The sequence below is a fragment of the Cajanus cajan genome, chromosome 2 (assembly GCF_000230855.2).
Source record: "Cajanus cajan strain Asha chromosome 2, NIPB_CcT2T_4, whole genome shotgun sequence".
In the NCBI taxonomy this organism is placed as follows: Eukaryota; Viridiplantae; Streptophyta; class Magnoliopsida; order Fabales; family Fabaceae; genus Cajanus; species Cajanus cajan.
Genome location: NC_138518.1, coordinates 53,060,425 through 53,132,513, shown reverse-complemented (window position 1 = coordinate 53,132,513; position 72,089 = coordinate 53,060,425). Strand labels below are relative to the sequence as shown.

General features: G+C 31.6%; 1 protein-coding gene and 1 long non-coding RNA gene across 2 annotated transcripts in view; one reads left to right on the top strand and one right to left on the bottom strand.

Annotated features, from left to right (window-relative positions):
* Positions 1–25,278: 25,278 nt before the first annotated feature.
* LOC145954362 (uncharacterized) lies at positions 25,279–27,239 on the top strand. Its single transcript, XR_014431565.1, has 2 exons — positions 25,279–25,731; positions 27,058–27,239. It is a non-coding gene; the product is annotated as an uncharacterized LOC145954362 (long non-coding RNA).
* Positions 27,240–70,657: 43,418 nt separating this feature from the next.
* The window catches only part of LOC109818965 (feruloyl CoA ortho-hydroxylase F6H1-3), a 13,835-nt gene continuing 12,403 nt past the window's right edge, over positions 70,658–72,089 (bottom strand). The window contains exon 2 of the mRNA XM_020384523.3: positions 70,658–71,400. Within this exon, the coding sequence (XP_020240112.1) occupies positions 70,833–71,400 (568 nt within the window). The 3' untranslated portion in view covers positions 70,658–70,832. The remainder of the gene's footprint in view (positions 71,401–72,089) is intronic.

The window sequence follows — 72,089 nt, the reverse complement described above, 5'->3', positions numbered from 1 at the left end:
ATTCATGTCATACATTCATTATTTCATTGACTCAACATTTGACTTATTACATAATTTCATTTAGTACATCATGTCATCATTTTTCATATTCTTATAATCCCAGCTTGTCTCAATAGTCCATTCTTATGTCTCATGTCATTTGTCCATATTTCACATGGTTATGTCATAATTATTCCTCATAAGGTCCGCACAGGAATCCACAGAGAGCATTCTTATTCATATTAAAACTTGTTTATTTTTAACATTAATTACGTATACATTTATTACATCCAACAAGGAACAAAGTAGAGCAAACAGAAAATAAAACAGAGCACATTAATACTTTGCATGTTTTTAGAAGCATGCAACAGGCAAGGGATTGGGAGTGAATCCGACAATCAGACTATCCAACAATTATTCTCACACCCCCGAGCGAGGTTTCTCACTCCCCCCTTACCTGGATAAGCAGGAGCTGAAACTTGAGCAGGACCTTGTTACTCTTTATTCCTCTGGATTCCCTCTTTTTCTTTCTTTCTCTTTCTTTCTCTTTCTCTCTTTCTTTCTCCCTCTTTCTCTCTCTAAGTTTTCACCTTCTCAATTAGTTATAATTTTTTTCACCCCCTACCTCCTATTTATAGGAATTCTGGGGTACCCGGAACAGCCCGTACTGAATTTGGAACGGCCCGTTCTAGAGCCATGCATTATAGGCAAAATTTACAACTGGAATGACCCGTTCTAAAATCAGAATAGCCCGTTTTCAGAAAATTAGAACGACCCGTTCTAAAATTAGAACGACCCGTTCTGGGGTTCCTTTTAACACATATTAACTGTAAGTAGAACGACCTGTTTCCAGCTTAACTTTTTAGGCTATTTTTTTACTCTGGAACGGCCCGTTTCACTTTTGAGAACGGCCGTTCCACTTTTTGGAACGACCCGTTCTGCTTTTTGGAACGGCCCGTTCCGGGCCTATTTAAAAAAAAAACAGGATTCATGTAAAAATTAATTTTTCATCAATATAAAAATAATAATAATTAATATTATATTAGCAAAAAATTTGGGGTGTTACAATTCTCCCCTCCTTTTAGAAATTTCGTCCCCGAAGTTTACCTGAAAACAAAAATGGATAAGCTTCTCGCATCTTGCTTTCTAATTCTCATGTAGCACTTTCTTCAAAATTTCCTCCCCAAACGACCTTAACCAAAGGGATTTCCTTTACTCTCAGTTGTTTCACCCTCGTGTCATCAATCTTTAAAGGAACTGTTTCATAGGTAAGATTATCCTTCAACTGAATGTTGTCAAACTCAATGATATGGGAAGGATCATGGACATATTTTCTGAGTTGGGAAACATGGAAGACATTATGGAGATTTGAAAGAGATGGAGGCAAGGCAATTTGATAGGCTACTTCACCGATCCTTTTAAGAATTTGATAAGGACCGATGAAACGTGGAGTAAGCTTACGGGATTTCAGTGTTCTGCCTACTCCTATCCAAGGAGTGACTTTAAGGAATACATGATCACCTTCTTTAAACTCAAGGTCTTTTCTCCTCTTGTCATTATAACTCTTTTGCCTACTCTAGGTTGCTTTCATCCTTTCTTGGATCATCTTAACCTGTTCAGTAGTTTGTTGAACTATCTCAGGTCCTAACATGGCATTCTCTCCAAGTTCTGCCCAACATAAAGGAGTTCTACATCTCCTACCATACAAAGCCTCATAGGGCGCCATCCCAATACTAGAATGGTAGCTATTATTGTAGGTAAACTCTATCAAAGGTAGGAAACTATCCCAACTACCCCCATTTTCTAAGATGCAAGCCCTCAACAAGTCTTCCAAAGACTGTATGGTTCTCTCAGTTTGGCCATCTGTTTGGGGATGGTAGGCTGAACTCAATCTAAGCTTGGTGCCTAAAGCCTTATGCAAACTCTCCCAAAATCTAGAGGTGAACCTAGGATCTCTATCAGACACTATACTAGTAGGAACTCGATGCAACCTCACGATCTCACTAATGTACAACTTGGTTAACCTCTCCAAAGGGTACCTAATATTAATGGGAATAAAATGGGCAGACTTAGTCAATCTATCCACAATGACCCATATAGCATCCAAGTTCTTCACAGTCTTAGGTAACCTAACTACAAAATCCATAGAGATGCTATCCCATTTCAACACAGGCACATCTAAAGGTTTCATCAGACTTGAAGGTTTTTGGTGTTCTACCTTAGCTTTATGACATACTAAGCAAGCATACACAAATTCCTCCACTTCCCTCTTCATCTTAGGCCACCAAAACATCTTCTTAAGGTCTTGGTACATCTTAGTGGCTCCTAGATGGATACTAAGGATACTCTTATGATCTTCTTCAAGAATTGCTCTCTTAAGCTCTAGCACATTGGGAATGTACAACCTATCCTTAAATCTCAAGATTCCATCCACTCCAAATCTAAACTCACTCTCCACACCTTGATTCAACTTCTCTACTTGACTCAATAAGAAAGGATCTATCTTCTGACCTTCTCTAATCTCATCTATCAAGCTATTAGTCTCTCTCAAATCTCCCAACTTAATACTCTTAGAGGTCAACTCACACCCTAAGCTCATATCCCTAAACTCCTCAATCATATGCAATTCCCTAATCAGCAAAGAAGACACTCTCAAAGATTTTCTACTTAAAGCATCAGCTACAACATTAGCCTTACTGGGGGTGATAATTCAATTGAAAGTCATAATCCTTAAGGAACTCTGACCATCTCCTCTGCCTCATATTCAATTCCTTTTGGTCAAACAAGTACTTAAGGCTTTTATGGTCATTAAAACCTCAAATCTAGACCCAAACAAGTAATGTCTCCACAACTTAAGTACAAATACTATTGCAGCTAACTCAAGGTCATGGGTAGGATAGTTTTGCTCATGAATTTTAAGTGTCTATAAGCATAGGCTACTACCTTACCCTCCTACATAAGCACTCCTCCTAAACCCAATTTAGAAGCATCACAAAATACCTCAAAGGTCTTACTAGGATCAGGTAACACTAACACAGGGGCACTAGTTAATCTCCTCTTAAGCTCTTGAAAGCTTTCCTCACACCTAGAATCCCATACAAAAGGTTGGTCCTTCTTTGTCAGCTTAGTCAAAGGAAGAGCTAGCCTAGAGAAATTCTCTATGAACCTTCTGTAATAACCGGCTAGTCCTAAGAAGCTCCTAATCTCAAATACTGATTTAGGTGTACTCCACTCTAACACAGCTTCTACCTTAGCAGGATCTACAACTATCCCACCCTCGGATATCACATGTCCTAGAAAGTTCACACTATCCAACCAAAATTCACATTTTCATAATTTAGCATACAACTGCTTCTCCTTAAGGGTTTGAAGAACGATCCTAAGGTGCTCAACATGCTCCTCCCTAGTCTTGAAATACACTAGGATATCATCTATGAAGACCACTACAAATTTATCCAAGTAAGGGTGAAAGATCCTATTCATGTAGTCCATAAAAACACCAGGTGCATTAGTCACACCAAAAGGCATAACAAAATACTCATATTGCCCATAGTGGGTCCTAAAGCCAGTCTTAGGAACATCTTCAGCTCTCACTCTAATCTGATGGTATCCTGACCTTAAATCTATCTTACTGAACACACAAGCCCCAACTAGTTGATCCATAAGGTCATCTATCCTAGGCAAGGGATACTTATTCTTAATGGTCACTTTATTCAGTTGCCTATAGTCCATGCATAATCTCATGCTCCCATCTTTCTTCTTAACCAATAAAACAGGCGCTCCCCAAGGCGAAACACTAGGCCTAATGAATTGTTTCCCTTGCAGTTCCTCTATTTGTTTCTTAAGCTCAACTAACTCTTTAGGGGACATCCTATAGGGTGTTATAGATATAGGTGAGGTACCTGGTACTAAGTTTATGCTAAACTCAATCTCTCTCTCAGGTGGTAAACTAGACACATCCTTAGGAAATACTTCTGGAAATTCTCTCACTAAGGGAATCTCATCTAGCTTACTATCAGTCTCAAGTGTTAAGGAAGCGAAGATCATGTACACTCTTTCATTTTCATTTAAACAAGTTTTAATGTCAGCAGCACTAAGAAATTCCGTACTCTTACATTCACCAAAGGAAATAGATTTATCAAAGTAGTTTAAAAGGACATGGTGAGAAGATAACCAATCCATACCAAGAATTACATCTAATTGACTAAGAGGTAAACAAATTAAGTCAACTAGAAACTGCTTATCAAAAACTGTCAAAGGACATTTCAAACACACTAAGGATGTAGTCACAGAACCATTAGTAGGGGTTTCAACAACTAAATCAAACTCTAACAAAGACACAGGAAAATTCAATTTTTGGACACAAGAGACAGAAATAAAGGAATGAGTTGCACCAGAATCAAATAGTACAACAAAAAGAGTCTCAGCTATGAAACAAGTACCTTGTATCAAATTTTCCGACCGAACAGCTTCAGCACCACTAAGAGCAAATACTTTCTCTATAGTCTTTGGACGCTCAATTTGCGAACCTGATCCAATAACACGTGTTCTTGGTGGTTCAGGACATTGGGTGCTGATGTGACCTTTACCATTGCAGTTGAAGCAGGTAATCTCCTTGTCACGACACTCAGACTGATTATGACCAATACGTCCACACTTCCCACATCTTCCTGAAGGAGTGGACACAGACCCTCCAACACTTCCAGTAGCACTAACAGTGTATCCTCTAGTAAATGACTTGCTTTTATTAGCAGTAGCTTTACTCCCTTGAAATCTAGTAGGAGCGGAGTAAGGCTTACTCCTACCCGAAGTACTAGAACTTATAGCACGGATAGGACCTCCAACTCCTTTATAGAAAGCAGCACGAGCACGGTTGTCACGATCATAAATGCTGCATTTATTGACCAGAGTGGGAAAGTGATATATCTCCTGATAGTTAATTGCAGTTTCCACTTCAGGACGCAAACCATTTACAAATTTTATGCATTTAGTCCTTTCACCACCCTCACCATCGTAGTGTGTACAATAACGAACCAAAATATCAAATTTGGCAGCATATTCTGCTACTGTGTCGTTCCCTTGATTCAGTTCAAGAAATTCCATTTCTTTCCGACTCCTCACATCATCCGGGAAATACTTCTCAAAAAAGGCCTTCTTGAAGTTGTCCCAATTCAAGTGCACCCCTCCATCAGTCATCCTTCGAAGTGCTCCTTCCCACCAAAAGTGAGCATCAGCAGTCAACATGAAGGTGGCCAACCTTCACCTTCTGAGCGAGGGGACAATCCATAACATTGAAGATCTTCTCGATCTCCGTTAGCCAATTCATAGCAGCATCTGGGTCATATCCTCCTTTAAAGGTAGGTGGGTGATTTCACTGAAATTGCTCCAACCAGTTAGGAGCAACTCCAACCCTATTGTTATTATTCATAGCTTGTGCTAATGCTTGAAGAGCATCAGTAATCGCAGGATCATTTCTACTAGCCATAATCTAAGAAAATAATACAATTAATAAACATAATCAATCATCACACTAGCATACCAACAAGTTCCACAATCAATTCAGTCGATCATTCATCTACCAAATAAGCATAGTAAACTCATAACTCACGGTCGATTGGATCAACCTGCTCTGATACAACTAAATGTGACACCCTCTACCCCAACATTAATACACAATAAATGTAAACAATAATTTTTTTTTCTCTTTTGAGTAAATAAAATCTTTGATAACATCTTTCATGGATAAAATAATTGTCTCAAATATCATAAGGTATAAGATTCACATTCGTAACTCATAATTCATAAAAATTCAACATGTAAGTATCAAAACTCAAGAAATCATTTAAAGAAAAATATAGATTAATTCCAGCAAAGGTGGCAGTGCCTCCTAGTTAGAAATTAATTTATAACTTCCAAATCATGTAATAAAAATAATATGACAAAGATGCACATTTTGGGTCTTTTATCAAGAACGTTCAAAATTACAAAAGTAAAGAAAACTAAGGCTTTTAAAAACAATAATATTCTAAACTAAGCCTAGCTATGCCCGATGTCACATCCTATCAGAGCATGCACAACTAAAGCCTTAAGCCTCATCACCAACATCCTCATGATGATGATCACCTGCAACATAATTTAAACATATACAAGAACAACAAGGGAGTAAGAAACATCTCACTCAGTTTCAGGTGCAAAAATAAAGGTTAAATAGTACACACACAAATATAAGTCACATGTAAACAATACACATACATAATCAATATCACATATACACTCATTTATCATGCAATGATGTCATAGACTCGACTTATAAATGCATGCATGTGGCGCCATACGGAAGTTTCACATTTCATCACTAGTGACCCTAAGGTACACCTGGTTACATCACTAGTGACCCTAAGGTACACCTTGTTAGCATGTTACGTCGTGGGTGACCCTAAGGTACACCTTGTTAGCATGTTACGTCGTGGGTGACCCTAAGGTACACCTTGTTAGCATGTTACATCACTGGTGACCCTAAGGTACTCCTGGTTACATCACTAGTATGCGTCCTCAGCGGCACACCTGGAGTAATATATGCATATGATGCATGTCATACATTCATTATTTCATTGACTCAACATTTGACTTATTACAGAATTTCATTTAGTACATCATGTCATCATTTTTCATATTCTTATAATCACAGCTTGTCTCAATAGTCCATTCTTATGTCTCATGTCATTTGTCCATATTTCATATGGTCATGTCATAATTATTCCTCATAAGGTCTGCACAGGAATCCACAGAGAGCATTTTTATTCATATTAAAACTTGTTTATTTTTAACATTAATTACGTATACATTTATTACATCCAACAAGGAACAAAGTAGAGCAAACAGAAAATAAAACAGAACACATTAATACTTTGCATGTTTTTAGAAGCATGCAATAGGCAAGGGATTGGGAGCCAATCTGACAATCAGACTATCCAACAATTATTCCCACACCCCCGAGTGAGGTTTCTCACTCCCCCCTTACCTGGATAAGCAGGAGCTGAAACTTAAGCAGGAGCTGAAACTTGAGCAGGACCTTGTTACTCTTTATTCCTCTGGATTCCCTCTTTTTCTTTCTCTCTCTTTCTTTCTCTTTCTTTCTCTCTCTCTCTTTCTCTTTCTTTCTCTTTCTTTCTCTTTCTCTATCTCTTTCTCCCTCTTTCTCTCTCTAAGTTTTCACCTTCTCAGTCAGTTATAATTTTTTTCACACCGTGCCTCCTATTTATAGGCATTATGGGGTACCCGGAACGGCCCGTACTGAATTTGGAACGGCCCGCTCCGGAGCCATGCGTTATAGGCAAAATTTACAATTGGAACGAACCGTTCTAAAATCAGAACGACTCGTTTTCAGAAAATCAGAATGGCCCGTTCTAAAATTAGAACGGCCCGTTCTGGGGTTCCTTTTAACACATTGACTGTAAGTAGAACGGCCCGTTTCCAGCTTAACTTTTTAGGCTATTTTTTTTACTCTGGAACGGCCCGTTTCACTTTTGAGAACGGTCGTTCCACTTTTTGGAACGCCCGTTCGGCTTTTTGGAACGACCCGTTCTACTTTTTGGAACGGCCCGTTCCGGGCCTATTTAAAAAAAACAGGATTCATGTAAAAATTAATTTTTCATAAATATAAAAATAATAATAATAATTAATATTATATTAGCAGAAAATTCAGAGTGTTACAACGATGCATATCATAATGAATACTTTAATGAGATGAGATGAATAAGTCTAGTGTTGCAAACTAACACATGAGGATATAAGTGCGCATATTGTATGATTGTGATGTGTGTATTGAATTCATGCATTCATGTTTTGTTTCATGAGATAGCGTGAGTCTATGTATGTGAGATGTCGTAGGTCATCTACTTGTGCCCAAGATGTTATGGTGGGAAAATCTCTAGCTAAAATGGGAGGATACCATGGCTAGTCGTAACATCTGACAATATCCTGATAGACATCCCCTAGTTAAGGTGGTTTGAGGGGATCACTATTGATGGGTGGTCCCTACACTACTTGATGGAGTGATTGTAACACCCAGTTTTTTTTAAAAAGATGGCATTTTCGTAATTATTGATGGCATTTTCGTAATTTTAATAAAGGAACAAGGGTATTTCTGGGTGTCGGAACGGGCCGTTCCAAATGCAGAATGGGCCGTTCCAAAAGAAGGAATATGCTTGTTTTTAAAGACCCAGAACGGGCCTGGAATGGGCCGTTCTGGTATGGAGAACGGGCCGTTTTGGAAGCAGTACGGGCCGTTCTGCTGAGATTGAGAACGGACCGTTCTGGTTTCAGAACGGGTCGTTCTGCTTTTTGGGAACAGGCCGTTCCGATTTTGGAACAGGCCGTTCCAGTTAAGAAATTTGCCCATGTTTGAAGGATCCGGAACGGGCCGTTCCGAAATCAGTACGGGTCGTTCCGGGTGCGTCAGATTGCCTATAAATAGGGCTAGGGGGGTGAAAATTTTATACTGAGCAAGAAGTGATAATCTTAGAGAGAGAAAGAGGAGAGAGAGAGAGAGAGAGAGAGAGAAAGCAAGAAAGAAAGAGAGGGAAGAAAGAGAGGGAAGAAAGAGAGAATCCAGAGGAGGAGGCCCTGCCCAAGTTCCAGCTCCTGCTTATCCAGGTAAGGGGGGGGAGTGAGAACCTCGCTCGGGGGTGTGGGGATAATTGTTGGACAGTTGTTTGTCGGATTGGCCCCCAATCCCTTGCCGTTGTTCTGTTTGATTTTCTATTTACTCTACTTTGTTCTTTGTTGAAGGTGTTGTTGTTCTGTTTTGATTTTCTATTTACTCTATTTTGTTCTTTGCTGAAGGTGCCGTTGTTATGTTTGATTTTCTATTTACTCTACTTTATTTTTGTTGAAGATGCCGTTGTTCTGTCCGATTTTCTATTTATTCTACTTTGTTCTTTGTGGAAAGTAATAAATGAATATGAAGTTAATGATATAAATAAATAAGTTTTAATATTAACAAGAATGCTCTCTGTGAATACCTGTGCGGACCTTATGAGGAGTATTGATGACATGACCTTGTGAAATATGGACAAAAGACATGAGACCTAAGAATGAACTATTGAGACAAGTTATGATTATGAGAATATGAAGAATAATGACATGATGTATTAAATAAAATTCTGTAATGAGTTAAATGTTGAGTCCATGAGATTATGAATTTATGACATGCATCATATGCATATATTACTCCAGGTGTGCCGCTGAGGCCGCATACCCACGATGTAACATGCTAATAAGGTGTACCGTATGGTCACCCACGATGTAACATGTTAATAAGGTGTATCGTACGGTCACCCACGATGTAATATGCTAATAAGGTGTACGGTATGGTCACCCACGATGTAATAAGGTGTACCTTATGGTCACCCACGTTGTAAGATGCTAACAAGGTGTACCTTAGGGTCACCAACGATGTAACATGCTAACAAGGTGTACCTTAGGGTCACCAGTGATGTAACCAGGTGTACCTTAGGGTCACCAACGATGAATTGTAAATCTTCCGTATGGTGCCACATGCATGCATTTATGAGTCAAGTCCATGACATCATTGCATGATAAATGAGTATATATGTGATATTGATGATGTATGTGTATTGTTTATATGTGACTTATATTTGTTGTGTGTGTGTGGGTGCTATCTAACCTTTATTTCTGCACCTGAAACTGAGTGAGATGTTTCTCACTCCCTTGTTGTTTTTGTATATGTTTAAATTATGTTGCAGGTGATCATCATCATGAGATGTTGGTAATGAGACTTAAGGGTTCAGTTGGGCATGCTCTGATAGGATGTGACATCGGGGCTTAGCTAGCTTAGTCTAATATGTTATTATTTTAAAAGCTTTAATTTTCTCTTCTTTTGTAATTTTGAACGTTATTGAGAAAAGGCCAAAATGTACATCTTTGTCATACTATTTTATTACATGATTTGAAAGTGATATATTAATTCCTAACTAGGAGGCACTGCCACCTTTACTGGAATTAATATATATTCTCCTTTATATGATTTCTTGAGTTTAATACTTATATTTGACTTTTTATGATTGATGAGTTACGAATGTGAATCTTCTACCTTACGAGATTTGAAACAATTGTTTTATACATGAAAGATGTTATTAAACTATGAAAGATCTTATTTACTCAAAAAGAAAAAGAAATTATTGTTTACATTTATTGTGTATTAACGTTGGGGTAGAGGGTGTCACATTTAGTGGTATCAGAGCATGTCGATCTAATCGACCGTGAGTTATGTACTTATCATGATTTTGTTGTGTACTCTGACAGTGTTTTTTTTGTTGTATACTTTGATGATGCTTTTCTTTGATAATGATGAAGATAATGTTCTCCTTGTGCTGATATTGTAGAGTTTGATATAGTTAAGTTATTTTGTAATTAGAGGAATGATAGTCATGATAGTGTTAGCTAATACCATTATGACTGCTCTTCTTCATTCTTATGATTGCTTATTTGTTTGATACTTCTTTCTTATGTAAGAAGTAGTGGTTGAGTGGTATCACTTATGTTGCAAGCATATGTGCGAGTAGTAGACGAGATATTGTGCTAATATTATAAAAACTATTGAGGCCTTAGATTTGGGTAAGACATTCATTTATTTTAAGTGTATTAAGAATTTACGATTGGTGAAATTTTTGAAAGCTATAGTTGTAGCAATTGAATCCAAAGATGATGTATGAATTGGAATTTTGGTATTCTTAAGGAGAGATTAAAGTGTTGATAATTTCTAGAGTTTGATGATTGCATGTGAATTTATTTTCTAAGCCTGAATATGTGAGTTATCTGGTTTAGATTTGTAGTGGGAAACTTTGATATGAATTTCAGGTGGAAAGAAGTAAGTTTGGAAGGATTGAGGTATTTTTGTGATTTTAGATGTTGATACACTATTGTTGTCTGGTGTAGGAGATGTTTTGTTGTGACAGTACAAGTGCTATACTGACAAAATTAGAATTTTTGTTAGTCTTCAGGAAAGTGGTAGCTTTGGATGTTATCTTTCTAATGGAATTGGAATCAGGTAAAACGGAGGTCTAGAACTCCAGTATAGCTGCTTTGGTAATCAGAGGTATAGTTGTAAGCACTAAATATATTTGTTGTGATTTTTGAAGTTTTCTTTAGCTAAGAAGATGATTTTTTTTAAAATCTCATGTCTCACTAAGAGTTGTAGCTTATTCACTTAGTGATAGGTTGAGATCACGTGGATGAGTAGAACTCTGTATGTGTCGTTTTCTTTGATAGTTGTTGAAAAGAGAAGTTAGGCTGTATAATAATGTTTTCGGGTTATAGGCAATGCAAGGATAAGAATTGACTTTGTTAAAATGTTTTGAGGTGTTTTCGTGTAAATTGAGAGGTTGTTTAAGGTTATATGATGCTATGTGGTAAAGATTGTTCATGTACATGCTTATGGATGGTATATATGAAGGGTTAAAGTATGTATTCTAATATGATTTAATATGCATGTACGTTGATATGTGGATAGATGACCTTAGGGATCAAATGGTGAATGTTGTATGGTTAGTGAGATTGATCTTAGGGTGTGATATGATCATATTGTAGTTGAAGGTGAAGATATATCCAAGACGGTTGTATGTTAAGTTATCTAAGTAATACTATTTTATTTTATTTTATTCTTTTATTATATGAGATAAGTTTTCTAGTTCCTGTAAATTTCAGTTGAGGTAAACATGGATCTGTCTTAAGTAGAAGTTGTGTTTAAGTGGAGAGATATTTAAGCAAGTTAGCGAGGATAAAGGTTTTAGGAGGTTATCTTATTATTATTGGCGATTTATTGAAGGAATTTTTAAGATAGCATTGCCCTTAACTACATTTATTAGGAGGAGTATTGTCTTTATGTGTGATAGTAAGTATGAGAGTAGTTTCAACTCTTAAAGGCAAGAATGAATAGTGTTAATATTATTGGATTTTAGTAAGCCTTTTGTGTATATAGTAATACTTATAAGATGAATTTGGATGCATTGTAGATGTAAGAGGAAAGGTAGTGGCTTATGATTCTAGGCAATTAAAAATTTATGAGAGGAATTACCTTACCCATGACCTTGAGTTAGCGGTTTTAATATTTATACTAAGATTTAGAGACATTACCTATATGATTCTAAGCTTAATGTATTTAGTGATCAAAAGAGCTTTAAATATCTATTGACCAAAAGAGATAGTTGGAATTCCTTAAGAAATAAGATTTTGATCTTATTGGTTATTTGGCCAAAGCCATTATGGTAACCGATGTTTTGAGTATGAAACCTTTATATTTATCTTCCTTTATGATTAGAGAAATGGATCTTTGGACTCAAATTAGGAATTTAAGTTTGACTTATGAGAATACTCCTAGTAGTGTGAAACTAGGTATGACTTGAGTAACAATTGGATCCTTGAAAGAAATTGGAAAAGCACAATTAGTTGATTCATTTTTGGTGATAAGATATGAGACTATAGGATAAGATGATGGATAAGAGTTTGACTTGGAGGTAGATGGAATGGTGAAATTAGAGATCTGGTATGTGTACCTAGTGAACTTATGCTTAAGTGTTTGATCTTTGGAAAGGTTGTGGAAAGGCTCACAAAAGGTAAACCAATATTGTGACAGATGCCTTGATTATGATGATCACTGATATATTATTTTTGATTATTTAAGGATTGGATTTGATTGAAGAATTTAGATACTTATGCTGGATGTGTAAGGTTACCCTTAGGAGCATTGAATTGATTATGATTGAAAATAATTAGTGAATTAGTGATGAGATTAAAGAAGCTCAGGGGTTAGAGCCTTTCCTAGTAAACCAAGTGGAAAAGATTAGTAGGAGTATGAGTAACCTTTTCTAAATAGAAATTGATGTTGTTTTGAGAATAAATTTGGATGCTTAGTAATCTTGAATTAAGAAAGATGATTTTAGAGAAAGGACATAAGAGTACTCTTTTATTTAGGAGCTACTAAGACGTATCAGAGTAGCGCAGCGGAAGTGTAGTGACCTAAGGTGAAGAGAAAAGAAATCATATACTCGTGTTTAGTATGCAAGAAGTCTTTAAAAATTTTGTAGCAATTAGACTTCTCATTTTGGAAGTGAGATGGTGAATGGATAGACTTTAATTGTAGGTTTGTCTGAGACGTTTAAGAGATTGATTATAATTGTGTTTTAGTGGATAGGCTTACCAGATTTGCTTGTCTTATCCTTAGAAATCTTTGGATGAAATTGATAGAGTTGTATATCGATAAGATAGTGAAGTTACATAAGAATTAGAAGTTAAGAAGCGAAGAGTCTTCCATTACAAAAAAATTTCGGGGACGAAATTTCTAAAAGGAGGGGAGAATTGTAACACCCAGTTTTTTTAAAAAAGATGCCATTTTCGTAATTATTGATGGCATTTTCGTAATTTTAATAAAGGAACAAGGGTATTTCTGGGTGTCGGAACGGGCCGTTCCAAATGCAGAACGGGCCGTTCCAAAAGAAGGAATATGCTTGTTTTTAAAGACCCAGAACGGGCCTGGAACGGGCCGTTCTGGTATGGAGAACGGGCCGTTCTGGAAGCAGTACGGGCCGTTCTGCTGAGATTGAGAACGGACCGTTCTGGTTTCAGAACGGGCCGTTCTGCTTTTTGGGAACAGGCCGTTCCGATTTTGGAACGGGTCGTTCCAGTTAAGAAATTTGCCCATGTTTGAAGGATCCGGAACGGGCCGTTCCAAAATCAGTACGGGTCGTTCCGGGTGCGTCAGATTGCCTATAAATAGGGCCAGGGGTGAAAATTTTATACTGAGCAAGAAGTGATCTTAGAGAGAGAAAGAGGAGAGAGAGAGAGAGAGAAAGAAAGAAAGAAAGAGAGGGAAGAAAGAGAGGGAAGAAAGAGAGAATCTAGAGGAGGAGGCCCTGCCCAAGTTCCAGCTCCTGCTTATCCAGGTAAGGGGGGGAGTGAGAACCTCGCTCGGGGGTGTGGGGATAATTGTTGGATAGTTGTTTGTCGGATTGGCCCCCAATCCCTTACCGTTGTTCTGTTTGATTTTCTATTTACTCTACTTTGTTCTTTGTTGAAGGTGCCGTTGTTCTGTTTGATTTTCTATTTACTCTATTTTGTTCTTTGCTGAAGGTGCCGTTGTTATGTTTGATTTTCTATTTACTCTACTTTATTTTTGTTGAAGATGCCGTTGTTCTGTCCGATTTTCTATTTATTCTACTTTGTTCTTTGTGGAAAGTAATAAATGAATATGAAGTTAATGATATAAATAAATAAGTTTTAATATTAACAAGAATGCTCTCTGTGAATACCTGTGCGGACCTTATGAGAAGTATTGATGACATGACCTTGTGAAATATGGACAAAAGACATGAGACCTAAGAATGAACTATTGAGACAAGTTATGATTATGAGAATATGAAGAATAATGACATGATGTATTAAATAAAATTCTGTAATGAGTTAAATGTTGAGTCCATGAGATTATGATATTATGACATGCATCATATGCATATATTACTCCAGGTGTGCCGCTGAGGCCGCATACCCACGATGTAACATGCTAATAAGGTGTACCGTATGGTCACCCACGATGTAACATGCTAATAAGGTATATCGTATGGTCACCCACGATGTAATATGCTAATAAGGTGTACCGTATGGTCACCCACGATGTAATAAGGTGTACCTTATGGTCACCCACGATGTAAGATGCTAACAAGGTGTACCTTAGGGTCACCAACGATGTAACATGCTAACAAGGTGTACCTTAGGGTCACCAGTGATGTAACCAGGTGTACCTTAGGGTCACCAACGATGAATTGTAAATCTTCCATATGGCGCCACATGCATGCATTTATGAGTCAAGTCCATGACATCATTGCATGATAAATGAGTATATATGTGATATTGATGATGTATGTGTATTGTTTATATGTGACTTATATTTGTTGTGTGTGTGTGGGTGCTATCTAACCTTTATTTCTGCACCTGAAACTGAGTGAGATGTTTCTCACTCCCTTGTTGTTTTTGTATATGTTTAAATTATGTTGCAGGTGATCATCATCATGAGATGTTGGTAATGAGACTTAAGGGTTCAGTTGGGCATGCTCTGATAGGATGTGACATCGGGGCTTAACTAGCTTAGTCTAATATGTTATTATTTTAAAAGCTTTAATTTTCTCTTCTTTTGTAATTTTGAACGTTATTGAGAAAAGACCAAAATGTACATCTTTGTCATACTATTTTATTACATGATTTGAAAGTGATATATTAATTCCTAACTAGGAGGCACTGCCACCTTTACTGGAATTAATATATATTCTCCTTTATATGATTTCTTGAGTTTAATACTTATATTTGACTTTTTATGATTGATGAGTTACGAATGTGAATCTTCTACCTTACGAGATTTGAAACAATTGTTTTATACATGAAAGATGTTATTAAACTATGAAAGATCTTATTTACTCAAAAAGAAAAAGAAATTATTGTTTACATTTATTGTGTATTAACGTTGGGGTAGAGGGTGTCACAGTGATCCCATTTCATTATTCTTGGACTATTTTGTAGTTTTGATGATGATAAGGAGATTGGTACCACATACATATAGAGTTACAAACATGTATTACACGAGTCTTAATTTATAATTGAGATACATTGTATGACTTGTTAGGTGTGAATGATGAATGAATGCGTTGAGATGATTATAGTAGTTGTATGAAAGGATGCTTATATGTGTGTGAGACATGATTGATGTTATTGTTGGGTGTGTTCTACCTTTGTACCTTATATATGTTGTGTAAATGAGATTCATTCTCGCTCTCTATATTTGTATCTTTGTGTTTGGGTTGAACGTCACATACAGGACTAATACATGCACAAGAAGATGTGTTTGATGACGGAGAGCTATAAAGAGAGGTCTTATTTTGATTAGTGTGACGTTGGGATAGAGTCATCTTAGTATTTTAATAGATCTTATTTAGATTATAGTTTTTTATGTTTGATTGTTGGAATTTTGTTTGAAAAGATAGTTTGTATCTTATTTTAATTTCACACATTGTTTACTATATTTTAAATAGTTATTGTAGAAAATTATGAACCCTTTTATAGAATATTGACGCTTTAGAAAATTTCTTTTTATAAATGATTAATATATATTTTTTTTAAATCATTAAATTATTTGGTTAATTATTCGGGATAGAATATCCTTATATATTTGTCTATGGTTCTATCTAAAGGTAAGAATAAGAGAGCCTAAGTGCATAATACATAAGAGCGATACCTAAAGAGTAGGGATGACAAATATACTCGTACTCGCGGGTAATACTCGAACCCGTCCCGACTTTGACGGGGAATACCCGGTTTGACCGGGTACGGGTACGGGTAAAACCCGATATATTAAATCGGGTACGGGTACGGGTACGAGTATGTACTTACCCACCCCGTACCCGTACCCGTACCCGTCCCCGTTTTCATTTTTAATTTAATACTCACTTTTAATTTAATTATATTAAAAAAAAATTTAATATTTTTTATGTGTGATTATTTATTATAATATGAGATAGAAAAATAACTTAATTATAATTATAATATAATAAAAAAAAAATTTAAAAATATTATTTTTTTTACAAAAAATAAAAAATAAAAAAATTGACGGGTACTGTACGGGTACGGGTATACCCGATACCCGACGAGGACGGGGATGGGGATGAAAACCACATACCCGGCGGGTACGGGGACGGGGAAGGGGATAGATTTGACTCGCGGGGACGGGGACGGGTTTCATAAAACCCGTACCCGCCCCGCCCCGTTGCCATCCCTACTAAAGAGAAAAGGGAGAGCCTACCAGAAAGAATTAAAAGATTTTGAATAAAAAGTAAAAAGGTTGCTCCATTGCAAATTCTTGTTCTTTGTGTTTTGTATGGTAGAAGTTGTTTTTTTCGTAGATATATTGAACCACTTAATGGTTGGGTCCTCTTCTCTTAACTTTTTTTTGTTATGGCATTTATCTGTATAATTACATTTTGCGTTTTATGTTTTGATGAAATACCTCGTGTTTCTCCATTTTTGACACTGTTTTTATGCAGGCTCTGTTTTCGTGATTTTCTTTTTTGTTTAGGACCAACAAATGTGATTATTAACGATAATTAATAAAAACAATTGTGTTATAAAAATATTGTATAAATAATATAACTGTAAACATAATATTTAAATATTTTTATTAAAAGAAATAATATTTTTGACATAATTTCTGAATGAAAAAAAAAGAAGAGAGAAATTCTACGGTACCCACTATAATTGTGGGATACCGGAACAGTCATTTTATTTTTACTTTTTTTTTTATTGTAATTACTTGTTTTATTTTTATTTTTATTTTTATTTAATATTTTTAATAATTTATTTGTATAAAATTTTCTATATCTTTATATTATTTTTATATTTTTTAATTTATATCTTAATGTAACATCTATTATAATTAAAAAGTTTAATATTAATATTTTGTTAATATGTTTTAGTTTTTCTTTGGTGATAATTTTTTTTTTAAATTTATAGTATAAATTAGTTTTTCAGTTGTATTATTTATTTTTTTTATTTAATTTTTTTATAATATTATTATAATTTTTTGTTTTTGATTTTTTGATTTTGTCACATATATAAACAAAATTTGTTATAAAAATTGATCTTTTGATTATTTTTTTTAATTAGTCTTTTTGATTGATTCATCTTATACAAATTTTTAATCTAAAATTTATATTATTTTGAATTTATTTTTTAAAATTTATTTGTTCACATAATTTAATGTACCAAAATCTTTCAATTTTCATGGTTATTATAGTAACTAAAAAAAATTATAGGAACCTAAGAAGAAATGACTTATGTCCCTTTATTAAACCAAAGCAATTTCGTTTTCATATGCAACTTTTTTCTTGGAGAGGCCGAAGTCATTACCGTATGTTTCTGTCCTTGAAAGTACTATTGACCGTACAAATCACCGAAACGCAGAAAAAGAAACCGTGTGAAAGTCACATAAACGACAAGTCGTTGCTGGGTGGAACCGGGGTTTCTTTCTGGTGTGTGGGACTTTGAAGATTACGCGATTTCACTTTCTTCTTGGTACGTGTCACTTCTTATAACAACAACGAAGAATAAAGAAACAAATTAAGATAGAAATTTCATAGCCATGACATGAAATATGATAACAATGACTAACACCACGAAACATCCACGAAATTCACCCTACCCACAAAGCATTGAATAGTAATGCATGGCCATCTCATGCTAATTTATATGTTAAAAACGAAAAAAAAGAAAATATATATAGATACAATATAAATTTATAGAAATATTAACAAAAATTAATATCAAATAATTAAGTATCTACTTTAATACGTTTTTATCTATGTAAACTAAAATAAGTGTATTTTAATTTTAGTCACTATAATTCATTTATTTATTTTTTTTAAGATTTTAAATTGTTGTATTTAATCTTTAAAAAATAAATAAATTATTTTATTATGATCTTAGCAAAGAATTTTTTATTTTGATTTTCATTCTTTAAAATCTAAAACTACTATTTTTTATTCTTAATTTTCATTTTAAGATAGATATTTCTTTTTATGAATATGGTTCACATAATATTTTAAAACTAATTTACATTCGTGTGACTTTTATTGGCGAAATACTATTTACCATTTGTTTATAGTATTTATGCAAAAAAAATTTTGAGATTTTACATTTTAACATAATATTAAATACACTTTTAGAAATCATTGTGATTATTGACCACATAATAAATAAAAAATAATTTAAAAATTTAGTAGAAATTAAAAACAACAATTCCAATTTTAAAAAAAAATAATTATAAAACACTAATTAAAAAGTACTTCATTTTACATATACTTAAAAACATATTTAAACCCTAAATTTTATATCTATATATCATTATTCCGCCATTTATTTAATGCAATCAGTTCCACTCTGGCAGATGTTGCACGGTAATTTTAATATCTATATTTAAAATAAAACTGTTGACATGCACTTTTTGTTCCTTTTTAATGTTTATAATAATATATGATATATTTTCCTAAGGTTTGCCTCGTACAAATATGTATTGTATTGCCTCTGGAAATCATATATTATGGACGATAAATTTACAGTGAGTATATGTGAAAAACATGTATGTTCTTTTTAATATCCCTGTTATACACCTCTTTTTTTTTTGTTTATATATATTTTTTTGGGGGGTTAGGTTTGGGGTCGTTAGTTTTGGTTCATTTAATTATTTAATAACAAGAAACTTGAGTAAGCATTAATTAATGTCTATTATTGGATTTAAATTGATATAGTTAACATTCAAAGAATTGATGTTGAAAGAATTAATTTTAAAGGAAATTTAAAAATAATTTGTGTTTAATAATAATATTTTGAAAGTAATAATAAAAGTAACTATTTTTTATACTTATAAGAATCCGACATGGTACTAGAAGAAAATGGACAATAATTCAAACCAAATCAGACTTTGTTGGTAATAACTAATTATTTATAAAAGTAGAATCAGATTTATAGATATATTTATATACAAAAAAATGGAATCTCAAGCTTAATCAATTTTATTCATAAAAAAAATATCTAACTAAATCAAACATACTTTAACAAAGTTGATTTTTATAACCAAACAAGTTAATTAACAATAAATTTGAGTACTGTTGTGAGAAAGGCTTTCACATTATAATTTAATTATATAATATCATTTATAATAATTTTGTTGCTTTTTAAAAATTATACTAAAGATGAATTCTGATTAATTGATAATATAAAAATTAAATTACATTTGATAGTTTGCTGATTTTTATATAAAAATTATACTTTTAAATTGATAATATTTTTTCAATCAACAAAGAAATGTTTTATTTATGTACACAAATTGTGTCAAGATATTCAACTTACACTTTATGTACTCAAATTTATAGCATAGAATCTATCATATTTCTCACTCTTACTAAATTGTGTCAAAAGTAAGAATAATTTAAGATGAGTACGATTAAGTTATGCTTGATCCCAATTTGTTCCTAAATTTTGATGGCACCAACTTTTGAGTTTAAATTTGTCTCTAAACCTAAACGAACTCAATGATCTAGGAGTAGAATTTGGATCGAATTCATTTAGGACATGATCGAGTTGATCCGAAACATAAATAATATAATTTTTTGTTTCTTATTAATATAATTGAAATTTTAAGAATAATATGAATTTCATCATTATACACGATATATTATGTAAATTAAATAATGATTACTTATAATCTTAAAAAAAATAGTTTTAATATTAAAAATATAAATAAAAGAAGTTAATAAGTTATAATTTTTTAGTGAAAAATAAAAAAAATGAAATACATGAAAAAATATATAAGGATGAGTTGAATCAGGTTAGATTTGAACCTAATCTGTTATTAAATTTTGTTATCAAATTATTTTTTTTATATTTTAACTCATTTTTAGACTTGTCTAAACATGATAATTTATGATTTAAATTTGGATGGACCAAATTGAATCATCTGATTAGGTTATGCCTCATCCGTTCCTAACCAAAAATTTCATCTGACATCGTTGCATTCAAATTGTAAAACATATATCCTCAGCCTATTCCACCCCATGCACACCTAAAATTTTGTATTAAAAACAGAGACAAACTATGATTCGAATTCTCTTCCCCCACAAAAAAAAAAAGTACTTATGTTTAAAATCTGACAATGTCTCAAATGATGTTGTCTTCAGAAAATTCAACGATATATTATTGTAGGAAACAAAAAAAAATACCAATTTTCATATATTATCTTTCTATGTTTTTCCCTTTTTTGTTATTTAATTTTATTTACGTTTTCACATTTTTTTTCCATCTATCTCCACTCTAATTTCAACATAAAAATAGGTATTTTCCACTTATCTAAAGTTAGGAGATGTACATTTGGAGAATGAAATAAATGTACGTACTTACAATAAGTTTACGTACTTTAAATATTATTGTTGATCAGAAAACACTGTTTTGATCTCTCTGTTCAAATTAATTTTATGTGACAGATTTAGTAAATAAAATGTGTTATATAAGTTTACATTTTTTACTTCAAACTGACAACCACATCCTTCATTTCACTGATTTGGGTGGGAGGAGGATGTTTTTTCTCCTCAGAAAGTCTAACCTCTTAGAATTACCTTCTCCTTTATATATTTTCATAATAATAATAATAATAATAAAAGTAATATTTGTTTCTTACCTCATTCCTTTGTTTCTTCAAATGAGCTTGCCCGATCTTATAAAAATTAAAGGAAATTATTGAGCTTGACATCAAGTTTTTATTTTTTTTAAATGGTTAAATCACTAGCATCGATTTAGTGTTGAGAAATTAGGCTATTATGAACGATATGATCCTATAAATTTGGCAGCAATGCTCTTTGTTGATTTGCAAACCAATATACTCACTCCACACTCACATTGTAATTCTAATCAAGCATTAATAATTTTCGATTAATTCTGCTATATTTGCATCAGAAGAAAACGCTATAACTACTTATTTATTATCTATTCATGGTCCAAATTCTTACAAAGTACAAACCTGCAAATTCCATGCTTGAGTGTTAATTTCATGAAGTCTCTTTCAGTTAAATGTAACCACACCTATTTTGACGTTGCATGTCTCTGAAAATCTAATAATTAAATGTCACTTGAAAAAATTTAGATACAATATTGGAAACTAATGGAGTACGACAAAAGTACAATTATACGGTATATGTATTTAAAAATCATAAGATATGGCATACTAGCTATATATATAGTTTTTTGTTAGGGAAATGACATGTATAAGTATAATATAATGTATAGCATTACAAAAATGGTATAAAAAAATATAAAAGTTAAATCTAAAGTGTGAGTCATTATTTAAAAAAAAGAGAGAGTCATTAATGTGAGATGTTACAATATTTTTTATTACTATAATATCGTTCAAAGGTAAAAATGAAAACAATGAAATATAAAACTACGAGTATAATTAGGACACATACACGACTCAAATACTTTCTGAGTGTATTGTGCTTTAATAACAGTTTGGATAAAAGTAGAAAATATATTCTTAAAAAACATTAATTTATATTCTTGAATTTTATAGAATAAAATAAAAAATAAAAATTATTTAGAGTAATAAAATATTTAAACAATATCCTAACTAAAATTTAGAAGATATTAGGATATGTAATCATTTTTTGTCTCCGCTCTTTAGTGGACCATTATATCATTATATATATGATCACTATCTAATATTTTGTCTATATAATTGTTAGAAATATAAAATATTTTGACCCTACTAATATATATTAGCACAGTAAGTTAATTACTCTTTGAAAAGTTAAGGACAAATTAGATTTAAAAAAAATTAGATTTTGTTGAGTTATAACTATAAAAATATAACATAAAATTTTATATTTTTAAACATTTATACATACAACAGTCAGATTAATAAAAAGAAAAAATTCATTATTACATTAAAAATCTTTAAAATTACCAAAAGTAAAGGGATATAATTTTAATTTATAGTTATAAACTAAAATAAGATATATAGAAAAAGGTACTTTCTAAAAATAAACAATGTCCTTGATCCATTCTTTCCCAAAACGTTTTTTCCAAGTTTTGTTGCAACACGTCGTAGCAATCTTTTCAAGCCATCGTTGTTTTTTGTTGGTTTCCTTGAAATGGGAGTGTGTGGATGATGAGATTGAAACGTTGAGTGGTGTTGAGTCTAGCAGCGGATTTTTTACGTTCATGCATGCTATTAATTTCTTTGTAATTTATTTATTTATACGTCTTCTCTTTTGTATTGGGGTCCATGCTTTTGACTCTTCCCTTGTCTTCCAAATTCATCTCATCTAGACGCGCATATATGTGTTGTACGGCAACGTTTTAAACAAAATGTAGTGTACGGTATCATATAATGAATTAATGATCCCTTCTTGTTTCAAATCGGTGTCTCTTTTATATATATATATAGATAGGGACATTTGACATATCAAATTTTTATGGTGAGAAATTGGAAATTAGTTAGGTTATTTGTCTTTTATCCTATGCTATTGACATGTAACATTTGTCAATTGTCGAAAAATTTGATTAGTTATTTTTAGTGAGATTTTTTTTAATTAAGTTTTTTTACATATATTATTAGAATTCAAGACTTTGAAATAACTTGTTCAATAGCTAGGTTATACAACTAAATATAAATAAAAAAGATTAAAATTTAATTAATAATTTTATAATTATTTATAATAATTACATTTATTTATTTTTAATTTTGACAATTTAAATATGATTTATTAGACTAAATTTAAAATTAGCTCATTAATTTATCATAATAATAAGAGTTATCATTTAGTGTATTCCCGTTAGAGAATGTGTAACAACCTGTTTTGAATCTTACATTCTGCATAATCACTTACTAGAAACGAAACCAATTATCATTACCTAAGATTAACACTTAAACAAATTCCGGAATCACAACAAGTACATATACATGTGCAATAAAGATTACATCATCAATAGAAATATTATACAACTATATATATGGATGCAAAAGGTTGGTATGAGAAAACACAAGCAAATGAACTTCTGCTTGAGCTTCTAAAGATAAGGGCACATGAACAACCATTTGATCCCCATCAAAGTCTACATTAAATCCCGTACAAACTAATAAATGAAAACAAGTAGCACACCCTTCTACTAAAATGAGTTGGAATGTTTGTATACCTAATATATGCAAAGTAGGTGTTTTATTTAGCAATACGAGATGTCCCTACATAACTTCTCAAAGTACTTCCCATACAATCTGTTCTTTTTCTTGAATTTTATTCTTAGCAATTCCTATGTTTGTAGCAAAATGTTTTCGAATTAGACCACAAATTAGAAAAGTTTGAAAAATTTTTATTGCTATTTCGTAATAATCCACATCGATATAATGAAAGGGACACTAGTACAAAATGGGTCATTAACGTCGGATATTTTTAGGATTTTACGTCAGAAACAGCTTCGACGTTAAGTGACAGACGACGTAAATTTACGTCGGGACATTCCTTAGGACCGACGTAAAATAGGGTTTAAAATTAAAGAAAATACACGCAAGAATTTATGTCGGACACACCATGTCCGACGTAAATTTACGTCGGCCAATGCTTGTTCCGACATAAATTTACGTCAGACATGGTGTAGTCCGACGTAAATTCTTGCATTTTTTTTTTAAAAAATTTATTATTTTTTGATACACCCAAAACCTGCATACAGTCCAAAATACAAAACCTAACCCAGGCAGTCCAGAATACAAATTCAAATATAATTTATATTTCAAAATTGAATGACAAAAGGAAAATAATATATAAATCTTAAAAAGCATAAATTATGACAATGTAAATCCTATTATCCTAAAAAACCTATAAAACATATGTTTGTCAATGCTATCAAACTAGAAACATAATATCCAACTAACTATACTTAGAAATTTAACTAGCTATTATATACTTTGAAGAAAAAAAGTTGTTCATTGTTCTCTTATCTTGATGATTTCATCTTCGGGCAATGGAGATGGATCTTGAAAGACTTGAAACATTAATTTAAGTGTCATTAATATGCAATGTTAATTATCGTAAAAGGTAAATATACTTAAATAAATTTTGATATGAATTACCTGTACCCAAGAATCAGTAATACCTGCAGAAACTATAGCTCTCATCTAATACATGATGTAATAGCCACATTCAAACGAGTCTTGTTGCTTATTACACTAAAATGAGAAACAAATAACTATTATTTGCAAAGTCGATAAATTTAAATATTATTGCCTCTATTAATTAATTTGCTAACCTTAGGGTATATGAAGTGCAATGTCTTTGATCTGGCTCTTCCACTTAAAATATTAGCTCCAGACACAATTCTAATTCATTGAAATAAAAATAGATGTTAGCCAATATATATAATTACAGTTTTAAAACATAATAAAAAATTTAAGTTACCCTTGTAATTGGCATTTAATTTCGTGGCTTGGTTTTTGATGTAGTGAAAAAAACCACACCACAGTGTATTCCTTAGGAATGATTATCATTAACTGCCAATGGGACCTACATTGTATGACAAACAAATTAGTTATAAAATTACCATGATTAAAAAACCAATTAAAAAACTAACCCGTCAATGTATGGAGCCATGTATATATCTCTTCCTGATTTACTCTCCATGCATGTTTGCATATATTGTAACATTCCAAAAAATTTTATTTTTATGTATTGGAATTATTAGAAAGTTTATCATATTTTTATACGAATTTTTACTATTCACGTATACGTATTGTACTATTTACATATACGTATTTTACTATTCATATATACGTATTTTACTATGCAATTGCATAGTAAATGGCTGCTGAAGGGAGCTCACGAGGGAAGCAAGTTTCCATTTATAAATGAATTTGAATATTTTAATGAATAGTGCATAGTAACTTATAATATTATTTTAATGAATAGTAACCTATGCATAGTAACTTCAAAAATTCTATAAATAGGAGCTTAAGGTTTTTGAAAATTCATAATTTTAAAGAGAAGAAATTCTAGAGAAATAAAAAGAGAGAATAAGAGAGGAGGTTCTGCTCTAATTCCGGTCCCGATTTAAGAAAAAGAGGAGGAGGTTCTGCCCAAATTCCTATTCATCCAGGTACGGGGGAAAAGGGGATTATTTATATGTAGAGTACATGAGGGAATTGGGTAGAGGAATAATTTCTTAAAATCACGTTTAATTTATCTGAATGGAAGGCCGAGCCTCCTATTAATTTATAATTTGGAATTTATCTGAATGGAAGGCTGAGCCTCCTATTATTTTATAATTTAAATGTTCTTGATAAAAGACTAAAATTTACATCTTTGTTATATTTTTATGATTTGGAAAATATAAATGGATTCCTAACTAGGAGGCACTGCCACCTTTACTGGAGTTAATTTATATTTTCTTTATTATTATCTATATATATATGTATTCCTATTTTTTTCACTATATTGTAAGGGTAGTACGGGTTGCTGGTTGCAGAATGCGCTGGGCGCGCTGAGTGCAAGTCTGGGCGCTGAGCGTGAATATTTTGATTTTGAGGTCTTAATGAAAGTTGTAGCCTTGGAGTTTAGCTTTCCAATGGCGTTGGAATCACCCAAAAAGGAGGTCTAGAACTCCAGATATGGATGTTTTAGTGAAGAGGGGTCAAGCTGTCAGCTTTATCTATAGCTGTTGCGGTTTTTATCATTTTTCACAAAGTAGATGATGGAATTAGGACTTGATGTCTTCATGAGAGTTATAGGAAATTTTCTTATCTTTCATATGAAATAAGGATGAGCATGGTAGGAGTAGTATAACCCCTGATACGCTGTTTATAGTTTATACTAATTATTCTATTGATTATTATATTAGTTATTGTTACGTTATTTGATGGATGATATTGATGTGAATTTGAATTATGAGTTGAGATATTGTATGATTATGATTGTGATGTCTCACATTGATGACTAGGATGGCACGACCCCTGGGTAAGTGGTGCTATAGGGAAGGCGTGACCCTAGTATGATGTGGGATGAGTAGGACAGTTAACACCACCACTTATGTCGCTTATGGCAGCCCTGGCATAGGGTTAATTGCAAGAGATTGTATTGATTGTAATGTGATTGTGTTTCCTCACACCAAAATGGCGAGGGACGGCACGGCCCCTGGGTAAGTGATGCTACAGGGAGGGCGTGACCCCTGGTCTGGTGTGGGTTGAGTGAGGCAATTAACCTGTATCACTTGTGTCAGATGTGGCGAGGCCTTGGCATAGTGTTAATTGTTGGATTGGCACGAATGTTGTATGTGAATATGATGAGTAATTGATATATATATATATATATATATATATATACACTATATAATGAGTTATGATGAAATTATACTGTGATATGATTGAATGTATTTTGCATATAGATAATTTTTCTTTTCTCACCGTATAAATTGTTGATATTTTAGGTGGAGAGGATCCAACTGCAAGTGGTATATAGAATGCCATCCGTTAATTTGGGAAATGCTCTGATAGTGTGACATCGGGGCAAGAGGATCTCTAGGATAGAATATTTGGTATTGTAATAAATGTTATTTTCTTTGAAAAATGTGTAAACTCTTGAATTTTATCTTTCAAGTTTTATTTTTCAGTCAGAACAGTTATGAAGTATTATGTGAACCCTTTTACCAACTTAAAAAGTTTATTTTCCTTAATTTTTTTTTATTATTATATTTCGATATATGTGTTGGGGTAGTAAGGGTGTCACATATATTGCTAAATCTAGACCTGAGTTTTTCCTGATTTTTGGATGGATTGAGGCTCAATAAATCCATATACTTGTGCTTGTGCTTACTCCACACTCAATTTGTCCAAGTACCTAACACAATTAATTAGTATAAGTTAAATGTAATTATTGCATAGTTTTAAAAACTGGACTGGTTATTGAACCGGTTAAGGTACTGGGTCAGTGGGTCAAAGGTTGAACCGGTGGGTCATTAGTTGAATCGCATGACTCAATTTTTATTTATTTTTATTAAAAAAATATTCATATTAAATATATTTTATATTCATAAATTTTAATAAATTCATATCTTATTTTAAATTTCAATTTTTCTATCTTATTTAAAATTTATTTTTATTTTGTAAAAAATACATAAAATTGCATGTTAAATTGTATATTAATACAAATTAAAAATATAAATAATATGTACATATAGAATATGCTTGCAATTGATATCACAAAATAATATATGTAATATCTACATAAATATTAATTATTAAATATATAATTTAAAATTAATAATATACTATAAAAGTTATTTAAGTTGTATATATTACAAACAAATACATTAGAACAAGTAGTCATTATTATATTTAATAAGACTCTTTGCTCATCCATTAAGAGATTCAATTTTCATTATTATTTTTGTGGTTTATGATCCCTTAAAAGAATAAAAAAAAATAAGAAAAAAAAGTGGTTGAAATGGTTTGACCCACTGGTTTACCGGTTGAACCGAAAAATTGACCGGTTCAATCCGGTTTGAAATGGGTCGACTGCATAACCGATCCAACTTAAGATTCGGACCGGCTGGACTACCGGTTCCCGGTCCGACCGGCCGGTTCGATCCGGGTTTTAAATCACTGAATTATTGTAAATTTAGACTCATAAAAGAAAATATCACTTACATGGCCCACAACTGTTTGATAGATATATTTAACATGGAGTTTCCCCCAACAATCTCTAATGCGTCGGGCAGGGATATGTATAGTGGAATATCAGAGCTATAAACTCCAAAAACTCTAATGTCCCACTACAATTGAATTGGTTTCTTTTTTAATCGTGGTAATATGGTTAGAAGCCTAGATATGGGATCATCCTCAGCTTCTGCGATATCAGCATCATCAACAACAGGTTCTCTCATGACCTCCTTACCACGATTGATAAAATCCTAAAGAAATAATCAAAATTAGTTAAACAATAATAGAATTATAAGAATATAAAAAAGCAATAATAGAATTACCTTTGCCCATGCTGAAAGCGGCATCACCAAACGTTTTGGCCAAGCTAAGAATGTGTCGGTTGCCTGCCCTACTAGTTGAACCTCTGTATTGGGCAAAGGCACTGGAGCAGCAGCATCTTGAACTTGGTCAACCACAACCCGTGTCCAGTTTGGCTATAGAGGGACACCATGGATGGTTGAGCCACCCTCAAATACTCGGCCAATAGCCACTAACCGTGGGGGGTCATCCTCAACATATAACTCACACTGGTTTGGTACATCAGTGTGAGTCTATTCCCCTGAGGGATCTGGAGCAGCACAACTCCCTTTAGTGCTGACTCGAACACCATCATGAGCAACTGCAATCTATTGCTGAGAACGAACCAAAAGCTCAAACTTCTGTTCAAACTCTTCTCGAATGTTCTTTAATTTCTCTTCAAAATGCATCTCCATTCTCTGCATAGCCTCCTGACTACAAGAGTCAACAATACTGCTCCTAGATGGTGGTGCACCAAAGTAATCTCGGTGACTCCAAGAACCACCAACACCATGCACACGCCCTACGTGCTCTGGCCCTCCTATGGCTGTTGTGAGTATATCATCCTAACCATGGGGAACAAATGAGCCCTGGGTGGTCTGCTCAACTAAACCCTCCTGCAACATATTAACAATAAGTATACCCTAAATTACACTTATGAATTGAATGAGTTGAAATGAAGAGTCTTAGTTTGTATATTTTTACTTACTATTTTATCAGCAATGACCCTTTCTGACTCAGAAGTCATTTGTCTATCTGATTTTGTTCGGGCTGCTATCCACATCTCATAGCGGGGAGGTGACTCCACATGGTCAGCAAACTCAACCCCTGATGCTTCTACCCTAGCCTTCATCATTTTTTTTCCAATTCATATCCCCCTCTTGACAATAGATGAGGTGCATCATTCTTGCTCTGTCGTTCTTGGGCAGCTATTCTTTTGGCTTGCAATAATACAAATAAGTAAATGAGATTAATTAAAATATACCTTAAGTATTTGTGTCAATGTAAGAATTATCAATAACTAACCTACCAAGAAGGGTCCAATAGAGTGGCACGAAATTGCATCCACTCCTCATCAGTAATCTGGTACTTTAGATAGGGAGTCTCATTTTGTCGCTCTCCAAATACATACTCCTGTGTTAAGAAAGTCTTGAAGTCTCTCCACCTGGTGGCAAGGGCAGATAACATCTTCCTCCTCATGACCTTAGTGTTGGGAATGTCAAAATTTTGCTATCAAAATAACAACAAATAATAAATAACGTATTTAAGTTATATAATATTGAAGGGATGTTAAAGTATATACCTGAATATCCTGCCACATGAGGTTCTTGTCAGCCTCCCCAACGTCATCCCATGATGGAATGATAATAGAAACATGATGTCGAGCTAAGACTCCCAAATAACTCCTAAACTTGGTAGCATTTGGGCCTGATGCCTTGCCAGAACGAGGATCCACTTCAACCGATGTCCTCTCCTTGGCAATGCGTCCAGCTGTCAACCCAGACAATCGGGTGATAGATCTACCTTTCCTCCTTTCACTGCCAGACTCCGAATATGCAATAATCCTGAAAAAATTAAACTCATTATTAAAACAATGAATTAACTGAATAGACAAATAAAGTAAAAAAGATAATAACAATATAGCAACAAAACAACTAATAAAAAAACGAATAATACACAAACACAAACCTATTAGGTTGGTATGTTTTCCCATATTCCTTCATCATGATCACTTCGAATAACATGTATTTCGTCCACTTCATTGTCTGCAATAGGACCAAATGATCTACTTGAGAAAGACGGTGTCTCATGCATATCTAGAGACTCATCTTCGTGAGTTCCATGCATGGTTCTTCCTTTGAGGACCACTGACCATTTCTCATTACATGGATCCCTGACATAAAAAATTTGTCTTGCTTGATATGCCATAATAAAAGGTTCATCCTTATAACCGACCTTGTTCAAATCAACCAAAGTAAACCCTAAATCATCTGTCCGCACACCCGTATTGTCATCAACCCATTTACACTTGAACACAAGCACTCTAAACGTAACATAATCAAATTCCCATATGTCTTGTATGACTCCGAAATAACTCATGGATGCTGTAATGAGATTTTTATCTTTAAAACTAGCAAAGTGCATAGCCTCAGCCTGAATTGTAACCCCACTGTCTTGTACTCTACTTTTGTCATCTTCTATCTTTGTATAGAAACAATATTTGTTAATGTCATACGCACCAAATGTAATGACATCATTGTTAGGTCCACGAACGAGTCTCAAAAGTGTATCAGAAGCATTAACCTCACCGTAAACCTTTTTCTTAAATCAAGCTAAGAAACTCTTGTTATGTTCATTCAATACCCATTTCTCATTCATTCGGGGGTGTTCTATCTTGATTTCATGTGTAACGCCCGATTCTAACGCCCAATTTATATAATAATAATTATATATTTCTTATATAATATTTTCGCAAATATATCGTTAACTATATTTTTTTTATGGATAAAGATAAAGAAACAGAATATTTTGTGAATTTAATACATAACCTAAGTATTTATAATAATGTATTATTATACACAATATTTCTTTCTTTCACTTCTATTACAAACTTTACATTGATAATAGAAATAAATTTACAATAACAATTATAATAGATTCATCAAATAGCCTCCACATTCCAATTTCTTCCAAGAAAGACAACAACTATAATCACTCTAAAATGCTCTGAAATCACAAGTAGATCCATCTATTTTATAATATATTTAATTTAAAAAAAAACAAAGAAAAGAGAGGAGTAAGAACAATATCCAATAAATACAATAATTCAAAAGAATAAACCGAATTATTTATAATCAATATTAAACATATATATATATACAAATCATATATTAGATTTTCATGATACAATAAAATTTGAATTATACTTGTAGTGACTAGTCGGGATAAATGAGCATCATCATAATATCAACCAATAAAAGGATATTTCACCTTAACCAACAATAGGATATTTCACCTTCATTTCTTACTCATTTAAATCCCCAAGGTCAAACCTCCAGCTACAAATAATTCAAACTTTATCTTCTATGGCCATAGAACAATATTTATCTTCATAAATACGTGAAGAAATAATAACAATATGAATCAAAGAGACTTTAACAAAACTATATCATAGTTAATTATAAATATATTTACAATAAATATATTTACGTAAAAAGAATATATTAATAGTACCGATAATATAAATAAAAATGACAATCATTATAAAATAATGAAACAATATAAAATATGAACACCTTAATAATTATTATAGACAAAAATAATCAAAGGTTAAGCAAATAAATGAGGTTAGGGACACCCCACTAAATAAAATAACATAAATAAATAAACATAGTATTATATAAAATTTTAAAGAGATAAGGTTCTCCTCCCCCTTACCTGGATAAGTAGGAGCTAAAATTTGAGCAGAACCACCTCATTTGGATTCCCTCTTTCTTTCCCTCTCTCTCTCTCTCTCTCTCTCTCTCTCTCTCTCTCTCTCTCTCTCTCTCTCTCTCTCTCTCCCCCCTATCTCTCTCTCTCTCTAAAATTTTTCACCCTTCTTCGTTATAATTTTTCACCCCCCCATGCCTCCTATTTATAGGCATTCTGGGGTCCCCGGAACGGCCCGTACTGATTTCAGAACGGCCCGTTCCGGAACCTTCAAATATACGTAAAATTCTCAACTGGAACGACCCGTTCTAATATCGAAACGACCCGTTTTCAAAAAGCAGAACGGCCCGTTCTAAAATTAGAACGGCCCGTTCTGGGGTTCCAATTTACACTAATTGACCACTATCGGAATGGCCCGTTTCTAACATAGATTTTTAGGCATTTTTTAAATTCTGGAACGGCCCGTTTCCCTTTGGGAACGGCCCGTTCTGAAGAAATCAAAATGGGCCATTTCACAAATTTGGAACGGCCCGTTCCACTTTTGGAACGGCCTGTTCTGAGCCCAGACTTATTATTTTATTATTTTTAATTATAAAAAAAATCTCTTTAATAATCCCATAAATATTTAAAATACATAAAATAAAAAGAACCTTTTATTTTTATTTTTATTAATATTGTATAAAATTTGGGATGTTACAATTTTCCCCTCCTTTTAGAAATTTCGTCCCCGAAATTTTCTTGAAAATAGAAATAGGTATACTCCTCGCATCTTGCTTTCTAATTCTCATGTTACCTTATTGATGTACAACTCTATCAATCTCTCCAAGAAATATCTAATATTAATAAGTACAAGGTGAACAAACTTAACGAACCTATCCATTATAATCCAAATAAGATCGAATTTCTTAAGAATATCATACATAACTACAACTAAGTCCATAGATACAGAATCTTATTTCCAAATTAGGACATCTAAAGATGGTAAAAATATTAAAAAACTCTAGTATTCCACCTTAAACTTTTGGCATACTATATACTAGTATCCAAATTCCTCTACTTCTCTTTTCTCCTAAGGCCATGCTTCCGCTGTGCCACTCTGATACATTTTAATATTTCCTAAATGAATACTAAAAGTACTTTTATGTCCTTCCTCTAAGATCATCTTCCTTAATTCGAAATTACTAGGCACATAGATTCTATATTTGAACCTCAAAACACCATCAACTTCCAAGTGTAAAGGGTTATCTATACCTCTACCAATCTTTTTTCCACTTGGCTTACTAGGAAAGGATTTAACTCCTGGGTCCTCTAATCACATTCATTAATCTATTAGTCCTTTCAACATACTTAATTCAATGCTCCTAAGGGTGAGCTTACACATCATGCTTAAGTTTCTAATCTCCTCAATCAAATTCAACCCTTACATTATCAAAATGATAGATGAATGATCATCCTACTTAAGGCATTTGTCACCATATTACTTTAATTTTTATGACTCTCTCCAAGGATCAAGTACTTAAGCATAAGTTTACTAGGTACGTATAATCAATCTCTAAGTCTTACCACCTTATCTATACCCAAGGCAACCTCATATTTACTACCTTGTCTTATGGTCTCAAGTCTTGTCATCAAAATGAATCAATTAATGATATTTTTCTAATTTCCTTCAATAGTTCATTCTTTACTCGAGTCATACCTAGTCTCATACTACTAGGAATAATTTCACAAGTCGAACTTAAATTCCTAATTTGAGCCAAAAGATACATCTCTTTAACCATAAAGAAAGATAAATATAGATGTTTCCTACTCAAAGCATCGACCACTATTTTAGATTTACCCAGATAACAATTAAGATTAAAATCCTAATCCTTACAATTTTCAACTATCTCTTTTGTCTCATATTCAACTCCTTCGGATTAAATAGATATTTAAGATCCTTATGATTACTAAATACCTCAAACTTAGAATTATACCAGTAATGTTTCCAAAATCTCAAGTGTAACTATTACAACCTCTAACTCAAGGTCATGGGTAAGGTAATTTCTCTCATGAATTGTCCATTACCTAAATGCTTAAAAACATAAGTTACTACTCAAACTTATCTTGCATCAACAATTCACTCAAATCTGCCTTTGAAGCATCACTCACTAGAGTCTGATAGTCTTAACACTAGTCAATCATTTCTTAAGAGTTTGAAAACTACTTTCACACTTACTATTCCATAAAGGCAACTATCTTTTCCTGATCAATCTAGTCAAAGGTAAGGTTATCTAAGAGATTTCCTCAATAAATCTCCTATAATAATAAGTTAATTCAAGAAAACTCATATCCACACTAACTGACTTTGGTATCTCACACTTAAACATAATTTCTACCATAAATAGATATACATTATATCTCCATTAGAAATCATAGGACCTAGAAAATTCACTTCATACAGTAAAAATTCATACTTAAATAACTTAGCATAAAGCTGTCTTGAATATATTTTCACCCTCAACTCCAATATGATGATATCACATCCTAAGGTCAATCTCACTAAACACACAAATATTTATTAATGGATCCCTAAGGTCATCTATCCACATATCAACATACATGCATATCAGTTAGAATGCCTACTTTAAACCTTCATATATACCATCCTTAAGCATGTATGAATCAAATACCGTTTACTACGTATAACCTGTACATGAATAGCCTTTACCACATAACATCATACAACCTTAAAGAAACTTTTGATCCACAAGACAACACCTCAGAACATCAGAATAAAATCGATTTCCTAATAACTCACAAATATCATGATAACATATATATCCCTTTAACAACTATCAAAGAAAATGATACATAGAAAATTATACAGGCTATCACCAAATGATCTCAAACCTATTACCAAAAGGAAGCTATCAAGATAAGCTATCACTCTTAGGAAGACTTAAAATTCTAAAATGATCATATACTTAGCTAAAAATTCCAAAAAATTGTAATAGATATAATCAGCGCTAACAGCTAGACCTTTATTCAATAAAATAATCATATCGGAAGTTCTAGATCTCCATTGAACCTGATTTTGGTGCCCTTAAAAAAAATAACATTTCAAGACTACAACTCTTATGAAGATCATAAAATCCAATTCTGACAATATAATACTTGTACTAGCACAGTAAAATTGCAGCTAAAACATTCTCTGCACTAATCACTAAAAGAGCGCACCAAATTCTAAGGCCACAAAAATACCTTAAAATATTTTAGAACCATTATTTAAGCTTCTTCCTACAATTCTAAACCAAAACAACTCACATATTTAACACAAATGATTTAAAAGTTGAAATAGAATCCTCATGTAACTTAATAATAATTAACATGTAAACATCAAAACTCAAAAATCATATTAAAACAAATTTAAAAGTAATAAAAAAAATTATAAATTCATTCCAGTAAAGGTGGCAGAGCCTCCTAGTTAGGAATAATTTATAACTTCTAAATCATGTAAAAAAAATAAAAATAAAATAAAAATAATAGAGATGCACACTTTAGCCTTTCATCAAAACATTCAAAACCTCATTAGATTCAATCGCTAAAAGTTATAGACTTCGTTTACCAAACAAGCATAGTAAACTCATAACTCACGACCGATTGAATCGACCTGCTCTGATACCACTTAATGTAACGCCCGATTCTAACGCCCAATTTATATAATAATAATTATATATTTCTTATATAATATTTTCGCAAATATATCGTTAACTATATTTTTTTTATTGATAAAGATAAAGAAACAGAATATTTTGTGAATTTAATACATAACCTAAGTATTTATAATAATGTATTATTATACACAATATTTCTTTCTTTCACTTCTATTACAAACTTTACATTGATAATAGAAATAAATTTACAATAACAATTATAATAGATTCATCAAATAGCCTCCACATTCCAATTTCTTCCAAGAAAGACAACAGCTATAATCACTGTAAAATGCTCTGAAATCCCAAGTAGATCCATCTATTTTATAATATATTTAATTTAAAAAAACAAAGAAAAGAGAGGAGTAAGAACAATATCCAATAAATACAATAATTCAAAAGAATAAACCGAATTATTTATAATCAATATTAAACATATATATATATATATATATACAAATCATATATTAGATTTTCATGATACAATAAAATTTGAATTATACTTGTAGTGACTAGTCGGGATAAATGAGCATCATCATAATATCAACGAATAAAAGGATATTTCACCTTAACCAACAATAGGATATTTCACCTTCATTTCTTACTCATTTAAATCCCCAAGGTCAAACCTCCAGCTACAAATAATTCAAACTTTATCTTCTATGGCCATAGAACAATATTTATCTTCATAAATACGTGAAGAAATAATAACAATATGAATCAAAGAGACTTTAACAAAACTATATCATAGTTAATTATAAATATATTTACAATAAATATATTTACGTAAAAAGAATATATTAATAGTACCAATAATATAAATAAAAATGACAATCATTATAAAATAATGAAACAATATAAAATATGAACACCTTAATAATTATTATAGACAAAAATAATCAAAGGTTAAGCAAATAAATGAGGTTAGGGACACCCCACTAAATAAAATAACATAAATAAATAAACATAGTAGTATATAAAATTTTAAAGAGATAAGGTTCTCCTCCCCCTTACCTGGATAAGTAGGAGCTAAAATTTGAGCAGAACCACCTCATTTGGATTCCCTCTTTCTTTCCCCCTCTCTCTCTCTCTCTCTCTCTCCCCCCTCTCTCTCTCTCTCTCTAAAATTTTTCACCCTTCTTCGTTAAAATTTTTCACCCCCCCATGCCTCCTATTTATAGGCATTCTGGGGTCCCCGGAACGGCCCGTACTGATTTCGGAACGGCCCGTTCCGGAACCTTCAAATATACGTAAAATTCTCAACTGGAACGGCCCGTTCTAATATCGAAACGGCCCGTTTTCAAAAAGCAGAACGACCTGTTCTAAAATTAGAACGACCCGTTCTGGGGTTCCAATTTACACTAATTGACCATTATCGGAACGACCCGTTTCTAACATAGATTTTTAGGCATTTTTTAAATTCTGGAACGGCTCGTTTCCCTTTGGGAACGGCCCGTTCTGAAGAAATCAAAATGGGTCATTTTACAAATTTGGAACGGCCCGTTCCACTTTTGGAACGGCCCATTCTGAGCCCAGACTTATTATTATTTTTTTAATTATAAAAAAATCTCTTTAATAATCCCATAAATATTTAAAATACATAAAATAAAAAGAACCTTTATTTTTATTTTTATTAATATTGTATAAAATTTGGGATGTTACATCATGTATGTGTTGCGATATGTAAGGAATTACTACATTAGTGTTGTTCAATATGTACAAATGTGCTTGGTCAACTTCTGTTCGACTCACAGTTCTAATCTTTAAACTTCGAGTACCCTTACCAAAATGTTTCCCATCATGTCGAGTCTTAGGAATTCCTATTGGTTTTGATTTCGACATGTACCCTGAACAAAACTCAATGGCTTCTTCTGCAATGTACCTCTCCACAATAGAGGCTTCTGGTCGGTATTGATTCTTGACATATCCTTTTAAGATCTTCATGTATCTCTTAACAAGGTACATCCATCTAAGATAAACCGGCCACACAATTGAATCTCATTAACCAAATGAACTATCAAATGCACCATGATATTAGAAAATGAAGGTGGAAAATACATTTCTAATTGACACAAGATTGTGATTGCTTCATTTTCTAACTCATCTAACTTTAGAGGGTCAATTACTTTGTTGCAGATGGCATTGAAGAATAAAGACAATCGAGTAATAGCAACTCTAATAGAAGATGGTAAAATGTTACGAATAGCCACAGGCAAAAGTTGTTGCATTAAGACATGACAATCGTGAGACTTTAAACCAATTAACTTCAAATCTTGCATAGACACCAGACTCTTAACATTTGAGGAGTACCCTTGTGGAACTTTCACACTGCGTAAGCACTCACAAAAGTTTTTTTTTCTTTTTTGATAGAGTATGACAAGCTGGAGGCAAGTAAGTGCATCTTCCAATAGACTGAGGATGTAACTCAGAACGTATACCCATATCCACCAAATCTTGTCGTGCTTTCACTCCATCTTTAGTCTTTCCTTTAATGTTTAACAATGTCCCAATTACACTATCACAAATATTTTTCTCCACATGCATCACATCTATACAGTGTCTAACATCTAGCTTGCACCAATAAGGAAAATTAAAGAATATTGATTGTTTCTTCCAGATATTTCTCTCAATTGACTTTTTTTGCGTCTTTCCGAACACAATGTTAATGTTCTTCACCCGCTGATATATTTCTTCACCATTGTGCGATGTCGAGGCAATTTCATCCTCCTGACATCCATGGAATGCTTTCTTCAATCTACGGTATGAATGACTACAAACTAGAAACTTATGATGCCTAGTGTACATAGTCTTTTGCCCATGTTTCAATTGGGTATAACTTGTGTTTTCTTCACATATAGGACATGCATAATGACCCTTCACACTATACCCACTCAAGTTACCATATGCTAGAAAATAATTTATTGTGCAAAATAACATTGCACGCAAAGTAAATTTTTCTTCACGATATGCATCAAAGACCTCCACTCTTGTCTCCCACAACATTTTCAAGTCATCAATCAATGGAATAAGATACACATCTATGTCATTTCCTGGTTTTCGAGGTCCTGATATCATCATAGACCACATAATATATTTTCTCTTCATGCATAGCCAAGGAGGCAAATTATAAATGACCAACAAAACTGGCCATGAACTGTGTTTACTACTTAAGTTCCCATAAGGATTCATGCCATCTGTAGCTAGACCAATTCTCAATTTTCTTTACTCTGCACCAAATTCTGGAAATGTTTCATCAATCCTCTTTCATTGCGGAGAATCAGCTGGATGTCGAAGAAATTTGTCACATTTTCTACCATTTTCATGCCATGTGAGGTTTTTTGCATCATCTTTAATGGCAAACAATTTTTTAAACCTAGGTATTATTGGCAAATACCATAAGACCTTTGCAGGGGGACCCTCTATTTCTTCCTCACCACTACTTCCATCAGTTTTCTTTTTGAACCGCGACAACCCACATGTCGGACACACTTTCAATGTAGCAAAATCATTTGTATACAATACGCAATCATTAGGGAACGCGTGTATCTTCTTATACTCCAAACCCATTGGACATAGTATTTTTTTTGCCTCATAGTTGCGATTAGGTAACGTGTTATCTTCTGGAAGCATCTCCTTCAACAACTCCAACAATTCTATGAAACTTTTATCAATCCAGCCATTTCTTGCTTTTAAACTAAACAATCTTAAAGTTGTTGATAATCTTGTAAACATACTGCATCCTGGGTATAATGGTTGCTCAAAATCTGACTTTAAGGTATCATACACATGTGCTCTTTCAAAACTCTTCTAAATTATCATCCATCCCTTCAAAATTTTCAGTTGTTGACACCGTTGGAATGTCTAATATTTCTCCGTGCCATGTCCATATTGTATAATTCTTCACAATACCAAATATAAATAGGTGATCACATCTTTCCCCAACTTCCTGACGTATTTGATTCAAACAACGAACACATGGACAATATTATGCCCCTTTGATAGGTTTTCCATTTTCTCTTGCAAATTGCAAGAACTCTTCAACTCCATTTCTGTACTCTTGACTAATGCGACTTGCATTCATCTAACTTCGATTCATTATCTATATATTAACACAAATCAACTATTAACTCAGTTATTCATAATTTTTCTAACCTAAACTACAACCCTAAAAAATCTATAGTAATTTCAGATAAAATCGATAAATACTTCTACTAATACAATGGTAAACTAAAGGTTAATGCCTAAAAAACCTTCTTTAATGCATCTGGAATGGCCTGTTCTGAAACCAGAACGGGCTGTTCCAGATACACAATTATCACAAATTTAATGCGTGTGGAATGGCTTGTTTTGAAATTAGAACGGCACGTTCCAGCTACATTGGTTTTATATTAATTATTTATCTGGAATGGCCCATACTGGTTTCGAAACAGCCCGTTCCAAATGAACAATTAACAAACAACAAATTCAAGAAGAACGACCTATTCTGGTTATAGAACGGGCCGTTCCAGATGAACAACTAATAGAAAATACAGAAAATAATGCATAGAAGAAAACTAATTTGAAACTAACCTCAAACGTGCAGTGTGTAGAGACTTAGAGACTTAGAAACAACTTTGTGCAAACAAACAAACGTAGAGAAGAACTTAGAGACTTTTGTAAATTAAGGCGCGCGGGAAGAGAATGAAAGGGTGGGCATATATTGACTATTTTACGTCGGACTGGGGGGTCTGACGTAAATTATATAATCTACGTCGGCTACAATACATCTCCGACGTAGATTGTATAATTTACGTCGGACCCCCCCAGTCTGACGTAAAATAGTCAACTTTTAATTACAAAAATGCCACCGCGTATTTTTAACGTCGTATTTTTGAATTTCTGACGTAAAATAGGTGACGTAGTAACCTAATTTTGCACTAGTAGGAGTTTCAAGAAGTATTCCTATAGGTAAAGGAGTTCTAATAGATATTAGTTGTGTTTAAAAGGTTTTAAATTGATTGATAAGTTTAATTCCAATATCTTGATTTTTAATGGCAATGCATCGTAAACTTGTATATATCATCTGCTAATACACAACCAATTAATGTTCGTATCCAAATTCTTTATGGCACCATCCTATTATGGCAATTCACCAAAATTCCTCTAAAGGTACCACAATCTATTCAACGTACAACAATGTGTTGAACCACTTCATCAAGATGGCATGTAATTATATATTCTATTACAGATAGCCCTTCGCGTAAATTGCTTTGAATAGGTAAATCAATCATTTATCCTTGTGGGTCCAACATTAATCCTCGCATACCTACTAATTGGTGTACTTGAGATGCATTTTATCTAGCTCCCGAAAAAGACATTATATGGACTAGATTAAATCCTAAACTTAGGACTCATTTCTTGTCACAAATATTCACTTGTAGCATACCATATCTTAATGGATTGACGTAATTTTTCTACCGCACGTACATTCCCCCCCATATATATACAATGATCCAAAACTAAAAAGGTAATCTTAGGCTGGTGGTTAAGCAACACCTATCCAAGATGGTTACAATATCAAAGTAACCCAACAAAACAAATAGTCAGCCAACCACTAGCATAACCTCATAAAAGCTCCAACCTACCTCCAGCTAACCTTGTCTTACTCCCATGTAAACATGATCATCACAGTTCAACCACCAAGAAAACATATGTAAGGGTAAACTAAGTTTTCAAAAAGAACATACAAATAATAAGTATAAAAGTAAGAACAACTACATTAATCACCAACACCAACATGCAAACCAACTAATAAGCACCTCATGGATGACAACATATCATCACAATAAAACACCTCAACATGGCATCAAGAAGTTTGAAAGGTAAACCACTTAAGCATATTAAGCTTACACCACAACCATGCCCATTCAATAATATAATCACTAAAGCATATGAACAACAAGAACATCCTACTACATTATATGCATACACCTTAACTAATGTATCATTATGCATTCATTGACGGAGATCTCCTACAATAGGGTGAAAAATTTAAATGGTTTGATCCTATCAAACCAACACAATCATTTTACACTTGTTTGGTCAACAACCAAATTGGGATATCAATCTCTAACAACATGATGTCTTGGATGTCATTACTTAAACTAGGAAGTCTAATATTTATGTCAGGCTAGAATAATTTAGAGATGAGTTCATCACGATATTAGTTTGAAATACTAAGATCTTTATAGAATTAACTCATGTACTACCCTCCAAATACTTCGTTCTTCTAATACTAAATTAGAGACTAAGTCCCTGACTTCATACTTTTTTTAGTTGGTCACTTTATATATGTATGCCTCAAACTTGCTCATATATGAATCAACATTGATCACTTATAATTAGTATACCTCAACCTAGCCTACACCGCACCAAATAAGGTTCTAGAGGAGACTCAAAAATCTACTCTAAGAGATAACACTTAAGGAGGATTTTTTTAATAATGGGCTCATAAACCACCACATCTATATCCACACAATGTGATATACAGCTGTTAAAAACAACATCTCTTTTTCTCCTAAGACAATCAACATACCTAGATGCCTATAATACTCTCAACATCAACACCTCAACAAACGTACATCTATATGCATTACTCCATGTCAATGGATATTGTGGAGTAAAGATAGACATTAGAAGAGAGGTTAAATAGTAATGTTATCAGTTAAGAGTGTTGAAGATAAAGTAAATAGAACACATGGTATTTTTATACTGGTAAGTTTCAACCACCGAGATTATGTCCGGTTCTCATTCCAACTAAATTGACTTTCACTACCCAAGTATTCTTTTCACATAAAGTATTCTTTTATAGACAAGCTTCTCTAGGCTTAAACAAAAAATATTCTTATACAGCCAAGTCTCTTTAGGCTCAAATAACAAGTATTCTTTTGCAAATAAGTTTTTATAGGCTCAAACCCAATGACTTAGAGTTACTAAGGTTTACAAAGTTGTTTCATCTTCCTATCAAGACATGATATAAGAAATTAAATACAAAAATCTTTTCAAAGAGAATGTTTAGTACACTTGTTTTCAAAATGGTTCTCCTTTATTTTTTATCACGAAGCTTCTTATATAGTAGCCTAGATGAAGATGACTGTTGCAAAACTTTAAGGATTCATCACAAGCTTGCTTTATTTGTCCTTGTTACAGGTTCCTTGAGGTGAAAAGTGTCTGTTAATGTATTAAATGTTTACATTAAATAGGGTTTTACATCAAATTTTGTTGAATTTTTATGTGATTTCAAGGATCCATTTGTCCTTAATTCTACCCCAAAGCACATCTCTACTCTCTTTAATAGATTTGTGGTTTCAAAGAGCTTTTCTAGTTTGATCTATTAAGGAATCACTTAGACATGAAACAAGTAGTTGTTAGTTAATCTAGATGATAAGCATTTAAGACTTTATAAAGACAAATTATATGCTTTGTCTGATGACACATCATCTCTCTATCGAATTGTGTCTTATGTTTCATCCAATGAATATTTCACAAAAACATTTTCTCTTGAAGAAAAATGTTTTGTTTATTATCATTATAACTTGAGAGCGAGAGGGATTCAAAACCCTAAACCTAACAACGTCAATCAACTTATAGCATACCAATGCATTTCAACCATATAACTGTACACACACACACACACATACACACACACACACATATATATATATATATATATATATATATATATATATTTATATAATCCCAGATCAATACATAGAGAATCAAATATCACCAATCAATATACAACATGTAATAGATTCACTTAACCTGTATATGTTCACCATTTAATAAAATAAAACAACATATTTTTAAAATACAATCCATGTCTAGCGCTCTCCAACTTGCACTTGACACCATTGAGGTAGGGAGCTCTCTACCTAGCCCACCAATTGTGATACCCTCTACCTCGCATATGCCATAATATAATATAAAACTGAATAACCTCAAGATAATAAATAAATTCAATATTCACACAAGTAAAGAGAATTACATTTTAACATAAACTAGACTTAGTGTAAATATTATATTACAAAGGAATTAAAATACTCAAATTAAATAATATAAATCAAATCCTAACTACTCCTAACTAATTTCCTGGTGTCACGTGTCCTATTAGAGAGAAACCCAATATTGAGGACTAAGCCTCATCATTGATATCATTAGCACAATACTGATGATCACCTACAAAAACCACAAGAAGACAACACAAAAGAAAAATGGAGTGAGATACATCTCACTCTGGCTCACTGTACAAGAATGCAAACCGACTAGCCAAACACAAACAATACATACAACATGATATAACATGCACAATTACACATGCATCATCATATTTAACTCATTCATAGCATAGTAATCAATAACAGATAAGATAATAATGCATATGCAATGGACACGAACTACATATTATCATGCATGTGGCGCCAGTAAAAACATCACATATCACACTTACACATTGCCGCTAACAATACACGTAGAGTAGTCTAAAAGTACACGTCAGGTCACACCCTCTGTGCACTCTCACTAGAAGGATATATTACTAGGGTTTAGTCAAGATAACTAAATCATGCAAGATATATCCCATACTCACAAGGACAGGACTGAGACTTCCAAATCGAGTTATCCCCAAGGTTGGTTCCTAAGCTTTTACACAAGGGACCTTCCCTAGTTGTGTATTTCATATCATACCTTTTAAAATCATTTTATGCATATGATACATGTTAAAGAGACTCCATACATTACATACATGGTTTTATACCATAACACATCACACATCTTATCATATCATATCATGGCTAAGACTCACTTAGACTTCTCATCATATGACCCTCACATGATCCATACACATCAAATACATCAATATCAAAACACATCAATCAATTCATACATAACTCATAATAAGTCATATCAATGGCACACTCACATACTTTATTAACTTATTCTTCAACAACATCGGGTGGTCCAAACACCTTAGCTATATATATATATATATATATATATATATATATATATATATATATATATATATATATTCTATTAAGTTGATGTTAATTTTATTAAAAATATAAGACAATTATTTCCAACTTCTATGTTGACCTCAAGAGTTAAATATGTCATCTACTATTTTAAATAAATATAAAATTGTAATGTTTCAACCTAAATCTAACAGCCTAACCTTTGCTCCCTAATTTCACCATAACTTGAGTTCTAGACCTCCTTTTTAGATGATTCAAATGGTATTTAAAATATAACATCCAAGGCTACAACTTTCATGAAGATCATAAAACCTAATTCTGCCATTTAAGTCTACTTAAAAAGCTTACAATGTACATATGTTGTATTTCGTTCACAAAATATGATGTTCGTCTTGTATCTCACATAACTCGATCATTCCTTAACATTTTTATGTGATTATTGAGTCTAAATTATAGATCTAAATGTCTACCTTCTGACCCAAAAATAAGAACTCAATTTCATTAATCACATGCAGAGAAATCAGATAAATACCTAAATATGTTCATACCATAATTTTCAAAATCTGACACAACTCACACCCAAACTTTTTTTTTTCTTTCTAAATCCAATTGATAAAAACTCTCTCTATAAGACACAATTTATACATATAAATACATACCCAATTAATCTCCTCGTACAATCATTAATGCATTCCCTTAGGGTTTCCTAAGAAACCCATAGAAATTTCAAATCATATGATTATAATCTCAAAACATGAAATTAATCATCCACTCAAGCAATTCACACGATTAATTACATACAAGAAGACCAAAATGTGAAACAAACACAATTAGTAAAAATCCCTTATACACGAGCATACAACAAACACAGGATTGGGGGTCAATCCCATTACCTAGCATTCAGACCAATACCTTGAGTCAAGTTTCTCACTCCCTCCTTACTTGGATAATCTCTGAATGATGGGTGCATGACTCCGAGATGATCTCATTCCCACTCTTGTTCTTTGAGTTTGAGGCGTGTATGTGAAAATAGAGGCATAAGAGGGTTTGATCAGAAAACTATTCTTTTAAAAACCTCACTACAAAAAATATGCAATTTAACGACTACCAAAATTGGTCGCTATCTAACTTAGCGACCAAATTTAATAGTCGCTAAAACCCTGGTCGCTAAGCTATCTAGCGACGAAAAAATTTTCGGTCGCTATTTAGCAACCGAAAATTTTGGTTGCTAATTCGGTCGCAAAATGGTTGCAATGATTTTGGTCGCTGAAGTGTATGGACCAAATTAGTGACCGAATAAATCGATCGCTAATTATTTATTTTTTATTTTATTAAATTTTATAGACGTCGCAAATTTGGTCGCTACGAACTACTCATATTTGGCCTCTTAAGGATTTCATTTCACAATACTTAACTTTTTAGCATGTTTTGTCCTTAATTATACTATTTTTGGTAACTTCCCAGAAGGTCACCCATCCCTATATTACTCCAAGTCAAGCACGCTTAACTGTGAACTTCTTATGAGATAAAGCTACCGAAAAGTAGATGCATGTTGTTAGTATAAGTAGTACAAATTAATTTATTTAAGTCATCATCAACTATCAAATCTCATACTTATATTATCTTTGGATCCTTATCATTTTGGTGTATCCGGACCGTTATAAATATATAATAATATATATAATAATTATATTACTAATACTAATTATTATATTATATTTAATTAATCTTTATTTATATATATACTTACTTTTATAATTAACAATCTACTTATTTCTATTTAAAATTAATTTTATGATACAATTTAAATTATTTATTATAAATTTAAAAGTTTACGTAATAATTTATATATTTTAAAATGAGAAAGGTTATAATAACACTGGTATAACTTTTACTAAGTATTAGATCGCTCAATAACTTTATATTAAATGTGAATTTTGTAAATTCAACTGTTAGATTGAAAGTTCATATCACTTTATATGTTTATATCAATTTTTGTTAAAATTGAACAACAACTTAAAAGTAATCAAAGTGCTCATATTTTATTTGAAATGTATATATTACGTCAATTTTGTTTTACAAGAATGAAGTATCAAATCATCTTGAATTCATATAAGATTTTGTATATATAATCTAAGAGTAGAAAACTTTCAATCTAATTGTTGAATTTATAAAATTCGTATTTAATATAAAGTTATTGAGCAATTTAATACTTAGTAAAAGTTACACCGATGTTATTATAACCCTTCTCTTTTAAAATATTATTTTTATAAATTAAATTTGAACATTTTAAATAAATTATTAATTAACTTAATATATTTATTCATCTTAAATATAAGATATAAAATTCAAAAAATGTATTTATCCTTGTTTTATTTTCTAATTATCAACTATTAATAAAACATTAATTTAAAATCTTATCTAGTTATATCATAATATTTTCATATCAAGTTTAAAATCAAATATTAGTTATACAAAAATATTAAAATCATATAGTAAATTATTAATAAGATTCTAGTTAAATAATTAAAAATAATCAATTTTATCACACAACAATAAAGAAATACTAATAGTTAAGAAAATACATTTGTACTCTTCCTATTAGAAAAAGAGAGGATGTTATAATTCTTTTTCCCTTAAGATATCACATCTCTTCTATCAATAAAATTTAAATATAAAAATTAATTTAAAAATAAAGTTATCATAAGTTAGAAATATATATTATAAATATGGATCAAAATAAATAAGAAATTTTAAAAAAATTCATATACTCTAATTAAAAAACTGACTAAAAATCCAACAGTAAAAAAAATCTCTAAATATTTTTTCACATAAATAACTATTGGTATTAATTATGTAGGAGTGCATATAAATATTTTTTATTATAAATTAATGTCCTGGTCTTACAAAAAAAGAAAATGAGATTGATACTCAACAACAATATTATCATCACTTTAAAGAAATTTATAAATTTTTTTAAGTTTTATTTAGTGACGAATAGAATTTCGTCGCTAATTTTAACTAATATTTAGCGACCGAATAGAATTCTGTTGCTAATTTTAATTAATATTTAGCGATCGAATAGAATTACATCGCTAATTGCAAGTAATATTTAGCGATTGAATTTAATTCCGTCGCTAAAAAAATCAAAATTTCTGATTTAGCGACCGAATTCAATTTTGTCGCTAATTTTAACTAATATTTAATGACAAAATTCAATTTCGTCGCTAAATTTAACTAATATTCAGCTACCGAGTTCAATTCTGTCGCTAAATTTAACTACTATTTAGCGACTGAATTCAATTCCGTCGCTAATTTTAACTAATATTTAGCGACCGAATTCAATTCCGTCACTAAAAAATCAAAATTTCTAATTTAGCGACCGAATTCAATTTTGTTGCTAATTTTAACTAATATTTAGCGACTGAATTCAATTCCGTCGCAAAAAAATAAAATTTCTGATTTAGCGACAGAATTAAATTTGGTCGCTAAATTTAACTAATATTTAGCGATCGAATTCAATTCTGTCGCTAAATTTAACTACTATTTAGTAACCGAATTCAATTTCGTCGCTAATTTTAACTAATAGTTAGCGACTGAATTAAATTCCATCGCTAAAAAAATCAAAATTTCTAATTTAGCGACCGAAATAGCGACGGAATTTAATTTCGTCGCTAAAAAAATAAAAAATTCTTATTTAGCGACCAATTTTCTAGCGACGACTTATTTTGGTCGCTAAATCGGTTGCTAATTTGATTATTCATAATCGATCGCTAAATTAGTCGATAAATAGCGACTGATAAATTCCGGTCGCTATTTTGCAATTTTCTAGTAGTGGCCTTAACCTTCCCTTAACCCTCCTTTAGTTAAAACACTTAATCCCAGTTACAAACTCCTTTTCCTTTTAATAAATATTATAATAACCTTTAATAAAATCAGTATATATTATATTCTAAAATATATTAAATAATTAAAATAAATATTTAACAATCCCTACTAATAAAATAAAAATATCAAAATTATTAATAAAATACTTATATTATATTTTATGAAAAATGGGGTCTTACACCGACTATCCTCTAAATACTATGCCTTAGGCCCTTATGCTTGGCATGGTAAAGTCCCATGTCTGACCTTAATCCAACCCGAGACTATTTTCTCCGTACACTCTCGACACCATTCAAACCATGTTCGATGTCATTTCAATCCGAGGCAATTCTCTCCTCACATTCGACATGAACAACACAAAGCATCTTAGATTGAAATCATGCTTGATGCCATGACAACATGCTTGAGACGAAGGTGAATTCTACACTTAGTAGACCACAAATTTGGCTCAATCCACCTAAAAACCAAAAAAATACCAAACATGCAAGGTATCAAACAACATATATATACAATCCACAACTCATTTTGCACCATAAATCCAACATGCACCCAAATATCACCATAATTCATCAAATTATTATCTTCAAAAATGACTAAACCAAGTCCAACAACCAACCTCAAAATGATGCAACTCAACTATGTAATTGCAACCATTTAATATCTAAATCATGCAATGATTCACCAACAACTAAACAATCCAATAAGAACCAAGGATCTAGCTGTCCTTACTTTGAAGTTGAGAAGAGAAAAGGAAGGATAAGAATGACTTCGAGAAAACTCCGCACCTGCACAAATCCTTAGCTTCAAAAACTTTGGATTCACCACACCACTAATCAACAAGGATCCTCTATAACCTCAGGGAGTCTAGGAAGAAGAGAAGAATTAGAACACCAGAGTCTTTCTCTCTAGTTTATCCCTCTAGGTTCTCTAACAAATGAGTTTATGAGACTCAAATCTTAAAAGAAACCTTATATACTCCTCCCCTTAAGGTCAAACTAAGCCTCTGTCTAGAGAAACTCTTTAAATACCTAAAGACTCCTTAGGAGTTTCTTAACTTCTATAGTCTCTCAATACCACATCTTAGCACACTAAAACATACAATTATTGTTAAAAGATAATAATTAACAAAAACTTAGTGTTACAAAATGTATATGTAATTGTTGGTGGTGAATTTTGCTTTTATTTTTGAATTAAACTAAATTAGTTTGAGATTTTTTGAAAAAGTCTTCAACAACAAATTTATCTAAACGTAGGTCTTTTACCAAAATTTACAATTATTGAGGATATCTTTTTAGTTGAACCACTAATTGCACCAAGTTTTAAAAAGAATGCATATGATTGTTACTTAGTACTCCTAGTTTTTTTTTTAATTATCTTAAATATATACTTCTTCAACATAAGTAGTAAAATTGACTAATGAATCGAATGGTAAGGATTAGGTCTAAATCATCCCATTCTACAAATATAAACGTTTGAACATGGACCATTTATTTAACGGCTAGTGATTAATTTGTAATTATTCAATTAAATGAAGTTTTGAATAAGGTTTTAACAAAAAATTAACAAGTATTTTTGGATTTTTTTTATATAAATATATTTGAGATAAAGATAAAATGAATAATATGAGATGGGAGAATGTAAGTAATGTTAATTACAACAAAATGTGGATTGTTAGGAAAGTAAATTACTTGAAATGTAAAGTGATAAAAAATTAAACAGAAGGAGATGAAAAGTCAAAATTGCATGAAATGTAAATTATATGAAAAATAAGATACATGGGATGAGAATGACTAGAAACGTAAATGGCAAGAAAAGTAAATTGCTTGAAATGTAAATTGAAGAAAGAAAAGGAATTGAAAATTAAGAAAAATGTAAAGGCATGATGAATTAAACCTAGTGTAGATATGCATGTAATCTTCAAAATAGTAGCCATTATGTGTGTTAGGTGTGCATGGTGTTGAGATGTGTATGTAAATGTCTATTTGAATGAAATTTGGCATATTGATTCTTTTATTTATAGTCTAATTGACCTAATTACCAATTTACAACATAAACAACTACATTATAGTTGAGTCATTGAGTAAAATAAATGAAAAAATGTGGTATTTAAGTTATAAGACTCTTCTATAGTTCTACCTAATCAACTTGTTATTGTTGTATTTAAATCATAACTACTTATAGGCTATTATACAATCAAATATACTATACTAGACTAACAAGTTATTAATTTGAGTAAAGTTGAACTTGAATATCTTAAATTGTTGGTGTTAGCCCTTGAGGTCAATACTTTTCTATATGGTTTATATTTTGTATCTTTCTTAGTTTTAATAAAATGAGATATTTGATTTATCTGTTAAGTTAGACGAAACAATTCCCAGCAAGGTTTTAAATATGACAAATATAATACATATTGTTATTACTAATCTATGTAGTAGTGTTTCAGATATGTATAAGAATAGGCAAAACTAAAGCATGAAGTCGGGTCGAGCAAAATAAGGATCCAACAAAACAAGCCAAATAATAAAAGGATCATGGCTTGCGTATCAGACGATAATGAATACCAAACGATGATACGCCAAGAACAATCTAGAGCGCAATATATGAAATTAGAAACAAGAGCAAAGCAAGAATAAACATCAGATGAAGTTCAAGGATCAACCATATATATTTAAGTCAACAAAACAATCATCAGTCGTTGGATAACATAAGACGAAGAAACATTCCAGACAGAATAAAAGTTATTTACCCTCAAGACTAATCAGACGAGATGAAAAAGTCAAAGTCTAACCCTTAGACGGAGACTCAATTTTCCAGACGTAAACGAAGCATGATGAAAAGCGTCTAGAGTCCACTAGTCACAACGAGGAAGATCATACATCATCTCCATTTATAAGAAAAGTGCACGAAGTTATCAAAGATATGAAAAGAAAGAAGAAAAATGCAAGAGCTCAAATCCACAAGTTAAAGTTGTGTGTGTCAGGACAAGTACAACTGCTTTTCAGAAAAAGGCAACCCTTCTGCAACTATAATGACAGAAAAAAGATAAACATACTAGGTCATGATTTAAATCAGAAACAAAAGGGAACAATTTATGCAAAGGACTTCACACGAAATACAGATAGAGCAAGCAAAGTATTTAATGCAAAATCAAACGCATTAAATGAACAAGATATGAGTAGCCATAAATGAACGTTTATCTGCACCAACGGAAAGCCCTGCCTCAACGAACATATTCAAATTCAAACAACAGGCAGATTCATCACAAGGCTATAAAGAGCATAAGAAGAAAAGAGTAGAAGATAAGCAACGAGCAATAAGCCAAAACAAGCGTCAAAACAATCTTACCTCTCTTCTTGTGCAAAAGTTGAATATCTGTGTAAAACTAAGATAATTTATCTTAGTGAGTGTAGAAATCATTTTATTCTCTCTGTGAGAGTTACATACACACTATAAACACATTTTTGTAAAACTAGGGTCGAAAGCCTTAGTGAGTGTTGAAACCATTCCATCCTCTTTGTGAGAGTTACATACACACTCAAAACACTTATCTTTTGTAAAGCCTGAAGAGGCTAGCAAAAGAATACTTGTAGAACTAGAAGTAGTTTAAGAATACTAGCGTCAGCAAGTGAAGTTGACGAACCAGGAGTGGTTAAGAATACTTGGAGAACCAGAAGTGGTTTAAGAATACTAGCATCAACAAGTGAGGTTGACGAATCAGAAGTGGTTAAGAATACTTGTAATCCGTTGTGATTAGTGGAATCCTTCAATTGAAGAAGACTGGACGTAGCTCAGAACGAGTGAATCAGTATAAAAATTGTGCATTATTATTTGATTTAGAAACACTACCTTATTCACATTTACACTGAAAAACTTCGTCTACTACTATTTGTTTTCTAAGCAATATTTGGACGAACTTATATTTGTTTGACTGAGAAAACTATTTTTGAACAGATGATAGATCTTCAGACGCAAAGTTCTTTTCAACAAATCTTGCACTTTCCTTATGCAGTTGAAATATTATTTTCTCACAGAAAGTAGCACCTTTGCGAAAACGTTTTAAAAATCCTTCGTTCACTGACACATTCAACCCCCCCCCCCTTTTGTGTGTTTCCCATCTAACTTCATTATCATGTGTGCATTACAACATGATGTAGTCCATAACATACTTTATACTATTCTTAAATATCCATAGTCAAGTTGTTGTCAATAAGAACAATAATAATACATTAAAACTAATATGTGAGTAGATCGATGATTATCATGGATATGATATATCGAGTCCTTTCAAAGATACATGATTAGCATAATGATATAATGGAGTGATCCGCTATAAGAAAATTATATATAAAGTTATGTTTGTGTCATAAGTGATTCCTAATGTGATGATAATGTATAGTCTTTGGACCTAAAGTCACAACGATCCCTATATGAAAAGTTTTATGTTTTAATACCAAAAAATACCACTAGTAATAAGGTGATTATAAAGTTGGTTATTGGACATCTAACGAATCATGAAGTGGAATGTGAGTAATCTAAATGAGATTTGTCCTTCCTTCATAACAAGAGTATTATTGTACGAGTCCTCTAAATAGAGTAAGACAAACTATGCATGTCCATGTCGAGTAAGTCAATATGAGATATTGTTTGTAATGTCTTCTTAAGTATCAAGAAATAAAATTGAACTATATAAGGATGACACGATCTATACGCTTTGTGTTATTACGATATCTAGGGCAAAGGGACTACATTACTCAAAGAATATTATCATGGGATATTATATTGAATCACAATATATTCTAATTACTTAGGGTGATAATGATGTTTTATTAGATATCTCTCATAGTTTTTAATACGAAATAAGATTTAATATTATTACTTAGGGTGATAATCCAAGGTAATAAGAGCCTATTAGATCACATGCATAAAGTAGATTAGAAGATTTTTGTTTTTGAATTTGACTCATAATGTATAGAGGTGTTAAACAAGTTGAGTTCACCCTAACCAACTTGACCTACACAAGCCAAATACTATTTAAGGCTAAGTTTTCCTAGCCTATATTCCTTTTGGATTATCTTTTTTTGGCCTAACCTGCCCCATTTTGGACTATTAGGTCAAATTGGCCTAATTAAAAAAAATATTTTAAAAAATTATATATATATATATATATATATATATATATTTTTTTTTTTTTACAATGAAAAACAAAAATTATAATATGATTAATCGGTACAATATATTGTCATGAAACACCTAAAGTATTTTTGTATATATAGTTATGAAACACCATGTCACTACAACCTTTTCTATATAATTCCATACCTTTTTCATAATAATTTTATATCTCAGAGGTATTAGGCTTTAACCTTTTCAATATCTCAATCTTGATCATTAATAACTACACTCTTGCTTTTATTACTAATAGTAGTAGCAAGATCATTAATAGAAACATTAGGCTCTTTCTTTGTGTTAGGTGAAGTTTTTATTGTATCTAAATCACTCTCCATGCTATTAAAAATGTCATTAACATTCATAATTGAAATATTCAAAATTAAGCAAGCTTACTCATTCAGTTCATAGTTTCCACAATAGGTTATAAAACAACAAGCCAACATAATTTTTAGTTTAGTTTAAAAGTAACAACAATAATCAATAAAGTAACAACAAGGAAAAATTTAGTTCACAATTCTAATTCCACACAACATAAGCCTTTAAAAACTAAAACAACATACTTGGTATTTGGTAAGAGTTATAAGTAGGGGCAACACCAACAACAAGCAATAAAGTAACAAATGATAATTGAGTAACAATGTAAGTATTGACTATTGATTATCAAGCCAACCAAAATGGTATATGTGGTCTAATTGGTAACGATGAGTCATTATCATGACTTCATAGGCATAAACTGATAGAAAGCTTACTTCCATTGATGAAGGATGAGTCAATAGGGGAGTCTTCCTTTGTCCAAGGATCGCGACACACCAAGAGGTTCTAGTCTTCAAGGATGGAATGGATGGTCAAGGTGAGAAGGAAGGAGGCTGTGAGGGTGGATTCTCTCATGGAAGGTTGGCACACTCCAAGATGAAGGTGGAGGCTACTCTAGGGTTTTCACTCTCCAAGGGTGAAGATAGGAGTAGGTTAGTCGAATTTAACCTAGGGACTAAGGATAAGGTTTTGAGGCATGAAATGTTCACTCAATATCATAATAATCCAAAGTATTTACAAGGTGCATGACCTAGGATATTTATAAGGGAAGGAAGTGAATTTAGGGTTGTAAGGAGGTGCATGGCCGAGAAATGCAAGTAACATGCACTCCAAATGCAACCTAAATTAACCCTAAATGTGGTGTGATTTTCCTTCCCTCCTAAAGACTAAAATACCCTTTGACCTAAAAGTAGAAAAAAAGTGGACTTTGACCTTACAAGTCAAGGCTTAAGTCCAAAAATACATTATATCCTAATTTTCCCCATAATACGAAGGCTAAATAAAAAATACAAAATAAATCCTATCATCTAGGATACCCCATAATACAAGGGTAAAATGTGAATAAAATCTATAAAGTCTATATTATTCAAAATAGGCCTAGGAGGGAGTCAATACTCTACACACATGACAAGTATGGCACTAGGCGTGGTCTCTCCTCCATCTTCCTTTATCCTCCTAGCCATGGACCTAGTAATGGGTCCCACATGAAGCTCCAATGGTGGTCCTCCATCATAAACACAAGTGCAAGTGTGAACGCATCCTTGTCTTTTTCAATAAACGGACCAAAGATGAGGAGACACAGGGTCAAACAGTCAAAGACGCAATGAGAGAGGTGAAATTCTCACAGTGGCTAACCTTATGATGGCATCCTTGCTAGCATGGATGGAGAAATGAAGATCAATGGTAAGGACACCTTGAATCCTTGGATCAAAGCTTTTCAAAGGGCGTGTTTGATGGAAGAATGAACGAAAATAGAGGTTGCGAGTTAAGTATTTGATGGAAGGTTTGAGAGGGTACTCTAGGGTTTGCTTCACTCCATGGGCGATGAAGGCCACATCTAGGGTTTTCTCTCAAGGTGGAGATAGGTAGAGTTCTTGGCTGAAATTAGACCAAGGGAGACTAAGGAGAATATAAAGGCTTAAAGGCTCACTCTATATTGGTTTCCAAAGTGATTACATGAAGCAATACCTAGGGTATATATAGATTAGGGTGTGATATAGTGGGGCACACATTTAGGGTGACGGCTAGGTCATAAAGTGTGCACATTTCCATGCTATATGATGGAAATGCAACACAAATTCATGCCACATGCAACCCTAATGTGATGCCTACTTGGTGGCCAAGGATGGAATCTTTGACTTGATTAAGCTACAATTAGGTGCATGCATAAGACCATGCAACCTAGGTGCCCTCTTCTTGGGCCTAAGCCTTTCCAAGTCCAAAAAATAAACCCAATGCTCACCAAAAATACGTCTAGGCCTAGTTTCTCACCCTAATAAAATACCCTAGCTACAAAATAAAATCCTATAATCTAAAACACCCCATAATACAAGGGTAAAATAGGAAATACAAGTAAAAATAAATCCTATGACTAAGGCACCCCAAAATACAAGGGTAAAATGGAAAATACAAGTAAAATAAATCCATGTCTAAGATACCCAAAATACAAGGGTAAAATGAGAAATTAAAGACAAGGGAAAAATAGGCATAAAAGATAAATTCTATGCTAACAAGGCTTAGGAGATTGATCAATATCATTTAACCACAAAAAGCATGTCAATAGGGGTGTTAATTAGCTCCCCTATCCTCTTCCAATCTCTTAGCCATGGACCTAGTGATGAGTCCCACATGAAGCTCCAAGGGTGGTCCTCCATCACCCTAACTCTAAGCTTGTAACCATAACTCTAAAAACGAATACAAAAGAGTGAAAAACTATTATTATTAATTTAGAATACGTTATATATTTATAAATTGACTGTAGTTCAAATTATTTCACTTATTAGTTTAATAAATCAACTTGACCTATGTGCATTTGGCCTTTTGAGCTTAACGGGCTAGGCCAAATGGTCAAGTTCTACTTAGGCCATATATTTAAAGTCCAATATGATCTTATTTGTAGGCTAGTTGGGCTAGACCATCGAGTCAAGCCCAAATTGACAACTTTAATATTGTATGAGGCCCAATTAAAAGATAGGTCAAAAAAATAAGAAGGGAGATAAGATCTCTCATGGGTCAAGCTGTTAATGATAGGAGCCCAAAAGTTGTTAGTTTAAAGTGCTATTGTTTTCCTATAAATATGAAGTGCTTGAAGAAAAATGGGTGTTCTTTTTCTCAAAAACCATACAATATATTTGTCGTGTGTAAAATCCTAGTAGTCATTTTGATCTTGTGTGCAATTAGCATTGTCATCTTCTCTCTTGGTAATGGATCGTTGAGGAAGCTGCTCATGTGAGTTCTATGGAGGTCAACTATCTTTTGTTGGACTACATGATTATTAATCAAATTCTATAGAGATTGCTCACAAAACAAGACTTTTTTTTTTTGTTTATCATCGGATTGTTATTTCGCTTAGATCCAATAGTGGAAATGTTTTCATAGTGACAATTTTTGGTTTGCAATTCCCAACATAAATAAGGGAACAAGTTTGAGTCTTTTGGATTAAAAATTATGATTGGGATGGGAGATCTCACTAAAAGTTGTTAGTTAGGTCCTTGATAGAAATTAGTCAACAACAAAATCGAGAAATATTTCTTACATATAGAATAGTAACCCAAATAAAAATATCATTTATTGGTTGGTAAGTGAAGTCCTCATTATAAGGTAAAAAAAAAGACAAAAGAAATGGCTACATGGCTCTAGGTTAGGTTCTTCTCTTTTGCTTAAATCATATCTATATAACTACCTACATGTTGGGTGAATGGAACCGTCAATGTAAGGGAAAATAAAATAAAATAGGTTGTTTTAATAAAAAATTATAATAAATAATTGAGTTTATAATATAAAGAGGGTGTGAAAAGGAAGAACAGTTTGGATTGGACTTCGAATTCAATATGAAGGTTTTTAAAAACAAAAACAAGGGATTTGTTTTTCTGATACATTTTGTAAAATCCTAAGAGCACCTATATAAAAGAACCTAGATGAGACCATTAGAGAGAATGGAAAGTAGTAGTTGAGGCACGCACGTGAACTACTATTAAAAGTGGCCCAATTTGATGGGTTGGTCATGTTCCAAAAAAAGTGGACCAAAAAAGAATTAGGCCAATTTAGCCTAGTCTAACGAACCAATGGAACTAAGACCAAACCAACCACTTATTTATAAGTTCAAAATCTATTGAACTTATTTGACTTGGAATAATTTTTTATTTTCTTTATACAATTTAAATAAAAAATAAAATAAAATGAGTCAATTTGACCTAAGTTGGCAAATTATACCGAATCACAAAATAAGTGATATAAGAAAACCGAATCAAGCTAGTCTATATATACATGTACTTAACCCAACCCATTTTGACAACCTTAGTATCATAATTGTTCTTGCCTAAGAGCACACTGAGAGTCTCTATGTCAATTTTGAACTCCTTATTGATCGAATTCTCTAAATATAAGGGGGGAGGTACATGCAAAAAACACTTTGATATTCAAGTCAGGATAGACTCAAATATTGAGAAGAGTAATAAATAATTAATATTTTTATCTCGTTTTGTAAAACTAAATTTGATGGGCCTTGTTCCTTAATTACCAATTAGGTAATACAACTACTAATAATTAATTATAACTTAATCTTATTTGCTTTCTTCATTAGTTATGTCGCTCCCATTGTATATGTCTGGAGGCTTAAAGACATTGAGTGTGTTGGCCTCTTTAGTCAGCCGAATTAACGAAAAGAAGACGCGTCTGGGTTTCTCAAGAGATGAGAAGGCCAAGATTGAACCATTGTGGAGTGGCCTTCGACTTCTTTTTGGTATACTAATAATGATTTTACTAAATGATTTGAGCAGGACTATCATCAATATATATATATAAGTCATAATCATAAATATAGAAAGTGATATAAAAATATCAAATTAAAAATGATATGACAATTATTTATGAATAAAAATGATGTAACAGAACAACTAACGTTCCTTTTCTTTCCAAGCATTCACTCTCTACCCTAGAAACATAATGAGACCGTAATCGTACATGTATATGAATAAAAATACAATAATGTGGATTAATCACACGACTAGAACGTTTTGGTCATGCACCAACAGTCTTCAGTTTCCATGCTTCTTGTTGATGTTATGTGCCATTTTCACTTTCTTCTGCACCATTAAGTCATTTTGTCTATTATTAGCAACGCGTAGTCCAGATAAAGAAGAAAGACAGAAATTTCTACACTTCTCCTACGGCCATTATCAAACGTTAAAAAGTTGATTGCCACTCACGGTAGTTATTGACACGTAGCAGATAAACACACCCAAAGGTTTTTATTTTAACATGAATCATATATATGTCATTATATGTTGATTTTGTTTTCTATTAATTATGAATTTTATATTTGATAAAATTATTAAACCAATAAATATAGAGTTTGTTTAAATTTAAATTTGAATTTCTTTGTTTGCTCAACCCAACTTGGTCTAAAAGTGTTTATGTTGACTTTTTGTGACGAGTTTCTATATTTTTTATACACGTATAATGTGCTCTAATTATTGCTTTGTATATATAAATATATATAGAGAGTTCATTTTTTTTTTATTGTGATAGAAGTGATAAAGTTGTGACTTGAGAATGTATTATTTATTTATTAATTAATTTTGATGAATTAATTTAAACAATTTAATTATGCAATGACAATTAGACTGTTATTTAATTATATATTATATTTAAATATGTTTTTAATCCTTCGAATTTGAAATATACATATTTTATTCTCTAAATTTAAAACTTATGTTTTTCGCCTTCCAAAAATTAAAATTATTATTTTAATTTCTCTCAATTTGTTATCTATCAATTGCAATATTAGTGACTAATTATAAAATATTTTTAAAATTACATAGACTACAAAAGATAAAATTTAAATTTGAAGGTTTAAAATAATATTTTTCATATTTTGCGACTAAAAACACAAGTTTTAATTTAGAATATAAAAAATATATCTTAAATATTGAGACTAAAAACATAATTGACTCCTCAAATTATTATATACAAAAAGATTATTTATTTTATAATAATTATTTTTAAAAAATAATATATAGTATTAATCAATTTATATATATTAATCATGAATGAATGACTATCTTATACAAAAATGTTTTTAGGAGACATTTTTCAATGAGAGTGTTGTAGAATTTTTTTTAAACGTCTTATCTAATATAATTTTTTTTATTTCTCCAATTATTTTAATGCAAAAATTATCTTTTCCAAGATTATTTTTAGGGGTTAGTTTTTTATTGAAGTGTTTTTAAGAATTATTTTAACATCTTATCTAAGTCAAATTTTAATTATAATATTTATTTATGAGTGAAGTTTTAATATTTTAATTATAAAAATTATTAATAATTAAAAATAATTTTATATCGCAACTCGATAAACACTTAAATTACTGGATCGAGAATATTTTTAGGCCTAGCCCCATCAACTCGATAAATATATATAAAAAAGAAAGGTCTCTAAAGAGGTTACTATTCATTCTTCCTCAGCTCAGATTACAAGGAAACATATTTTCGTTATGTATAGATACACGACGAAATGTATTCATTACACAACATATATATATATATATATATATATATATATATATTTTTTTTTTTTTTTTTTCGTCACATGACAGAAACATATGTTGAACCAAAGACGTGTGTAACATTCAATCCCTAAAAATATTTCATAGATTTTGATGATAACACAAGTTACTACATTTTGATAACTTGATTAAGATATTTTAGTTGTGCAGTAAGTTCATCATTCGGCTGCTATAGGTATTTGTGAAATCTTATTGAGAGGTAGATTTTGATAAATCAAAATATTTGGTATAACGCCTTATATCAAATAAAATAATTAAAGATTCTAAATGTATATTATTGAATAAACTTTTTGAAGTATTCTTGTGAGAAATAAAAGTAAAATTTTGGTTTAAGTGTATGAACACTTAATAAAATTTATAAGGAAAAGGAAATAATTCATCAATATCTCAAGAAATTTTGTTTAAGAATAATCGAAGAACATCATTATTTGAAAATCATTATCAAATTGGATGTAGTTATGCATTGATAGTTATCTGTAAGTAGTGTTGTAATTTTGTAGTACTCTAAAGGGGCAAGAAGTCCACACATTATTGTCTATTTTTGCCTTTAAATATTGGTTTATATCTATCAGCTTGTGATATATGCATTCAATGAGGTTTATAATAATGGTGAAACTCACATACATGAGCATTGTTCAAGTTGGTTTGTAGCAATGTAAATTCCAAATATATGCTGATTTTTCCCCTGTGCACATCTTAGGATTTCCTGTCAAAATATTGTAATAATAAAGCATTACCATTCACCTTGACACTAATGACTAAGGTTCCTAAAATTCTTCTTGGAAATTGTTAATTTATTTATAACTCATTCTCCTACCTAAGACTCCTTCTTTCAATAACATTTTTGTTTATCTATAACTCCTTGTGTTTGTTGCATTTCTTCTTTTGTTTTGATGAGAAAAACTCCTCCTTACACAATAAGATCACCCACACGTCCAAAGACCTTAAACGGAACTCACACATATTTTATTTGTTGGTTCTCGATATATATATAGAGCAGAATTATAATACAAAATTTGAATCATATAATTCTCCTAAATAAAAAAATAGGAAACAAATCCCTAAAGGATATCAAAACAAATAAAAATATGTAAATCTAAATAATATCTTAAAGATTACGAATTTCTAAAATATCTCCTTAAATATTCACTCACTCAATTTATTTGAAATTTGAATTATTTTCCCAAAATATCCTCCCTTAATTAAAATTTCTAAATAATTTATCTTCTCAAAACTTGTCCTTCCAAGTAGTCTAAAGATTCTTTTCATTCTTTTGTCCTTACAATATCAAGCGCTTCCCCTTATACACTTTGCATCCCCATTTTAAACCAACATACCTGTAGTTTAGTGATGTCAACTCTCCCAATGAAATTATATTAGATGCAGTAGAAGGTACATATCTTACATTTTCAAAAGTTTGGATGACGCCATTGTGAAGTTTCATTCTCACAGTCCCAATGCCTTTAACCTCCCTTTTTCCACCATTTCCTAACTTGAATTGACCAAACTCACCATTAGTTTTTAGAGTATGAAACATTGTTTGATCTCTACAAATGTGTTTTGGGGCAGCTGAATCCATTATCCATTTTGATTTAACAACTTCCCCAGTAGTTTCCAAATAGAGATCGTCATCATCATGAAGGTTTTGGATTACATTAGTTGGGAGTTGTCATCGTCTCTCCTCATAATTCTCAATTTTTGAAGATCTTCTCTCATTTCTTTACACATTGATTTCACGTGACCATTCTTTTCACAATAGTAACACTGCACGTTACTCATATCTCGTTCTAAACGTGATTGGAAATTTGATCTTCCTTTATGTCCATCTTGTCTCCATGAATTATTTCTCCCTTGCTCAGAATGTTGTGCGTCTAGTACATGACTTTCAGTATTAATATTCTCATTTTTCATCACTATCTCATTTTCTCTTAGAGCGTATGTCACTTCATCTAAATTCAATGATGTTTTTCCTACAAGTAACGTCTGAACTAAAGATTTACAGGACATTGGTAGTGAAGCCAATAATAACATTGCTCGCTCTTCATCAGAAATTTTTTAGTTAACATTTAACAATTGACATACCAGTTGATTGAAATGATTAATGTGATCATGAAGATTTTCTCCCATCTCCATTTTGAGTTGATAGAACTTTATTTTCAAACATAGGCGATTGGTTAACGACTTAGACGCATAAATGCTCTCAAGCTTTTCCCACAAGGCTTTTGGTATTGTCTCCTTTAACACGTTGCACTGGATCTCAGGAGTAAGAGCTAACCGAATCGTGCTTATGGAATTCTTTTGGATCTGACTCCATTCTCTTTCATTGATATTATTTGACTTTTCATCTTCCAAAGCTTGATCAAGATCTTGTTGCACTAAAATATCTTGAATGGTACATTGCCAAATCATAAAATTTGTCTTACCATAAAATAAAGGTATCTCAAATTTTTGTGTTCCCTGTCATAGCTCTGATACCACTGATAAGAAAAACTCCTCCTCACACAATAAGATCACCCACACGTCCAATGATCTTAAACGAAACACACATATATTTTATTTCTTGGCTCTCTCTATATATAGAGCAAAATTATAATACAAAATTTGAATCATATAATTCTCCTAAATAAAAAAACAGGAAACAAATCCCTAAAAGATATTAAAAAAAAAATTGTAAATCTAAATAATATCCTAAAGATTACAAATTTCTAAAATATCTCCTTAAATATTCACTCACTCAATTTATTTAAAATTTGAATTATTTTTCCAACACATTTTAATGACTCGTTCTTGTTATTGTATTATGTGTTCAATTCTATAAAATTAAATTAACATATATGATAAAATTCCAAGAGATAGCAATGTTTTATATAACTAATGAGTAAAATTGGCATAACATGTTTATATATATTGAAATATGTGTATTTGTTTATGTTCAATATAGTTTTATCAAAAAGGAAGTAAAAGTCAAAATAATTATTGCTCCAGGTCCTATGTATTAATTTTTTTATGTGTTTGATGTTGTTTTACATAATTATAATTGTTGAATATTTTATGGTTAATCTCTTTAGTATATATAATCTCTGAATATAAAATCTCAGGAAGTTGAATGTGTTGGTGTTAGTTTACAAGAAGAGAATCTACTACAACATTGAATTTACTAGTTCTAAGAATAAAATCTTATTTGTTTGGATCTTGTAAGAAGTTATTGTTTTTCAGAATAATAAATTTCATTTCAATTATCGACACAGACTTCTACTAATAAGAAATTACACCCTGGAACCATTGTCTCATTTTTTTTTTTTTTTGATGTTGCCAAATAATTATTTATTTGAAAGAACTAGCTAGTCTTAGCAGGATCTTAATAATGATTATATGATTTTGAGAAGTGGTAAAATAATGTCTAATAGGAATGATAGTGAAATTATCATAACACCCAAAATAAAAGTTAATCAGCCAAATAATGACTACAATATTTGAGAAGATATTAATTTCCGATTGGTAGTGGTAACAACCCCAAGTTGAAAATGTAGCCACACACTACATGACTTTTAACTCCTCCAATGAGTGCAATGAATATTATATTGTTGCATTAACTACTCCCTCAAGAGATGTCATACGGAATGTCACTTTGGTGAACACAACAAATAAATATGGAATTTCTCACACAACCATCATTAATTCCTTACATACACCTACATTCTCGATCAACACATTTAGGACCTCAAAATTTATATCAGCCAGGGATGAGTTATAGGTTCGATTATGAAATATTACAAGATAGGGAAAAAATACAAATGAGATTGTTATGATTAGTAATGAGTTTTCGACTAGTGTTAGTAATCGAAATCTAATAGCTTTTTTACAACAAATGGATCATATATATATAGTAATCGTGATATTGTCTATATGTTGACAAATCAAATGTCGACAATTTTGAACCTCATGACTTAAAATACTAATGATAGTTAATAACAATTGACTATATGTTAATGACTAGAATTGAAGATGCACCAGAAAATCCTTCAAGAGCCAAAATTACTCATAGCCATCAACAAGAAAACAAAAATGATCAAGAGCTTATGTTTCGAGCACAAAGCTCGATGTGGGAGGAAATAATCAAAATCTATAAAATAATCAACCAAAATTTGTAATTGTAAATTGAAACCAACATGTTGATTAGGGATAGGTGTATAGAATGGTTCGGTTTGTTTAAGGTCAAACTTTTAAAACTTATGTTTTATTGGGTTAAATAATTTTGGTCCATAAAATAAATGGACTTGTTTTTAAGGTCATAAATGGTCCTTTAAAATTTACGGATAAACAAATTAGTTCGCGAGTTTAAATAATGATGTGAAAAATATATTTTTAATTAATAAAAAATGCATAAAATTAGAAGGACAATAAATCTTTTTATTTTTAAGCTAAAATTCATCACACCAAAATTTACCTACATTTAAAATGGTCTTAAACATTAAATATTAAAATGTTAAGACTAAAAATATTATCAATACACACACACACAAACATATATATATATATATATATATATATATATATATATAATAGTATCAAACTTTCAATAATAAAAAATCAAAATGTCTTAAAAATAATTCAAATGACAAATACACATCAATTATATATAATTTTAATTTCATAATGATTTAAAGGTTTAAATACACAACCAATTATTAAAGTCTTAATATACGAAAAATTAATTAGTGAAGTCAGTGGGTTAGCATGTGAGCCTGAGACTTGAAAATTAAACATAATTATACGTATTAATAAAAAGGGTCTGTTATTTGTGAGGTCAGTGGGCTTGCGAACCTATTTGCGAACCCAAGTCCATCTACCCACCAATGTTGATCAAGTATTGGATATACTTATATAAAAGTTCCTTACACTTAATAGTTCAGATACTAGCAATGGAAACAAACACTAAACTACCTACGATTAAAATGTAATTAACATTTGAATATATGGATGTTAATATATACAAGTAACATTTTTGCATCTACGACTAAAGTAATATGAATATTATACAAGTATATAAATATATACATTATATTAATCTAGTACTAAAAATAATAACCCTAAGTTGTTGGTCAAGTAACACCATTAAATCAACTACATCAAAGTAGCGCAAAAGATCACCATGGTCATCGCCCAACATGGCCTCAATATCACATCGCCTCCAGCCTATCTTACCCTACTCTCATATAAATATGATCATCACAGTTCAATCGCAAAAAAACATGCAAGGGTAAGCTAGTATTTGAAAGAATCAACTTCACAAATATAGAACATAACAAATATAGAAGTGAAAAAAAAAACTATACTACCAACAACCTAATTTTCTTTAATCATTTTACCAACTTATAACTTTTCAACACAATACAACATGCTCTCCAACTTGAACAACACAACAACACCTCAATTTATCATTCAACAACAATTCAACAACATAACTCATCAACCATTCTACATATCATATGAACAACATAGTTCAATCAACACATCTTATGCACAACACAATAATTATGTATCATCACACATTCAACTAAGAGACTTACAACACAGGTGAGAAGTCTAATGGACTTGACCCTACTAAACCAATAAGAACATGATCTTTTCATTCCAATTAGATCAACACCCAATTTTTGGATAAAAATCCACAACAACATGGTTTCTTGGATTTTTCCACTTAAACTAGGTAAATCTAGTATCTCTGCTAGGGTATAATAACTTGGGTGCGGATCTATCTCGACGTTAGCATGCATAACTAAGCTATATATTGGATTATCATGTTGACTAACCCCCTAAATATTACGCCTCTTCCAATACTTAGTGAGGGATTTTTGACCCTTGACCTTGTACCTTATTCATCGCTTTCTATACGTATGATTTGACCTAACCCCCTATAAAAATCAACATTGGTCACTTTATAATCAGTATAGCTTGACCTGACTCCTATGCTTTATAGAAAATATGACTAGCATCCATATCGCATAACTAAGGTCTTAGAGGAGACTCATAATCCACTTCAAGAGTCAACTTCTTAAGAAGGATTTTCAACAAATTGAATTCTTAGAGCACTACAACATAATATCCTCATGATGTGATATTCAACTATAAAACAATCTCTCCTCTAGTCCTAATTCAATCAACATAACACCACTTAATGCCCAAAACATTCTTAACGTGTCAACATACAACTATTGACAATTCAATCATTAATATACATTATCTCATATCAATGCATAAAAAACTAGTATCATAGTTCAACAAAATACAACATGTAATAAATTCAACTAAGCTATACATATTCAACATTTATGCAAGAGAACAACATATTTTCATTAAACAACCTACACCCGATGCCATTCTCCTCGCACCCAACATCATTGAGCTAAAGAGCTCTCGAGCTTGCACACGCCCGTGGCCACTTAATTTGCACTCAGTGTAAATGAGGTAAAGACTCCCTAGGTCAATCACGCCTGATGCTAAACCCACGTATAATCCCATTTTAGGTAGAGAGTCTTAGCCTAACTCATGTCTAACGTCATTGAATTGGTGCTCATCGTCGTCTAGGAAGAGAGAGATTTTGTTTTGATAATGGCTGGCGCCACTCTACTAGGGCTCAACTTCACCAAGTCAAAGAGCTCCAAAGGCATTCACACTTGACACCATTCAATCCAAACCCTTCTTTCTATATTATCTCTCTAGATTTTTTTAAGAATGAACTTATAAAGTTCAAGTCTTAAAAAAAACTTATATACATTTCCTTATAGGTCCAACTTGACCTCTACTTAGAGACACTCCTAACTAACTAAGACTCCTAAGAAGTCCTAAATTCCCAAAATTTCTCAACATATAAAAAACAAACCAAAACCACAACATATATTTTAATAAAAATAACAATAATTAGAAAAATGTAAAATCTTACAAAAAAATCAAAGACAAATTAAAGAAAGTCCATGTTTTCAAGACTTGAGGAATAATGCATATAAACATAGCAAGCATAACCTATTCTTGAAGGTAATAATGTGCAAAATCCCCCAACAAATCAATGAAACAGTTGAACATGTGTTAAATAGACATGGTTTTGAGATACGATTTTAAAATCAGTCTTATTTTGTTTCAACATTCCTAGACTGTGTTACAAACTAAACTTTCGAGAGAATATAAAATTTCAAAATTCTCGAAGTTTTCTGAGAAATCAGGTGAATGATCAATTTTCAAACATGTCCCTCGATATCAAATCGAGTGCGGGAATTTGGCAATGGCTTAGGCTTTTAGAATGAAATATTTTCCAACTTCACCTAACAAAATGCATTCATATGGTCCACCACGTTACCAGCCAATTCGGTTTGTAGTTGGATCCAATTGGAGAAAATATCCCACGAACAATTCTTTAGAGGGGAAAAAGGGTGAGTTTAATCCATTTGATTAACATTAAAAGATGTAGTACAATATCTATAGATGATTACTTGAATCGATTTTGGCAAATGAATATTTCTCTATGCTATATTAAAATCCCCATACTCAAGTTAGTTCAAATGGCTAGATAGTGTAGGTTTAAAATTTTCAATTGGAAACATTTAGAGGAATGGGAAAAAAAAAGTTTTGAAAAAAAAAACTAAAACTTGCTTATTTTATAAGTATTAAAAACATATTTAACCATATATTATATAAATTATTAGTATTAAAAATATCATAGATAAATTAATACTAATTATATTATTCCATATATTTTTAATTAACTTTTTCTAATATATTTATATAATCATAAAATTGTATTAATATGTACTAATTTATATTTATTAAATTTTTAGTTTATTATCTATAAGTGTACTAATAATATTATTAATATTAATTTACGAATAATATTATTCATATTAATAATAAAATGCTAAAATATTATATATAATTGTTTTACTTAGTTGTACAAAATATATGTGATATTTTAGTTCACATTTAGGGGGTGTATATTAGATTAGGATTTTAAAGAACTTTTTTAGTTAAAAAGAATCCTACAGATTTTAAAAGACTTTGCAGGATTTTCATGTCTTTTAAGATTTTACAAGATTCTACAAGACTTAAAATCAAGATTTTAATGGATTCTGCAAGACTTTTAAATCAGGATTTTAATGGATTCTGTGGGATTTTATGGAGTTTTGACATTTGATAAGATTTAAAAAAAAATCATACATTCAAATTTAAAAAGAGTCAAAGACAAAAATAATAAAAAAATAATAATGTTTAGATAAATAATAATAATAATTCTCCATAATATCCTATCCTCTTTTTATAGCATCCACTATCAATTGTAACAATTCATCGGAATCCTCCTTGGTCCAAGCTTCATATTTTTCTTTCTCTTTTCCTTTTTCTTTATTATTTCCTTGTGAATCTCCCATTTGAATTACTAAAACAATATATATTGAAAACTAGTTATATAAATAATTATGGATAAGAGACAAAATCAATAAAATTATATTATTATTTTTAGAAGCACACCAATCATACAAGATCGAATATATTTTGGCTATCCAAATGGATCAAATACCTCAGTCATTATAAAAAAATGTAAAAACGAAAATATAGAAACACAAGATAATTTTTTATATAAAAAAAATCAGTATATTCGATACTGAAAAAATATTTAGATATATAATTTTTTTTATATAAACGGAAGTATTTAGATATAGAGAATATATATATATATATATATATATATATATACACACTATTTTAGTTATATATTATATGATAATTTTTAACGATATTTATATATGTAAATTATTCTAACAAATATTTTAACAATATTTCCTTTTTTAAGAAATAAGCTAATGAAGACATAAATCCTAAATCCTAAAAAATTAGATACTACAATGTCTTATGTTAATTTTCTTTTTTTAAAATATAAAAAAATATTAATTTCACAATATAAAAAAAAATTCATAGTAAAAAAATAAAATAATTGTTGAGTCATAAAAGGATGAAGGATAAGTGTAACAAATTCAAGGGAAGGAGAGAGTTCGCAGTTTTTATGCTGAAAGGGTTCTTCCTCCAACTAAGATCCATTTTCATCTCATTCTACTCATAGAAACCCTAACAAATTCATCTTATATATATATATATATATTGTAGAGATTATGATATTAATTTCATCTTTTACCTTTTTCTTTTCTTGACGTGTGTTATAAAAAAAATTACCACTTAAAAGTTGAAATTTCAAGCATTTTTTTGTGTTATATAAAGGATCAAATTCAACTACATAGAATAAAATAAAGCAAGTCAATTAAAGAGAACGAACAGAAAAATAGAGCAAGTCAATGACACTATCATTTACATATTAGAGTTTCACAAAATAGAGGAATGAGATGAGAACAGTACTATAATATTATATATGAGCAATGGACAATAGTGTAGTATTATTAGTAGAGAAAAAATGGAGAAGACAGGAGCATAGAAAAAAAAAAAGATGAAAAACTCACTTGAAAATTCTTGAAACACTTGAAAAATCATTTCAAACAATCCTTCAAAATCCGATGGGTTTGGATGAGATTGTTTTATGAATCTGGTATTTATAGATAACACTAGAAAGTCTTTCAAAATCCCTCTCACACAACAATCCTTTAAAATCCTTATATTTTTGAATACCAATGGATTGTTTTTAAGTTGTAAAAAATCTCAAATGAATACCAGTGGATTTTAATGGATTCTTTAAAAAATCTTGAAAATCCATATTAAATACCACTAGATTATTTTTAAGTGACATAAAATCCTGATTGAATACTAATAGACTTTTTTACTAAAAAAAAAGTCTATTAAAATCCTACGAAATTCTAAACCAATACACCCTCCTTAAGGTATATATTATCACTTTCATATATTTATCAAAAATAAATAGTTAAGTATTATTATTTGAGTTAAGAATTAAGGGTTTAAAACCCTTATTTTATATATATATATATATATATATATATATATTTAATTGTCATTTTCTTATTCTACCTTACATATCACTCCATTATTTTTGCGTTGACTTTCCTGATGCATTACAAAATAATCATCACATAGCGTACACAAAAGTAGACAGATAACTTCTCTACTGGTTCATACAAATAACTTATTCAATTCCTGAGGAATTCTTTAATTAATTGTAGCTCCACCAGTTGCACTCTATGTGCATAAAACTGAAACAGAGTAGATATCGGGAGAAAAAAAAAAAAAAAGATGAAGAAGAAAGAAGCTAAAAACATTTCTTTTCAGTTCTTTTGTTAGTTTGATACAAAGAGTTTATTCATGTATATGATTACAGGGATTGAAAATGTTGCAATTTATTATCAGAGGATAGCATTACGATTGAACGTTCATGCCTGTTTAGAAAACTTCAAAGACAAGGTCACGAATCATATCAAGGCAAATTCAACAGTTTTCTTACCATCATGACCTTTGCTGAAGAAATACTTGAAATAGTCAGAGTACAAAACTTGTTTATATTTTGGTTCTTCACCATTCTCCAACACTTGTGACAAAGGACCAACAACAGCATCAGGTGCAGGATTGACAAAGATTGGAATTGAGATCCTGGTCTTGCTTCTATTTGCAACCACTCTATGCTCTATGCTTTTGTATCTTTCATTGCTCATAATCTGCAGCACATCCCCAATATTGATCACCAATGCTCCCTCAACAGGAGGAACAAAGATCCAAGTATCACCATCACTGCCTCTCACAAAAAGCCCTCCAGTATCATCCTGTAGAAGGACAGTGATTGATGATATATCAGAATGGGGGCCTACCCCTGCTACTACTTCTGGGTCAGGACAAATTGGGTAGTAATTAAAAGCCATTATCACTTGCCCCATTAAGGTGTGTTCTTTATCTAACTCCTTCACATTCAGTTTCTTAAGAAGCACCTTCAACAGTTTTCTAATTAAAACTACAGCATGTTTCATATACTCCAGTGCTTCATCCCTACATAACATTAAATATATATCATCGTACAATGTACAGCCTTTTGGGCATATACTAAGCTACATTTGGAATGTTCATAAAAGACAAAGATAAAAGATTATAGAAAGAGGTAACAAATGATGGAATATTTCTCACTTACTATTCATGAATCAAGATACAATGAATTTATATATGTAGACCACGGGCATTAGGTGATGACCTATAGAGGATAAGATCAAAATATCTAGCTAAAAAAAACAAAATATACTATATTGCTCGGCTATTACAAAATTGAACGGTAGTGGAGGCAGGATTGTCTTTTTCTTGAATTTTAGTGGTAACAACAGCTGGGTTATTTTGGGTTGAATATGAATTGGGCTCTATTAGCCCCCACAAACTGGAGGTAGGAAGATATCAATTAATTCCAGCTTGGATAAATTCACATGAAATAACCTTTTTGGGAGAGCCTTTGTGAAGATTTCAGTCAACTGATTAGAAGATGAAACAAGGAGCAAACGCATGAGACCTTCTTGAGTTTTCTCTCGAACAAGGTGATAATCAATATCTAAGTGCTTTGTGCATTCATGGAAAATGGGATAAGCAGCTATATGTAAAGCACTTTGATTATCATAATATAAAACAACAAAGTAACTCACATGTGGCATTGGCAAGGGCTCAATATTCATCCTCAAAAGATGAATGAGAGACTG